Here is a 60,948-nt window from a genome sequence, read left to right as displayed (position 1 = left end):
AAGGGGGCGACGTCTGCAGAAGAGCGACTGGCCTAAGGACTCGTCCACGGTCATGTTCTTACTTCTGGGAAAAACGACAGGTTCAGCTCTACCATCCCCTTCCCGCTTGCGAGGGCAGACAGAAGTAACCATGGAACCCACCCAAGGGCACCGTAAACACCCCTGCAGGGCGTCACTATCAGGTTCGGTTCTTGGCTCAGTCCTCACGGGAAGGCGCGCCCAAGGCCGTCGCGGGCTATTTGCGAAACAGTCGCTCAGTATTGTGGGACTCCTAGTCCCGGCTGGTGCGTGAGTTCAGGCTGCCAAAGCCGTAGAACTACACTTCCCAGCAAAGACCTCAGCAGCCGCCGGCGCGGACAGTTTGCGTCAGCCACCAGACTTCCGGACAAGCCGGGGGCGGGACCGTGGCGGAGGCTGGAGCTTGGCGTCGGGATGCAGCGCCCCGGGCCCTTCAGCACCCTCTACGGGCGGGTCCTGGCCCCGCTGCCCGGGCGGGCCGGGGGCGCGGCCTCTGGCGGAGGCGGGAACAGCTGGGGAGTCCTGGGTTCCCACGTGCAGCCTCCCGGCCGCACGCAGTCCGAGACCCGCGCCGGCGTGGGCAGCACAGGTACCTACGGCGGGGAGGCCAGCAGCGCCTGCCCGGCCCCCTCCACGATGTCCAAGGCCGAGGAGGCCAAGAAACTAGCCGGCCGCGCGGCGGTGGAGAACCACGTGAGGGTGAGCAGCTCCGGGCGTGGGGCTCCGGTCGTCAGCGTGATGGGCTCCTGTTGCGTGTTCCGGGTACTGCCGGAGCCGGGGCGGGGGCTGCGTGAGCGGGAAGAGCGTGTACACCGTACCCGGGTTTAGATCCCCCCTTTCCTTGCTTCTTAAAGGTCTTTTAGATGTGGGATCGATTGGGGGCGAGTTTCCTAAAAGTTGAGCTTTCTAAACACTCCTTGTTTGGCCGGGTAACAGTAGAGTAAAAGTAGAGTGTGGTGGTGTCTGAGGTGTTTTGAGTGGCGCTGGAAGGGACTTGGCGTGCGGCTTATTAACAAGTGGAAAATGGTGAGTTCTGGGGCTGCCAAGAGATCTTCACTTCTCTTTACTATGCTGGGACGCGGGTGGAGAGCTGGTCTGAAAATCGCTTTGAAATGTCACTCCAAGGAGGGTCTCAGCTGGGCGCGCGTCTGGTCCTGAGTATACTCGCTAGTGAAAGAGAGACAGCCAGAGGGTTTTAATAACTCCTGCCTTTGACACGGCTGGGTGAATACTTGGATTCTGGAGGAAGCTCTTCTTTAAGGTTGGGGCGCAGAGATAAGGTTTAGCTGTTACGGGTGAGGTCGTGGCCCAAGTTAAGTGGCAGGTGTGTGGTGCTGGTGATTCAGTGGAATCTCTTAACCTGAGTGGATTTGATGTCGTCAGTCGAATTAATTAACATCAGTCAGGTTAATTACAGAGTTAATTACGGTACTTCCTCACTGTGAAGTGGAGTATTTCTGATCTTTGGTGGAGTTTCCTTGACTTTGTTGGCCTTTTGTCTCTCCTATTTCTTCGAAAGTGGTTTCAGATTCCCTTTTTTCTCTCATGATAGTTCTTTACATTTGTTAATGCTTGGATGTATAGAGTACTTTGCTGCCATGGTGTTTGATCCTCAAATAGCTTGACTAAGCGGGAGGGACCAGTGTAGTAACCTGTGCATCAGCATGTTCTGTAGCAGGAATGGCCGAGGATCCTCCAGAACCCAAACTGAGTGACTCCTGTTCCAGTGCCCTTTCACCAGTTCCATAGCTGCTGTGTTCCAGTGTAGTTTGGTTTCAGGTCTGGTTAGCAGTGGAGTTTTCTATGGGAATTCGCAGAGACAGTGCAGAATGTATAGTCTGATTCTACTTTTAGGATTCAGTGCCTGAGCTACAAAATTGGGACAGTAAGCTGAAATTTTAAAATGCCTGTATAAAGTGAATAATTAGTAGCTGAGTGAATAAAATCTGTACAATTAGAGAAGCCCCATATCTTAGTATTCCTATTAACCTATTAATATTTGGTGGCATAAGTCTTTCTGACCTTTGTCTTAAGTATTTGCTTACCTAAGTCTTCAAGCCTGGGGCGCCTGGGTGGCTCAGTCAGTTAAGCATCTGCCTTAGGCTCAGGTCACATGGGATGGAGCCCTGCATCAGGCTCCCTGTCTCCTTCTCCCTCTGCCTGCCACTCCCCTTGCTTTTGCTCCCTCTCTGTCAAATTAAAAAAAAAAAAAAAATTCTTCAAGCCCCCCACCTCAGGCTAGAGTTACAAAACACTGGATTCCAGCTATATCATTCTATGAAATTACCAGGCAGTCATGGGGAGATCTTCATCGGCCTTTTGGGGGCACCTCACCCCACTCGCAGTTGCACTTGCTTTCCCTACCAGACTTCTTCCTAAGATGCTAACATTACCTGAATTTTGTGTTTGCTACGCTTAAACATTGGTTTATTCATTTCATTCATTTACCAGATATTTGAGGGCCTAATATGTGATAGGGAGTTAGTGTGGTGGTGAGAAATGTGGCCGCAGGGAGAGGGAAAAATCAGGTCCTGGATAACTCTGCAAATGGGATAATTATTTCAAATCTATACATTTATTGAACAAAGTCGTGTACCTAATTGTTAAGGCTTTGCTAGCTAGCTTCCCTCTCCAGAGCGGTATCCTTTGCCCCATCTAAGCCATTTTTTCATCTAGCACTTTGTGTCTTGAAATTGTTTACTCACTTGTGTAAGTTTATTGAGATGGTCATGAGCAAGGTTTTCTTGGTTCCAGCTTTGGAATGTTGTTAGACCTGACCCTTCCTTTTGACCTGTCACCTTTCCTAGTTGAGGCTCTCTGTGTGGGCAGAGGGCTACAGTTGCCCTTATCCTGTCCCTTCTGCCAAGTGATGCATTTTCATCTTTTGAAACTCTCATCTGTTCTTTCCACAGTGGCCCTCAGGTGCCCTCATGCTAATGTCCACATGGAATATCTGAAGTATCTGTTGAAAGCCAGGTACTGGGCCAGATGGAGAGGATACATAGATGAGAGGCTGTGGTTCTCCTCCTTAGGCCCACATTATTCTGTCCTTCATGTACCAGAACATTGGAAGATATATACTGACATATAGTTTGCATTTTAAGATCACTATACTCTACTTTAAGTGTTCTTTCTTGTCCTCTGACCCTGCCGGTTAAAATCATATGTTTCTTTTAGGGTTTGGTTCAAAGACTCTTTTCTCCTTTCAGTTTTTCCTTAGCCTCCTAAGTTGGGGGAGATCTCTTTGATTTTGTAGCACTTCATACCTCTTAGGTGCTTTATGGTGTCTTTTGTTCTCCTCATGTATATGTTTATCTCTCCTATCCCCCTAAAGAGTAAAGTCCTAGTGGATAGTTAACCTTATCTTCACTCAGTCTTGGTCACAGTGGGGCTTGCCTGGTAAATGTTTGAGCTGTGTTTTGTGTGGACACAAATATGGAGGTTGTAAAGTTATTGGTAGCCCTTTGCTTAGGTTCCCTGTACTGTAGGGTTTCCAGTTGTTTAGCCTGTTAGTGTCCCATTGTAATGATCACTTCCACATCTGGATGGATGGAAAACTTCGTGAGTTTGCAGCGGAGTCCCTTGGGGAGCCACTCTGAACTCAGATCTGTTTCTGGGAGTAGAGCCACCCAGGATGGGTTACCATGCAGGGCTGTGTTCTCCTGAAGGTCTGTAGCTCCCTTTGTTCTCTTTGGAGCCTACTTTTGTTTTTTGGCTGGTTTAGCTTGAAGAAGTTGGTACGTAGTGACTCCAGTTGGTCAGCAAAAGCATTTCCAAGTTAACCTACTCAACAGAGTGAGTGAAGTTCTGACGTTCCATGTGTGACATGTGATTTAGTGTTGCCGACCAGAAGGGGCCTGCTTCCCCAGCAGAGCTTGCTTGGCAGGGTCTGCTTACTGGGGCACCTCACAGGCAGCCTTTGGCTAGCTCTGATTTGCTTTGGCTAGGACACCTGATTCCTGAGCCAGTCATTTGATCCCAAGGTAGGAGGACTATGTGGTTGAAGAGCTGTGGGCCTGGCAGGTCCCTGCAATTTCCTGGCCTCCTCCAGAAGTCAAGGGAAGAGCCTTGCATAGAGCTTGTCTGACTCACCAAAGTTCATCTGTGTGCCTCTTGCCTGCTGGAAGCATGAGAGTGACATGGGTGTGTGGTAATGAGGATTCTGGCAGTTAGCTTATCATATAGCTAGAGCTGTGGGCTTCAGGTCAGGTGTGAGAGTCAGATTGAGCCTACCTAGCCATTAGTAAATGAAGTACTTTTCTCATTACATGAAGATTTTTACATATTCAGATATTCAGCTATTTTGAACGTTTTGACATACCATTCACTTGTCTGGAAGACCTTGCTGTTAAGGTTTGCCTACGTAGCTAAATGACTGTTGGATGCATTGGCTGCTTGAGGGCATCGATTGACTGCAAGGTGGTATTCTGACCTAGAACACAGGCTGCTCTAGGGCCCCTGGACTGTTTGTTGACTTGGGAACTATGAGCTAGTCAAAGTGATTTCCAGAGCTTTCACACACAGGCTGATGGGTGAAAGCTCTCTGGAGGTGGGGGAGGCCCAGCTAGAAGTGTGTTAGTTGCTGGAGTATTAGCATTTGATTTCTTTTTTGTAGCTCCCTCTGCTTGTTAGTCATTCTTTATAGTTTGAGTAAGATATCTTCTTACTTGGAGAAGGATGATACCAGATAGGGGCCTAGGGGGTGGTATTAGGTATTCTTGTGCCTCTGTCCTATGTGTAGTGAGGTGTGTTGGCTATAGCTCTCAGTTTGTCCTGAGTTGCCCCCAGGATTTTTCTTCCTCCCAGAAAACATTAAAAAACAAAATTCAACTGAGTAAATTTTAAAGATCTGTTGGCAATGATACATGAATCAGGCAGCATCCAGCCTAGCACACAGAAAGGAGCTTCAAAGAGCCATATAAAATGAAAGACTTTTATAGCCAGAGGGGACAGGAACTAAGAAGTTGTACTAGGCATAAGAGCAGGTTGGCTATTATAAGGTCACTTCCCTTATGGGGATGACAGGGGTCTCTCAGGCACTTCACCTGGCTAGTATTGATCAGACAGTTCCTGATTGACTGGCTTAAGATTCCATTTTTGGGGGGAGCCAAAACTGTAATTAAGTCAAGTCTTGGTTTGGTGACCTAAGACTGGACATAAGTAACTCCATCTGGGGCTTTTTGTTTTGTTTTTTTTTAAACACTTCCTGCTTCATATCAGGCAAAAGATTAGGCTTACCTACAATGTGTAGTTTAAGTTGGCTTTACAAAAATGATGTGTAGGGGAGTACTAAAAGATTCCTCGCCAACCCCAGGGACAGTCAGAAAGGAAAAACCCCACGAAAAACACAGAACCTGGGTACAGCCTAAGAGTGAAAGCAGAGTTTTCTAGCTTCAGTGACTTTTTACCTAAGCTTAATATCTAGAATGCAGGGGACTGGCCACAGGCACCTTCAGGCTCGTGGCATCACAGGGAAACCTCTGGGGAGACATCAAGCCCACCATCTACAGCCTCCCTGAAGTCAGCAGAAGGGGGAGAGCCTGAAGTAGCCTTGAAAGTTACCTTTTCTTTAGGGTGATGTAGGCCGGCCAGGTCCAAGGAACCAGAGGGGGTCCCACAGGACCAGGCATGAGGGCCGTTGGCTTTACACAGGATCGAAATCAAACTTGAGCTGGTAGGAAGTGAGAGCAGAGTTTTTTGAATAGCGTGAGGGATAGAGTATAGCAGATGAAATGTCTGGAGACTCAGGAAGGAAAGGAGAGTCTTGTCTTTGCTTGTGGGCTAGGGTTTTAAATTGAGGACAGTGGCCTGGTGTATGTGCCAGAAACTGGTCAAAACGAGGTCGAATGCTCAGGGGTCGTGGGTAAGTCACTTAGGCCCTAGAGCCAGGGGCATTGGCATCAAGGAGTCTGGAGTTAGTGGTCTTGGAAAACAGTTTGGGAATGACCCCACCTAGTCACTCCTTAGATGTTATCTGTTGTGCTGCAAAAGATTGTAAAGATATTCATTAACTCCTTAACCTTTACAAGAAGGTCATACTTAATGTTTGTAGAGTGTGTTTAGGGTGGGGGTGCAGGTCCTAGTAAGAATAGATGCAGGAAAAGGGGCAAAAAAAGCAATTTTCTTTTCATGGGGTCTCTTCAGTTTCCCTGTCTCAAGGGCGTTGGCAGAGGTTTTGAAATAGCAAACCACATCAACAACTGACCATTTGATGACAGGAGGTCCCTGTTTTGCACAAGCCTGCCTCACAATATGGGAAGAGGGTGAGGCTTAGAATTCTGAGAGAGAGTCTTTATCTGCAGTAGGGACAAGGTGTAAGATAGAGTGAGTGTGAGTATAAATGTGAGTATAAAAGACAGGAACCAGGCCTCACACTACTGAGCCTGCCATTTTAAGAAAGGGGGAAAAGTCCCTAAGGGCCCACTAAGGACCCAGCCAAGGTCAGTTAGACCACAAACAGCAGAACAGGGTGAGGGTGCTGCATTAGGAACTAATGTGGAGCTCACTCAGTTCCTAAGCAACTTCCTGCCAGTCTAAGGCAAAAGAGCTAGAAACCAAAGCAGCAGCTACCATTTATTCAGCACCTACCGAGAAGATTTATAAATGATAATTTCAGTCAGATCTCACGACAGCCCCTTGTGACCTCAAGACCAATTATCCCCACTTTAAAGATTTTATTTATTAGAGAGAGAGAGAGAGAGAGAGAGAGAGTGCTCACGTGTCTGTGCCCAAGCTGGGGGTAAGAGAGTGGGGAGGGGAGGGAAGGGAAAGGGGAAGAAGGAGAAGGAGAAGTGGACTCCCTGCTGAGCAGGACCCTGAGATCCTGACCTGAGGTGAAGGCAGCCTTAACGACTGAGCCACCCAGGCACCCCTTGTAGAACACTCTTAGCAATGCAAATAACGTCTGTCCATAGAAATGCACATTGTTTTATGAGATTTAACTGATTATTGCCCTTAAGATCTGAACATTTCTTGACTGCATATGAATTTATGGTTCTTGGGTTTTTCCTGCGGACAGGTTGTAACAGTATTGTGATTCTACTTTTTTTTTTTTTAAACTCCTCATTTAACAGTATCATTTGCCCCCCTACAGAACCTCACTTTGAATAAGCAACATTAGGAAGTTCAGATGCTGAAATAGTTCATGTGGAATTTCTTAGAGTTCCAGCAACTGGTTAACGACTCATTTGGCAAGGGAAAGCCCATAATGAGATTTTCTTTTGTTATAAACAAGACAACAGGCCTCAAATTGAGTAACTTGCATTAAGCTCATGTCACCAAAAAAGAGACTTAATTACTGTTTCAACTCTCCCAGAAATGGAATGTTAAATTAGTCAGTCAGGAATGGTTTGATCGGCAGTATTTAGGTAATCTGCCTCAGCGACTCCTGCCATCCCCTAAAGAAAAGGAACCTGACAATAACCAGTCTGCCTTTTTGCCTGCTAGGACTTCCTTGTTCACACTTCCTCTGGCTCTAAAAGTCTTTCCTTTCATATAGCTCTTTAGAGCTCCTTTCTGTCTGCAAGATTAGCTGCTGCCTGACTTGCTCAAATAAACTCTTAAAATTATTAATGTGCCTCAGTTTATCTTTGTAACAGGAGGAAGCGGTGATGTTAGGGTCAGACATGAAGGGAGGAGGGTGCTGCTGATAAATGGCTATGGGCACTAGGATAATGTACAGCTCTGACGGAGTTCTGTTCAGGGCTGACGTGTCTATGAAATGGGCACAGTACCTGCCTTGCACTCATGTTGGTGAATTGATCTAGAGAACGGGCTGAGGGAGTAGAATAAGATATTAATGAGTTTTGTCCCCCACTTTTCATTTTTTTTTTTTTTTCCCAGAATAACCAAGTGCTAGGAATTGGAAGTGGCTCTACGATTGTTCATGCTGTGCAGCGAATAGGTATGTATGTTCTTGGGCTGGCTCCTGGATGCTCTGTGTGGGGTGGTGGTTGGGGGCGATGGAGAGGAAGGGGAGGGGGTGGGGCACAGGTTTGTTACCTGCCCAACTCTGCTCTTCTTTGAGAGGTATTTTTGGGCCTCTTCAAACAACTCTGGGGGATGCCTGGCTTTGTTTACTCTGCTTTTCTTGAGGGTAGGAGCTGATTGAAGATGAGGTCTCAGCAGAATTTAGTTCTCATCAGTGGTCCTGTGTGTGGCTCCAGGGGCCCTGGGTTCCTCAGGCAATCTCAGACAGATATGCTGAGCTCAGAGCAGGCTTGCCCTGTCCATGACCCTGGATTGGATTTGAGGCCCCTGAAGTTGGTGGCTGGTTCCTGCAGGTGTGGACTTTGTTCTGATTAGGGTGTCTTAGGAAAGGCATAGGAATTATCAGCCCCTGTGGCTGTTCAACAGGTTTTACTGCCCTACTTTTGTTTGTTAAAACAAAGCTCAGAGGAGAGGCTGGCCTGACTACTTATTGCTTCTAGGTGCCAAGGGGCAGTGCTCAGGAGACAAAGTCCAGGAACACTGTATCTTTAAAAGAGTGGTTGTGGTGCTGGCCTAAGGGTTTCTGGAATCCTTCTCATTGGCTTAACCCAGGCTTTAGTATTATATACTTTCTCCCTTAGCATTGAGTGTGTGGAGGATTTTAGGGTATAGGGATTACTGTGGGGTTCAGAATAGTGCCTTTTAAACCTCCCATGTGCAGACCCAATGATTATAAAATGACTTGAAATTTTAATAAGATAGTTGTTTCCTTAAGACTTTTTTTCCCTCCAGAAAGGTACAAATCCAAAATGAGTAAGTAAACCTTCTTTAACTACCCTCTGGGGCCTACAAATGATATTTTTTTTACTAAATGCAAAAGTAAAGTTCTATTTTTTTCTGTGAAAGGCAGTATAAGGAAGTATTTTTTTTTTTTTTTTAAGATTTTATTTATTTGTTTGACAGAGATTACAAGTAGGCAGAGAGGCAGGCAGAGAGAGAGAGAGGAGGAGGAAGCAGGCTCCTCGCTGAGCAGGGAGCCAGATGCGGGGCTCGATCCCAGGACCCTGGGACCAAGACCCTAGCCGAAGGCAGAGGCTTTAACCCACTGAGCCACCCAGGTCTCCCATAAGGAAGTAGTTTTAAGACTGGAGCTAGACAGGGTGGGATCATAGCTCACTCTGCCCCCTGTTAGAGATACAACTACATGGTGATTTTAACCTGCCTGTGCCTCAGTTTCCTCATCTGTAAAATGGGAATAATAATTGCAACTCACCTTTTAATTCTAATTGTTACAATTAAAACAGTCGGCATGTACAGAGGTCTTTGAACACTGCCAGGCACGTAATAGTAGCAAACACATGACATTGCTCTTTTTGTAGTTAGTGTTTACTCCTTGAGCTTTCTAGTATCCCTGTCTGCGATGTATGTTCATGAGCTTTTTTTTTTTTTTTTTTAAGATTTTATTTATTTATTTGACAGAGATCACAAGCAGGCAGAGAGGCAGGCAGAGAGAGAGGAAGGGAAGCAGGCTCCCCGCTGAGCAGAGAGCCCGATGAGGGACTTGATCCCAGGACCCTGAGATCATGACCTGAGCCGAAGGCAGAGGCTTAACCCACTGAGCCACCCATGTGCCCCCGTTCATAAGTGTTTTCACAGAGATTGGGGACACAGAATGGAAGGCAGCTGTCAGCGGGGGATAGCCTTTCCTTTCCTGTTGGATTTGAGCAAATGTGCATGCGGACAAGAAATAAAGTGAGGAGAGTGGAAAAACCACCAACACGGCTTTTGTCTCCACAGCTGAAAGAGTGAAACAAGAGAATCTGAACCTTGTCTGCATCCCCACGTCCTTCCAGGTATGTCCTGCTTTCCATTCTGCATCTTTGCACTTGCTGCGGAATCTCCTGGGTCCCTGAGGACGAGGCGTGGCTTTGGGTTGTGCACCAGCGTTGTTCTAGGTGAGAGAGCCAGGAGCAGCAGAGCAGTTTATTTACGGAGGATTGCCCCTCAGAAGTGTGGCTTTAGATGCATTCATTTATTCCCTCAGTGACTATTCAGTGTGTTCTGTGTCAGGCACAGTGTAGTGTATGGGGAATTTTAACTCTGAGCTGGTTAGACATTGCTCTAGTATCTGGAGTACATCCTTTTCTTGCTGCTTAAATATTCTTTTCAAATTGGTATATATAATTCTCCACTGACTGGTTGAATGGAAGATGGGTGTTTGCTTAGTTTTTACCTCCTTACTCTCCCAGTTCACACACAGCCTTCTCTCCCCACGTTCCATACAGTTAAATTTTGCGGGGGCGTCACTCAGTGCCTACTGAATTGCGATCAGCCAAACTCTGGCCCAGCTATATAGTGTGCTGTGATTACGCTTCCTTACCCGCCTGTTACTTCTGTTTCCTGAAAGTTCAGTAAATGTTGCCTTTGTTGTTTTTCATTTGCTTGGTTGTCTGTGTACTCCTTACTAACCCAACCCCAGACTCTACCCAGATGGGAAATCTCACTTCTTTTGACGCTTCTTTCTGGCTATTCCGCACCACCTTTTTCATCTTGGCCAAGTCTGTCTGGGTTGTTGGGGTTTAGAATGCTGTGGCAGGTGCACTTGGCTGTTGTCTTGGGGTCTCCTTTTGCAGTCAAGAACCTTCCTTCTCTTCTCTTTTGGATCGTCCTGTTTCTTGGTCCTGTTTTTCCTCACCCCCAACCCCTTTTGTTTTGTGTCCTTCAGTTTTGGAGAAACACATCCCTTAGGTAGCTATCCAAGTGCCTGGGATACAAATTTGTGGACACTTTGGATGTCTGAAAATGTCTTTATTCTAGCCTTTCTTTACGTTGGCTCTTTGACTTAGAAAATTATATGTAAAATCATTTCTGTGGAATTCTGAAGGCATTTCTCTATTGTCTCTGTTGTCTTCTAATTTTCACTTGGCTGTTGAGGAGCTTGATGCCATTCTGATTCTTGATCTTTTGTATGAAACCTATTTTTAAAATTTTATTTATTTGTTTTTAAAGCCCTAATATGGGGCTTCAACTCAGCAACCCTGAGGTCAAGACTTGAGCTGAGATTGAGTGGGAGGGACACTTAACTGACTGAGCCATCCAGGCGCCCCTAAAACCTGTTTTTTTCCCTCTCTGAACCTTTATACGTTTATGTTATCTTTTCTTCATATCCAGTGTTCTGAAATTTCATCATGCTGTGTCTAACGTGCATTTGTTTTCGTCCATTCTTCTGGGTACTTTCTGGGACATTTCATCCCGGAAACTCACACTCTGATTTGGGGAATTTTTTCCATTATTCCTTTAATTTTCTTGCCCTTGTTTTCTCTGGCCTTTCTTTTTAGGATGCTTGTTGCATACTTGGTGCTTGTGGCCTGTTTTGTCCTATTATCTTCTTAGCTTTGTCTTTCCTAACCCTTCTATTGAGCTTATTTTACTCTCATGTTTAATTTCAAATAAGGTCTTTTTGTTTTCTGAGACTTCTTTTGTTTAATGGGTTCAACTTTTTGATTTCTTCCCTTGTCTCCGGGAAGTTGTTAATGATAAACTTGTTTTTGTTTTAAGATTTTTTTCTCCTTAAATATGTTTCCTCAAAGTTTTTCTTCTTTACAGTTTGTTGGAATTATAATTTACGTACAGTAAATTTTGCTCTTTTTTGCATATAATTCATAGTTTTGATAAACCAACCAACACAGTCAAGTATTGTTAGATTGCTTCAGTCATCTCTTATTCTGGCCTTCCTTTGCTCTCTGCTCATTTTGAAAACTGGTAGGCTGAGAAGCTGATTGGAGACTAGCTCATAGGATGAAGATGGTCTTTGCTCCAGGCTTGTCTTCCAAGCCCTCTTGTTGGGGAACTTCTGATGTCAGATTATTTGTCTGTCTTCTGGCTGCTCGGATTTCTTAGAGAAGTCTGGCAGTGTCCCTTTGAGAGGGGTATATATGACTGCCTGTGTCCTAGGATCCAAGTAGGCAAAAAAGGGCTAGAAGGTATCTGTCATTATGCTGGATCTGAGTTTTCAGTGAAATACTTGTGAGTGTTGGGACAGAAGTGTCTATGACATTTTGTAGTATCTCTTTGGCTCTGGGCTTGATTTTGACTTGTTTTACCAATGGGATGTAACCAGATGGAATGCCAGCAGAGAATTGAAAAGTGCTTTTGTGGTGGGGTTGGCCCATCTTGCTGCTGAAACCATTACTCCACCATGTGAACACGCCCAGGCTGCTGTCCTGGAGGATGAGAGGTCAAGCAGCTCCAGGCATGTGAGGCAAGTCAACCTCCACCTGCCAGCCCACTCCAGAGATTTCCCAGTCAGTCTGTAAAATCATGACAATTAATACATAGTTGCTCTCTCTCTTTTTTTTTAAATAATTAAAAATTATTTTTTAAAAATTTAATTCCATTTAGTTAACATAACAGTTTTATATTACTTTCAGGTGTACATGATAGTGATTGATCAATTCTATGTATTATTCATTGCTCATAACTATAAGTGCATGTTAATCCCCTACCTATTTTACCCATCCCTGCCTCCCATCTCTCCTCTGTTAAGTGCCAGGTTCTCTATAGTTAAGAATCTGTTTTTTTGGTTTGTCTCTTTTTTTTCTTTGTTTGTTTTGTTTCCTAAATTCCACGGATGAGTGAAATCATATGGTATTTGTCTTTCTCTGACTGACTTGTTTTTCTTAGCATCATACCCTCTAGATCCATCCATGTTGCTGCAAATGGGAAGCTTTCATTCTTTTTTATGGCTGAATAATATTCGTGTGTGTGTGTGTGTGTGTGTGCGTGCGCACGCGCGCGCACACACATCTTCTTTATCTTTTTTGTCATCTGTTGATGACACCTGGGCTGCTTTTGTAAGTTGGCTATTGTAAATAATGCTGCACTAAGTGTATGGGCGCATATATCTTTTCAAATTAATGTTTTCATATTCTTTTTTTTTTTTTAAAGATTTTATTTAGTTTTTTGACAGAGATTACAAGTAGGCAGAGAGGCAGGCAGAGAGAGAGGCGGAAGCAGGCTCCCTGCTGAGCAGAGAGCCCAATGTGGGGCTCGATCCCAGGACCCTGAGACCATGACCCGAGTCGAAGGCAGAGGCTTTAACCCACTGAGCCACCCAGGCGCCCCAATGTTTTCATATTCTTTGGGTAAATATCCATTAGTGGAATTACTGGATCATATGGTAGTTCTATTTTTAATTTTTTGAGGAACCTCTGTACAGTTTTCCACAGTGGCTGTACCAGTTTGCATTCCCACCGACAGTGCATGAGGTTCCTTTTCCTCCACATCCTCAGCAGTACTTCGTGTTTCTTGTGTTTTTGATTTTAGCCATTCTGACAGGTGTAGGGTGATATCTCATTGTAGTTTTGATTTGCATTTGGCTGATGATGAGTGATGGTGGGCCTCTTTTCTTGTGTCTGCTGGCTGTCCGAATGCCTGTTCCATACGTGCTCTTGGAAGCCTCCGAGTTTTGGAGCGGCTGCTGTGCGGCGAGAGCTCGCTGCTGGGATACTGGTCTTCAGCTGTGTCTGTAGCCAGTCCTGAGCCCTGCTGTTGGACCTTCTCCAGGAATCAGCGTGCTGCTTTAGGAGTAGTGGAGAAAGATGGAGAGCAGGTTCCTCAGTACCCTTTCAACCAGTGTGCCCTCCTTTACTTGTACTGTCACGTCTGCTTCCTGAAGTTCCCAGCGCCACATGGCCCTGAATCTTTTGGGAGCTTCTTTCTGTGTTTCTTTTTTTGGTGTCTTCTTAGCTTCCTGCGGTACTGCCTTTGGATTTGTCTCTCTCATTTTGCCAGTTACCATTGTTCATCAGGTCTGCTTTTAAAAGTTTGCTATAATTTTCTCCTCTTTTTGTTTATGTGTTTTGGAAAATTTCCTTTAGTACGGTTTTAGGTTTTGGGAAAGAGCTGAGCCAAAGACAGGTATTCACATTGCTATTTTTAGTTCTGTGTTTTTAAAATAACATCCTCCTAGCCCACCTGCACTTTATGGTGGTAAGTGAAAGCAATGTACCCAGACTAGAAAGTGCTGGCCAGTTCAGTAGATTGAGTGGAGAAGTCATTCACAGTTCAAAGGGCTTTTAAAAATTCACTTGTTCAGAGTTACTGTTTTGTTGTGTGTGTTTTCCCCACATACCCAAACTTATTTTGTGTTAAATTTAGCCAGATGCAAGCTCCTGAAATGATTGGAGAAGTCAAAATATTTGAGGCTCTACCTTTTAGACAAGTAAACCTTATAGGGATTTAAAGGATTTTTTTGGTAGATTTTCCTTTAAAGTTGAAAGTTTTTGAAAAAGGACAGTAAAAAAAAACATATTTAAAAGCCAGATCTGGTCTGGTCTGAAAGCCAAAAACAGTGTTTGTTTTTCATGGTCAGCCTGTAGAGTGCACCTCAGTTAGGCGGTAGAAGGGAAAAGACAGGCTTTTGGGTTTTATTGTGAATTGTATGAATAACAGGACTGCTAGTCTGTCACATGCCGCTGTCCTTAGTCACCAGAGGCTTCTGGGGGTCCAACTGTGGGATTGCAATGACAAGGCACTGGTTCCTGTCTTTTCTAAGAGCACAAGCTAGTCATTAGCTTTACTGCTCCCTGCGCTTTCAAGAGCTGGGAGAGGCAGACAGGGGTGTTTGCTGTGCACCCTCAGGACACCTCTAACCTTGTAAGCTCAAGAGTGTCTGGTATCCAGCAGATGGTAATCTTCGTTAAGCACGTGTATCTGCATTTGTGCTCACTGAGCCAGTTTTGGCTTGATACCCCCACAATTGGACTGTTGTGTTGAAGTTAGCATATTGGTTTCCTAGCACTGCCATAACAAGCACTGCCATAACAGACTGAATGTGGCTTAAAAACCAGAAATTTACTGTCTCTCAGTTCTGGAGGCCAGCAGTCCGAGATCAAGGAGTCTGAGCTCAAGTGCAAGATGAAGGGGACTCTGTGGTGTGCCTTTCTCTTGGCTTCTGGTGGTTTCCTGGCTGTCTTTGGCATTGCTTGACTTGTAGGTGCCTTTTCCTTATCCTTCCCTTCATGTCCATACGGCCTTCCTGTGTTGTCTGTCTGGTCCAGATTGCTCCTTCTCCAGACACGGGTCATAGTGGATTAGGGCTCAGCCCAATTACTTTGTTTTAACTTGATTACATCTGTGAAGACCCTGTCTCCAAAAAAGGTCATATTCTGAAGTACTGGGAGTTAGGACTCCAACCTGTTTTGTTTTGTTTTTTGAACACAGTTCAACCCATAACAGGAAAAATGAAGCTTGTGCCGTTTGTGACTCTGGCTTCTCTGTGTGTGCGGGGCCACTCACAGGGGTCCTGTGGGGAGCTGGTTAAAGGTCAACGTCAGGGTTCTTCACATTGTGGATGAGAATGCAGACTGTTTAAGGCAAGGGCAGATGCTGCCCTTGTGGTTTTTTTTTTTGTTTTTTTTTTTTAAGATTTATTCATTTGAGACTGAGAGCAAGCATGAGTGGGGGGAGGGGCAGGGGGAGAAGCAGACCCCATTCGTCCTGTGCACGCATTGCCCCCCACGCCCCCACCCCGTTAGCTGAGCTGGGAGTCTGACATGGGACTCAATCCCAGGACTTGGAGATTATGACCTGAGCTGAAGGTAGACGCTCCACCATCTGAGCCACCCAGGCACCCCATGTCCTTGTGGTATTGCTTATTGTCTGGGAAGATGAGAGCCCCAGGGCTCGCAGAAGTTGGGGCAGGGCCTCCCAGCTATACAACATATAGACAGCGCTTACCTACTGGGCTCTTTGCATGTGCTAGGCTTTGGATGGGAAATGGGATGGGTTGGCTCCTGGTGCTGGTGAGGAGGCAGAATTCAGTTGGACATAGTGATCGTTGAGGGTATACTGACTATTAATTACGGGGATATGAGGGTCCGTCCTGTGCATGGCAGGTGTTATTCATCATCTCCAGTGTCCAGTGTGGTATCTGGCTCTTAGGCACTCTGTGTGTGTTTGTGGGATGAATTAATGCTTTATGAATTATACATAATACATAATGAATTATGAATTAATGTAAATAATTAATTAATGTAAATAAGACATACGCTTATATGTGTCTATTTACAAATATATGGTAGAAAAGTAAGAGATAATATTCCTTCTTAAAATTTTTTTATTTTTAAAGATTTTATTTATTTGACAGATCATAAGTAGGCGGAAAGGCAGGCAGAGAGAGAGAGGAGGAAGCAGGCTCCCCGCCAAGCAGAGAGCCCGATGCGGGGCTCCATCCCAGGACCCTGAGATCATTACCTGAGCTGAAGGCAGAGGCTTTAACCCACTGAGCCACCCAGGCGCCCCTAGATAATATGCCTTTTTGAGGAAGGAAAGCCTACCTCCCTGCCCAGGGAATTGGGGAGGGCTTCCTGGAAAGGATGACGTTTGAGTTGGACATGTGGGGCAGGGGTTTGGGAGAAGGCACACTATTTCAGGTAGAGGAGGAATGCCAAGACCTCAAAGAACTCCTTTTAAAATTGTTGCTGTTAATAATGTGTTATTATATAAGATGACTTTAGTTCCATTATTAATGGGCCTGTCTTCTCTGCTTCTTGTCCTTTGACCAGTCCCTCTGTTTTCCTTTTCTTCTAATTCCCTTCTTAGCCCCTAGACAGGACAGGAAGGCAGGAGACTATATTTCTGGTCTTCACTCTGTGGCTAACTTAACTGCTGTGACCTCTCTGAGTGTCCATTTGTTCTTTAAACAGTGGTTTGCACTAGGTGACTCTTTCTAGAATTAATTCATAACGATAGGTTATTTACCCAACTATTTCCTCAAATGATGTTGACTGTTGTAAGGTAACAAGAGTTTATAAAGTGTGCTCTCTCCTACCCTGATTACCGTCTAGATGGACAAATGAGACATCCTCATGAAACAGTTACACTGTCCAGTGGTGCAGGCAGTCTTTGACCTTAGGAGGTGTTAAATTAAAATGGTCAGTTTACACAGGATATTTTCCTTAGGAATGCTGATACCCAGTTTTTATGTAATATATCTGAATGCGGTTTAGTGTTGTTTTTAAAGTACATTAAATTAATTGGAAATTGTGGTACATCACACAGTTTTATTTGTGTGGTAGACTTGCTCATTGAACTGTGTGCAGTTAGTATCATTTTTCTGACACCATCTGTATTCAATATGTGTTGCTATGGAACACATTACCCCCAAATTTAGCAGCTTAAAACAAGCAATGTTTATTATCTCATAGTTTCCAAGGGTCAGGAATCTGGAGTGGATTTAGCTGGGTGGGTCTCTGCGGAGGTCACAGTTAAGCTGTTGGCCAGGGCTGTGGTCATCTCAAGATCCACCTGTGGTTCAAGGAATTACTTCCAAGCTCAGTCACGTGGGTCTTGCAGGCCTTCATTTTTCACAGGCTGTTTGGTAGGGAGCTCTGTGGGTGTCTCTGGGACATGGCCGCTAGTTTCCCCTGGCATGTGATAAGAAAAGAGGCAGAGGGAAGAGGGAGGGTAGGAGTGAAGGATCTTGTTAGAACATGCCACCCTTACCTATCCCATGGCCTTCTTTATAAAGTAATCTCAGAAGTATCTTGCATCACCTCTGCTGTGTGCCATTGGTTACACACAGCAATCCTGGGGCTCTGTGGACAGGGATTATCCAAAGGCATGAATACCAAGAGGTGGGGAAGGTCATGTTAGAGGCTGCCTTCCAGATATTCCCATTGTTTGGTATGGAATTAGGATGGTTTCTCCAGTACTACTTTTGAGGAAATCTAGGAACTGAGACGTAATTCTGCAATGCCATTTTTTTTTTAAAGGATTTATTTGCTTGAAAGAGAGGGAGAGTGAGCACACGCAGGTGCATGCATGAATGGGGGGGCGGGGCAGAGGGGGAGGGAGAAGTAGACTCCCTGGTGAGCAGGGAGCCTGATGATGATGGTGATGCCATGAGGGGCTCCATCCCAGGATCCCGGGATCATGACCTGAGCTTAGGGTAGACGCTTAACCAGCTGAGCCATCCAGGCACCCCATAATACCATTTTTACTGTTTTTCCCCTTCGTTGTATATTTCTCTTTAGTAAGGATAAAATCACATTTTCAAAAAAAATTTCTATTTTTAGTCAACATTTTAACTTTTTATATGGAAATTTTCACAGTTCAGAAAGGATGAAGAATAACATAATGAATTTTCATGTACCCATCACCCAGTTTTAGTAACCAGCAGTTCATGGCCTATTTTGTTTCCATCTGTACCCCATTGTCCTCTATCTCGGTTATTTTGAAACAAATCCCAGTTATAATTTGATTATACGTATTTCATTATATCTCTTTGAAAAATAGGAAGGTTTTTAAATATCTCAATAATACCAAAAAATTTAATAATCTTTGGTAACATAAAAACAAATGAAACCATGGTTCAGATTTCCCCTGTTGTCTTATCCTTTAAAAGTATTTTTTATAGTTTGAATCTGGATCACAACAACACCCATATATTGCAAATTCCAGGATATTTGTGTTTTTTTCCTTAGAATCTTAGGATTTGGGATTTGAAGATCAACATTGGTCATCTTCATTGACCTTTCATTCATCTGCATTTTTTATAGATGACAGAAAATATTTTAAGACACACCTTTGGGTGACACTTAAATGGCTCAGTCCATTAAGCATCTGCCTTCAGCCCAGGTCATGATCCTGGGGTCCTGCTGCATGGGGCTCCTTGCTCAGCGGGGATACTCCTTCTCCCTCCACCTGCTGCTCTCCCTACTTGTGCCCGCTTGCTCTCCTTCTCTCTCTCTGACAAATAAAAATCTTGAAAAAAAAAAAAAAAGACATTCCTTTGAAAGAAAGTTTTCCATCCTTTGAGTCCTCTGTGTTTTGTAGGCAGTGACATGAATCTAGGTCCTTATCAACTTGGATTTGGTTGGTCCAAGGTATATTTATTTATTCCAGCTGTCAGTCCTCTCAGGGCCACGTGGTGTTGGTAACCACACCACTTCTCCCATTTTGTCAGCTCCTTTGAAAGGTTAATATTACGAGGCATGGCTCTAAAGTAAATCCTAAGTCTTTCCGAGTGTGGTGTTCGCAATTTGCTGTTCCTTCCTTAGCTGTTCTGGACATCCTGCCTTTGATATCCTCTGCTCTGTATAGATTCTTTTGCTTATTTTTCTTCATGATAGCCTGGAAATCACTCTGTATCAATTCAGTTTTTATTTTAGGAATGTTTTGCTTTTGATTTTTTTTTTTTTAATACTCTATTACCATTAGCTTTAGGAGTCCATGGCATTGTCTTAAATAACAGGTCACGGAGAAGGAATTCTTAGCCTGGCACTGGAAGTCTCACTCTGTGCTCTTTGCCTCCTTCTGGTTCCCAGGATGAATTAACTTAGTTTGCCATTCACGGAGCTATAGCTCCTACCTCTTAGTGATTCTAGTTGGATTTGGGAGGGAGCCTTGGTCAGGACTCTGGGTCAAACACTTAGATCCAAAAGAATGCTGAGAATCTTTGCCACGTGCTCAGAGTAAATGATTATGGGCGTTTTTTTTTCTTGTTCTCCACAGGCCCGTCAGCTCATTTTGCAGTATGGCTTAACTCTCAGTGACCTGGACCGACACCCAGAGGTAAGCGAGAGAGGGGCTGCTGTGTCTTATGTCTCCTTTTTCATGGCTGTCACTTGTGTGTGGGCTCTGGGATATCTTGTTGAATCTAGGAGAAAGGTCAGTGAGTCATACATCCCATTTCTCCTGGGATTTTGAATATTAAATTTGGCTAAGGTCACGAGAGGAGAGGTTGTTAGTTTCCAGTACATTCTCTGTGGTTTAACCCTGAGGGCTCAGTATGAGCACCGTGAAGGGGGATTGGACAAACCTAGGGGTGGATTTAGAACTTCCTGTGGTCCTTGTATAGAAGTAGAAGAGTGAGCCAGCCCACGGAGCTTACCAACTAAGTGGAGATGAGAAGTAATCGTGTGAGGCAGCCATGGACATTTGAAAACAGATTACAGTGACGTGTTACTGCAAAGACGGCTGAACACATGGGTAATTGGGAGGAGACTGGAGGGGATGAGGGTGAGCAGTGTACTCCTAGCTGGTATCTACGGAGCCCTTCCTGTATGCCACGTGTTATGCTGGGTGTTCGGTCTGTAGTCAGCCACTTAATCTCCAGTAGTCTTGAGGATGTATACCATCATCATCCCATTTTACAGATGTGAAACAGACAGAGAGGGCAAGCCATTTGCCAAAGCCACGCTCCCTGTAACTGGTAGAGCCTGAATATGAATTCAGATGCCTCTGGCGCTGGAGTAGTGCTGCTTAGGAGGGTTTTGTGGGGAGAGGTAAAGTTGGAGCAGAGCTGTGAAGGCAGGCTGGCCAGGCCAGGAGAGAGCATTCCAGAGACGGTACTAACCTGGTCCACTCACCTGTGTCGTCCTGGAACATGCGGGCCTCCGGGGGTGAGTAAGAACCATGGGAGGGGCTTGTTGGGGGATTTCTTTGGGCAGAGCCAGAGCAGAGTGAGGTAGTGCTGAGCACTGGAAGGAGCATGGTTTGGGCCGAAGGTGGGCCTGGAGCTCACACAAAGAAGGTTGCAGCCTTCCAGGCCCCAGAGAGTTGCCATGGCATCCGTAGCCTGGCCTCGGGGTTAGTGCAGGGTAGGGGGAAGCAGTGCAGGCTTTCTCTTCAGACAAACGGCAGGATCCGTCAAAGGATGGAAGCACAGAGAAGCTGAAGCTTGGTACACTTTATTTACACCTGTGCCATGTCAAACAACTTGAACTGATTTGTGCCCTGAGGTTTTTTCATACTGCTGTTTTCAATAACCATACTTAAGGCTCCCACATTGTCCATGCAGAGTTTGGGCTTCCTTGATTTTTGGATCTTGAAAGATGCATGAACCCAGTTGCTCCTGACTGCTCTTGGGGTTGGTGGTAGAATTTTCTAACAGTGGGAGTGGGCGAGCCCAGACAGATGTTTTGGGGAGGGTCATAGTGAGGGTGCCTCAGATACTTTCCAATTGCAGATCACATCAAATGTGTGTCAGCTTTATAACTCTTCATTGGGTTTTCTCTGTCTGCTCAGAACTCCTTTCTGGGGCTCCTTGGTGGCTCAGTCATTAAGTGTCTGCCTTTGGCTCAGGTCGTGATCCCAGGGTCCTAGGATTGAGCCCCGCATTGGGCTCCCTGCTCGGCGGGAGGCCTGCTTCTCCCTCTCCTCCTGCTTGTGTTTTCTCTCTCTCTCTCGCTGTCTCTCTGTCAAATAAATAAAATCTTTAAAAAAACAAACAAAAACTGCCTTTCTTTTTGCCATATCAGTACGGAGACTTCTGAATCAGTTTTTCTTAGCCTTTTTTCTGTTGCCCTCCCCTCAGTGAAATTTTAATACCATAGATGTACTGTGTATCTTTTCTGTACTTGGGGGTGGTGTCACGCGCATTGGGATTGTGTACTTAATAATTCTAGCTCCTCCACAGAGAAGACCATCAGTGAGAAAAGGGAGTGTAATGTTATGGGTAAGAGTTGGACCCAGGTGTGGTTTCCAGACCCCATATTTCTTTCCCGGTGACCTTAGTGGAATAGCTTAACCTCTCAGAGCCCGTTTTTTTTTTTGTTTTTTTTTTTTTCTGCTTAAATGGGAATAACTATACCTAGCTAATAGGGCTGCTAAGCATCTGATGAGTCATTACATGTTCAAGCTTTACACAGAGGCCTTAATAGTTTCTGTACCTTTCCTCCCCTTCCCCCAACTCCAACACAGATTGACCTCGCAATCGATGGTGCTGATGAAGTAGATGCCGATCTCAATCTCATCAAGGGCGGTGGGTGAGTGTCATGGGGACTTTCTTGGTAAAGACTAACTGCTGGTTAATCCTCAGCAAAGCAAAGTGGAAGGCAGAATAAACAAATGGCCACTGTGCCCTATGTGAGCTACTAGGAAGTAGATAGCCGATGGCTGTAGAGCCAGCTTGGTGTTTCTAGTCGTGAGTAGCAGTCTGCTGACGGGGAACCTGGGCCTCTTTGGTGAGATTACTCATCTTAATGGGTTCTCTGTATCTGCATTCCTCTGCTGATTCAAATTTTAAAAACTGTGTGACTCAGACCAAATACATTGTTGGGGCGAGTGTATTAGGTCTGTGGGCATTCGTGTGTGATCTTTGCCTTAAAGCAGCTCTTACCCTCTGTGAACAGTTAGTTATATATTCATTCATTCATTTGGAGAACATTGGGTATTTCTTAAATGTTGATTGGTAGATAGGGAATGGTGAGTTGAAGAGAGTAAAGTCCTGCTCTACTGGTTCTCATAATCCAGCAGACTGTAACGACACAATATATGTTTGAATGTCATCGTGTGTTCCATCTGTCAAATAGTGGACAGAACAGGTTGTTCAAGGCTTGTCCTCCTCCTGTTAAAGACCCTTCCATTCATGCCATGCTCAGTTGACCGTCCCTGAACATAGATGCATCTTCGATAGGAATGTACCTGGCCTGACTGGGAACCATTTTTCCCAGACTCAGGCTCATGTTTTCATAGTCCATTGACTAGAAGCAAAGCGTCTTAGCTCAGGCTACCTTAACAAAATGCTGTAGACTGGGTGGCTTCAGCAGCAGTTTCTCAGTGGTTCTGGCGACTCCTGGCTCCAGTTGGCTGCCTTGTCACTGTGCCCTCAGGGTGGAGAGAGAGCAAGTGAGCTCTCTGGTGTCTTTTTTCTTCTAAGGACACTGATCCTGTCAGACCAGGGACCCCCTTACAACTGCATTTAACCATAATTACTTCCTCAGAGGCCTCATTTTCCAAGAGCACATTGGGAGTTAGGGCTTTGATAAAAAGTTTGGGAGGGACGCAGTTCAGTCCATTGCACAGCATGGTGGAACTGGGGATCTCCTTTAAAAAGTACAGATTAAATTTCTCATTAAGTGGATTTGGGTTTACTGTCTCTGACCTTAGTTTTCAAATTGAGTTTGTGTCCTGCCTATGTTGATTTGCCTCTTCCTATCCCCAGAGGCTGCCTGACCCAGGAGAAAATTGTGGCTGGCTATGCCAGCCGCTTCATCGTGATCGCCGACTTCAGGTACAGTGTTGAGTGTCCTGAGCTGTCCATTGGGGAGGTAGATCAGACCCCAGCCTCATCCCTGTTTTATAGAGGAGGAAATAGAGAAAGGGAGGGGCTGAGTCCTCACTGTGGTAAATGCTTACCCATACGGTTTATATGCAAGCTGCCTTTCAAGTATGAATCCTTACCCCTTCGTGGAGTTGAGGAATCTGAGGCTCACAGGGGTTAAGACTCAGTTCATTCTGACTCTCTGAGACTGCTGGCTAGGACAGAGAGCAGTGTCTGGAGGATTTTGTTCTGTTCTCCTGCGCAGGTACAAACTGCTGTTATGTGTCCATTGGCAGGAGGAGGAGACAGCTTTTCAGTCTGGTGACAAGAGCATGTCCTCATATATCCCTCATTTGACCCTTGGAGGGAGCTGGAGAGGAAGGACAGGCCCTGCCCACAGGCAGTGACTCAGCGTGCCCTGCTTCCTCTGGGCTCACACATGACCTGTGTTGTGCGTGGTCTTTGACCAGGCTCTCAGATCCTCCTTCAAGGAGTCTGGTAGAAGGCGCTTGTGCTGAGCCTGTGAATTAAAAAAAAAAAAAAAAAAAAAAAAAAAATTGTATTTACTTATGAGATATTACAGTTGTAGAAAGAACATAAATAATAAACACCTGTATACCCACAAGCCAGTCATACCCAGTTTTAACATTCTTGTCGTATTTGCTTCAAATACCTTTTTTCTTAAATAGTAAAACATAGCGAAAATGTTTGAAGCCCTGTGTGTTTGTCCCTGTTCTCTGCCCTTGCCCGCTTGTGATGTCTGAGTTTGGTGTTTAATTATCTTATTGAGCTTATTTATTTTATTTTTTTGACTTTCTTCCCAGGAAAGATTCAAAGAACCTTGGGGATCAGTGGCACAAGGGAATCCCCATTGAGGTCATCCCAATGGCCTATGTCCCAGTGAGCCGAGCTGTGACCCAGAAGTTTGGGGGCGTGATTGAACTTCGAATGGCCGTCAACAAGGCAGTAAGTGGCCAGGGAGGTTTCTCAAGGGCGGTCCAGGTTCTCGGTGTAGTGTCCTCCTCTTTGCCTCAGTAGGGTCCTCTCTTATGTAGCCTGGGTAGTCAGCTTTTATTTATTTATTTTTAATCAGGTTATTGGTTCATTTTTAGAGTACTAGCTTTATTAGTTTCTTTTTTTTTTCCCCCTAAAGATTTTATTTTTTATTTATTTGACAGTTAGAGATCACAAGTAGGCAGAGAGGCAGGCAGAGAGAGAGGAAGGGAAGCAGGCTCCCTGCCGAGCAGAGAGCCTGACGAGGGGCTTGATCCCAGGACCCTGGGATCACAGCCTGAGCTGAAGGCAGAGGCTTTAACAACTGAGCCACCCAGGTGCCCCAGCTTTATTAGTTTCTATATTCAAACTCATGCAGCTATTACTACACTTAATGCAATGCATGTTCTCTGTAGACGTGGTGGGGATTGATTCTTTCTCTGGGTCCCTGGACTGGCAGGCTTCACAGCAGCTAAAAATGGGCTTTGGGAAGTGTCCTGGGGCAGGAAGTTTTCCAAGTTCCATGGTATAATTTCCCATTTCTCCTCTTACTTCGTTCTTTTATTGAATGGGACAAGAAATAGAATTTCCTGGGGGATGTGAGCCCCTCCTTAGGAATACACTCCAGAGACTTAGTGGAAATGTTTTCTTCAGCTTTTTTTCCCCTCCTACACTTAAATAAACAAACTAGCAAAAGTAATAACCTAAAAACTAAGTGTAATTTTAGATAAAACTGTATAACAAGTTTGGAAGATACAGAAGACAAAACAAATGATCTGTAACTCTACCCTGATGCATTTTTATATTGATGTGTTTTTTTTTTTTTCCCCCCCTGGTGTTTCTCTGATGTTTGAAAAATCAGTTCTAATCCTTGTGGTTGTACAGACCTCTGAGTCTGGTCCCCTCTGTAGCTGAAAAGCCTTGAGACTGTTGGAGGGGGAGGTTCCCTCTTGAGACCGGGGTGACTCCACATGAGAGCTCCAGCATCCTGCCTTCCTGGGGCCCTTCACTGAACTCCCACCATGTTGCCTCCAGCCTGTGGAAGTGGCCTAGTTTCCTTGCCTGGGACTATAGTGTTCTATTAACATTTGTGGTCCCAAATGCCTTCTCCTGCTCTAGGAATTTTGGATTAATTATCTAAAACTACCCCCTGCCTTTTTTTCTTTTTGGACCCCAGAACACATCTCTGCTTCCTCTTTTGGTGGGAGTGTCTGCTCAGTGATGGGTACAGTAGCACTGCCTTATTTTGCATTATTGGGCACCCAGTGAGAGGTGGTGAGACTGTTGCAGACAGTGGATAGTTGGCTTCTGTTGCTGTCATTTTTCATTCTAACAGCAGCTAAGAACTGTTGAACCCTTCCTGTGAGTCCTCACTGTGGTAAATGCTTACCCATACGGTTTATATGCAAGATGCCTTTCAAGTATGAATCCTTACTCCTTCGTGGAGTTGAGGAATCTGAGGCTCACAGGGGTTAATGGCTTCTCTGAGCCTCCTCTGTACGCATGTGGCTTCAAGACTCAAATTCTGACGCCAAAGCTCCTGCTCATTACTTCTTCATGGCACTGCCTTCTAGAAAGCATGAGGCAGGGGTACTGGCTAGAGCGGGTCAATTAAGATACTTGTCTTTGGGTGTCCCCTTGACTTTCCTGCCTTCCTGTATCTACATCCTCTGTAAATGTGGAAATTTTTACCTTCTAGGGTCCTGTGGTGACGGACAATGGGAATTTTATCCTGGACTGGAAGTTTGATCGGGTGCACAAATGGAGTGAAGTGAACACAGCTATCAAAATGATCCCAGGTGATGTGAGTGGGGTTCGTTGAGTGTAGACACCCAAGCACCTTGTAACTGTCCCCTGCCTCTGACCATAGGAGGCATGATGGATGTGGGTTTTATAAAACTTGGTTGGAAAGAAAAATTTCCTTTGTACCATGCTTGGAGTTTCTGACATTGTGCCTTTGCTTCCCGCATCGTTTCCCTCCCACCCCCATAGTTACTGCTTACCTAGCGGGCTCGTTGGTTATGCATTTCACAAGTCACTTCATTTCGGATAGGCCTGGAGCTGATGGAGTGTCAGAGGGGTTTGCCTTGAAAAAGCTCACCCTCTCTGCATAGAGCCTTCCCTTCCAGAAACTTGACTTAGCTCTTTCATTTTTGTGGGCTCTCTTCTTGAGTAGTGGGGAAAAATGACTCCATTCGCCCATACTCATCAGGTATGTACCACAGGTGCTGCCCTACAGGTACTGCCCCACATGTTAACGGGGAAAGCTCCCACCCTAGAGCATGGAAGCAGCCTCAGGGAGAGTTCACTTGTACCTGGGGAAGCTGTGCGTAGAGCTATGCCTACAGAGAAGATGGAGTGTGTTGAATTTGCTAGAGAAGTACCAAGAGTCTACAGTGCACTTAGGTTGCTTTCTTTGGGGAATGTGGGAAAGTTCATGGATGAGAGGTGGCTTTTGACCTGTGCCTTAGCACAGTGTAATCTAGACGCTGACTAAATGTTTAAAGATGTCTCATTTGATTCTCCAGTTGGATGAGATAGTTATAGAGCAATGACTTGCCCAAGGGCTACGTTGCCAAGAGGGGAGCCCTGAGTTGTCTGCCTCTAGACCTTGAACCTTCAGCCCTTCTTTGGGTGTCAGGTTGAGAAGGGGTGGTGGTATGGCATGAACAACTGGAGTGGGAGAGCCTCTAATGCATGTAGCAGGGATCTGGGGCCATGGGTAAGGCTTGGTGGGCAGTGTGGAGGTGAGTTACGCGTCCAGACCAGAGGAGGTACTGAAAGCCCATACCAGAGGGTCAGATGGAGGAAGCAGTTGTGAGAGACATCAGTCTTATGGTATTGAGAGACCAAGATTCTGACTGGGAAGATTCCATGGCATAGAATATTGGGCACAGAACTGACTGACTGGCTAATGGGGCAGGTAAGGTCAGTTGAGCAGATTGTAGTGGCTGAGAGTAGGTTCAGGAGCAGACTGCCTGGGTGAGGTTCCTGACCCAGCCTCAGTCTGTCAGTGTGAACTTGGTGCAGTTAGTTAACGTCTCCGTGACTCACTTTCTTCCTCTGTAAAAGAAGCTAATACTAGTGCCTACTTCATAGGATCATTGGATTAAATGAGTTAACATGATGCTTAGCACATAAAGGAGTGTTTGTTGAATGAATAAATCCCTAGGAAGAAAGGATAGTATTGTTTGTTGAATGAATAAATCCCTGGGAAGAAAGGATAGTATTGTTTGTTGAATGAATAAATCCCTGGGAAGAAAGGATAGTATTGTCACCATTAATTAAACGTGCTAGATTGTAAGTTATCTGTGCTATTTGGGAATGAAAAAGGTGTGACTATATGCCCTGTAATAAGGAGCTAATTCTTCTAGCCTTCCTTTAGTCTCCTGTTTTAGTCTTCCACTGACAGTCTCATAGCAGAAGCTTTAAGCAAAAAAGAGGAGTTGAATTACGCGTTTTCTCTCATTTAGTGTTCTCACTTAATGGAAGAAGTAATCAACCAAGAGGGCAAGAAGAAGAGAAGATGTAGAGGTCACTCTTAGCAAAATGGGAGCATTTGCCCCTGATGATAATGCAGATAAACCCAGGGGATTGTATAGGAAGCAGCCCAGTTAAGTTGACATGTAAAATTAACCATAATAGTTGTTAAATATTATAATTTTAGACAATGCTGAATTTGATCATAAAAATTTTATTACAGACAGTACGTGCATCTGTATTTCATGAGAAATATGTGTCTCTCATTTCCTTTCCTGAAATATCTATTTTTTGATTTAGGGTAATAGTGACCTCCTTCAATTTCCTGGAAGCATTTGTGTAAAAATAGGCATCATTTCTTCTTTAGGACTGTACTAAAATTCACCAGTGAAACCTTAAAAAAAAAAAAAAAGGAAGCAGCTCATCAGTGTGGGCACCGTTCCTCTGTAGGTGGATTTCTTGCAGTGTCCACTAGGTAGCTCTGTTGCTCCTGCTTAGACCTTCTTGGCTTTTCGAGACCTTCTTGGCTTTTCGAGACATTGAGCGGTCCCTTATGAGGAAGTTTCACCTATATTTGCCCTCAGCCTCAGTTAAGTGGAAGCTACAGCCTAGAGAAGTTCAGAATCTCAGGAATTTAAACCAAAGAAAATGAAAAAAGAAAGGCTAAATGTTAAATCATGCTAACCAGAAAGAAGCATTCATTGCCTCTCCTGTTTTCTCTCTTCTTTCCCTGATTTGGTCTGTTATGGTACTGCTGGGCCAAAATCCAGGGAAGGGAAGAATAATCTGTCTGTCCCTGTCACCCTGTCCTTGCCCCACATACATTTATGTATGTGAGGACACTTAGAGGACAGCTGGATTGGTGCCTGGCTGGTCACTCCTTCCCTTAGATGTTCCATTGGGTTCCACCCAGAGCACAGGGGGTCTGTAGGAGGGCCAAAGCTCATGGATTCTGGGCCCCATGCTCACAGTGAGCCACCTCTGCCCTTTCCACTACTGGTGGTGGTGATCAGTAACCTAAAGAGGGGGTGCTCTAAGATAAGACCTTCGGCTCTTGCCTTTCATCTTTGCTCTTTTTCTGAAGCCTTTTCTGAACCTGATTTGACTTCCATTGGATCAGGGGGAGCTGTCATCTCGTATTACAGAACTGTTGGAAAGGATGGGTCTTTCGTGGCCTCTGTGCTTCCTTTGGGAAGCTACAGTGACGTGCCGGGGACTTACGTTTCAGCAGCTCCTTTCTCTGCTTCATGGCTTTCCCTCAGTGATAGATGATTGTCTTTCTTTATATATTGGGAGCCATCTTTGAAGTTTCAATTAAAAAAAAATTTTTTTAAAGATTTTATTTATTTGAGAGTGAGTGAGCATGAGAGAGATCACGAGCAGAAGGGAGGGGTAGGAGGAGAAGAAAACAAGACTCCAGCTGAGCAGGGATCCTGATGCGGACTCGATCCCAGGGCCCTGGGATCATGACGTGAACAGATGCTCAGCCGACTGAGCCACCCAGGCATCCCTTAAAATTCTTTTTAATTGACAGTGTTCAGTATTACAAGAGTAAAGGGCAAAAAGTCTCTTCTTTCCCCCCACCTTTCCCCCTGTCAGATGGTGCTAAGTTGTCCTGCGTTGATTGCACCAGTTTACCCCTCTACTAAAAATTTTCACTATACACTTAACCATCAGACTTGCTTTCCTGATAGTTGAACAGTATTATATCATTGTGGTATTGTGTATATATAAATATTTTCAGTAAATGTTGCTTACAGTTGTGGTTAATTCGCATCACTGGATAGTATTCCATCATATTTATGTGTCTGAAGAAAGATGTTCGTATAGCGGTTTACTCTTGATGGGCATTGGGGTGTTGCCAGTTTTTAGCTGTTAGGAAAAGTGCTGCTATGAACATTCTTGTATATGTGTCTTTTGATGACCATATGTGTGCCTGCCTTTTGCATATATACCTAGGAGTAGAATTGCTGGATTGTTCAGTATGAATTTGTTCAGCTTTAGAAGATGTACTAACAGATGGTTTTGCCAAAGTGGTTTTGCTAGTGTGTACTACTATCTGAGTGGGAGTGTCTTTGTACTCCAGTCAGATTTCATTATGTGTTCATTCTGGTGAGTATATAGTGGTATCTTGTCATTTTCATTTGCATTCTCTTTTCACTAATTAGTCTGAGCACCAGTTCTAATGTTTATTGGCCATTTTACATGGCCTCTTTTGTAAAGTACCTTCTTAAGTTTTTGGTCCATTTTTCTGCTAGGTTGTCTATCTTACTAATTTGGAGAATTTTTTACATATTTTGATGCAAGTCTTCTGTTGGATTTATGCATTGCAAATATCTTATTACACTCTGTGGGAAAAAGTTCTAAGGCCAGTCGTATGATTGAGGATAACTAAGTGTGCAAATTGCCAAAGCAGTCTTGAGAAAGAAGAACAAGGCTGACGGTAGCACGATCCCAGATTTCAAGGTATGCAACAAAGTTGTAATAATCAAACCAGGATGGTACTGTCACAGAAGTGGGCACATTAATCAGTGGAAGAGAAAAGAAAGTTTAGAAATAAACTCATGCATCTATGGTCAGTTAACCTATGACTAAGAAGGCAAGAATATACAATGGGGAAAAGATAGTCCTTTCAAAAATGGTGTTGGAATGACTAGACAGCTACATGCAAAAGAATGAAACTGGACCACTTTTTTTTTTAAATTAAATTTTTTAATTTTTTTATAAACACATAATGTATTTTTATCCCTAGGGGTACAGGTCTGTGAATCACCAGGTTTACACACTTCCCAGCACTCACCATAGCACATACCCTCCCCAATGTCCATAATCCCACCCCCCCTCTCCTGGCCCCCCACCCCCCAGCAACCCTCAGTTTGTTTTGTGAGATTAAGAGTCACCTATGGTTTGTCTCCCTCCCAATCCCATCTTGTTTCATTTATTCGTTTCCTACCCCCCAAGTCCCCCACGTTGCATTTCCACTTCCTCGTATCAGGGAGATCATATGATAGTTGTCCTTCTCCGATTGACTTATTTTGCTAAGCATAATACCCTCTAGTTCCATCCACATCGTCACAAATGGCAAGATTTCATTTCTTTTGATGGCTGCATAGTATTCCATTGTGTATATATACCACCTCTTCTTTATCCATTCATCTGTTGATGGACATCTAGGTTCTTTCCATAGTTTGGCTATTGTGGACATTGCTGCTATAAACATTTGGGTGCACATGCCCCTTCGTATCACTACGTTTGTATCTTCAGGGTAAATACCCAGTAGTGCAATTGCTGGGTCATAGGGTAGCTCTATTTTCAACATTTTGAGGAACCTCCATGCTGTTTTCCAGAGTGGTTGCACCAGCTTGCATTCCCACCAACTGTGTAGGAGGGTTCCCTTTTCTCCACATCCTCGCCAGCATCTGTCATTTCCTGACTTGTTAGCCATTCTGACTGGTGTGCGGTGGTATCTAATTGTGGTTTTGATTTGTATTTCCCTGATGCCTAGTGATGTGGAGCACTTTTTCATGTGTCTGTTGGCCATTTGGATGTCTTCTTTGCAGAAATGTCTGTTCATGTCCTCTGCCTATTTCTTGATTGGATTATTTGTTCTTTGGGTGTTGAGTTTGCTAATAAGCTCTTTATAGATTTTGGATACTAGCTCTTTATCTGATATGTCGTTTGCAAATATCTTCTCCCATTCTGTCAGTTGTCTTTTGGTTTTGTTAACTGTTTCCTTTGCTGTGCAAAAGATTTTGATCTTGATGAAATCCCAATAGTTCATTTTTGCCCTTGCTTCCCTTGCCTTTGGCAATGTTCCCAGGAAGAAGTTGCTGCAGCTGAGGTCAGAGAGGTTGCTGCTGGTGTTCTCAAGGATTTTGATGGATTCCTTTCTCACATTGAGGTCCTTCATCCATTTTGAGTCTGTTTTCGTGTGTGGTGTAAGGAAATGGTCCAATTTCATTTTTCTGCATGTGGCTATCCAATTTTCCCAGCACCATTTGTTGAAGAGGCTGTCTTTTTTCCATTGGACATTCTTTCCTGCTTTGTCGAAGATTAGTTGACCATAGAGTTGAGGGTCTATTTCTGGGCTCTCTATTCTGTTCCATTGATCTATGTGTCTGTTTTTGTGCCAGTACCATACTGTCTTGATGACAGCTTTGTAATAGAGCTTGAAGTCCGGAATTGTGATGCCACCAACTTTGGCTTTCTTTTTCAATATTCCTTTGGCTATTAGAGGTCTTTTCTGGTTCCATATAAATTTTAGGATTATTTGTTCCATTTCTTTGAAAAAAAACTGGATGGGATTTTGATAGGGATTGCATTAAATGTGTAGATTGCTTTAGGTAACATAGACATTTTCACAATATTTATTCTTCCAATCCAGGAGCATGGAAGATTTTTCCATTTCTTTGTGTCTTCCTCAATTTCTTTCATGAGTACTTAATAGTTTTCTGAGTATAGATTCTTTGCCTCTTTGGTTAGGTTTATTCCTAGGTATCTTATGGTTTTGGGTGCAACTGTAAATGGGATCGACTCCTTAATTTCTCTTTCTTCTGTCTTGTTGTTGGTATAGAGAAATGCAACTGATTTCTGTGCATTGATTTTATATCCTGAAACTTTACTGAATTCGTGTACAAGTTCTAGCAGTTTTGGAGTGGAGCCTTTTGGGTTTTCCACATAGAGTATCATATCATCTGCAAAAAGTGATAGTTTGACGACTTCTTTGCCGATTTGGATGCCTTTAATTTCTTTTTGTTGTCTGATTGCTGAAGCTAGGACTTCTAGTACTATGTTGAATAGCAGTAGTGATAATCGACATCCCTGCCGTGTTCCTGACCTTAGCAGAAAAGCTTTCAGTTTTTCTTCATTGAGAATGATATTTGCGGTGGGTTTTTCATAGATGACTTTGATGATATTGAGGTATGTGCCCTCTGTCCCTACAGTTTGCAGAGTTTTGTTCAGGAAGGGATGCTCCAATTTGTCAAATGCTTTTTCAGCATCTATTGAGAGTATCATATGGTTCTTGTTTTTTCTTTTATTAATGTGTTGTATCACATTGATTGATTTGTGGATGTTGAACCAACCTTGCAGTCCTGGAATAAATCCCACTTGGTCATGGTTAATAAACTTTTTAATGTACTGTTGGATCCTATTGGCTAGTATTTTGGTGAGAATTTTTGCATCTGTGTTCATCAAGGATATTAGTCTGTAATTCTCTTTTTTGATGCGATCTTTGTCTGGTTTTGGGATCAAGGTAATGCTGGCCTCATAAAATGAGTTTGGAAGTTTTCCTTCCATTTCTATTTTTTGGAACAGTTTCAGGAGAATAGGTATTAATTCTTCTTTAAATGTTTGGTAGAATTCCCCTGGGAAGCCGTCTGGCCCTGGGCTTTTGTTTTTTTGGAGATTTTTGATAACTGTTTCAATCTCCTTACTGGTAATGGGTCTGTTCAGGTTTTCTATTTCTTCCTGGTTCAGTTGTGGTAGTTTATATGTCTCCAGGAATGCATCAATTTCTTCCAGATTGTCAAATTTGTTGCCATAGAGTTGTTCATAATATGTTTTTATAATTGTTTGTATTTCTTTGGTGTTGGTTGTGATCTTTCCTCTTTCATTCATGATTTTATTTATTTGGGTCCTTGCTCTTTTCTTTTTGATAAGTCTGGCCAGGGGTTTATCAATCTTATTAATTCTTTCCAAGAACCAGCTCCTAGTTTTGTTGATTTGTTCTATTGCTTTTTGGTTTCTATTTCATTGATTTCTGCTCTGATCTTTATGATTTCTCTTCCCCTGCTGGGTTTAGGCTTTCTTTGTTGTTCTTTCTCTAGCTCCTTTAGGTGTAGGGTTAGTTGTGTATTTGAGACCTTTCTTGTTTCTTGAGAAAGGCTTGTACCGCTATATATTTTCCTCTCAGGATTGCCTTTGCTGTGTCCTAAAGATTTTGAGCAGTTGTGTTTTCATTATCATTTGTTTCCATGGATTTTTTCAGTTCTTCCTTAATTTCTTGGTTGACCCATTCATTCTTTGGAAGGATGCTGTTTAGTCTCCATGTATTTGGGTTCTTTCCCAATTTCCTCTTGTGATTGAGTTCTAGTTTCAGAGCATTGTGGTCTGAAAATATGCAGGGAATGATCCCAATCTTTTGATACCAGTTGAGACCTGTTTTGTGACCCAGGATGTGATCTATTCTGGAGAATGTTCTATGTGCACTAGAGAAGAATGTGTATTCTGTTGCTTTGGGATGAAATGTTCTGAATATATCTGTGATCTCCATCTGGTCCAGTGTGTCATTTAAGGCCTTTCTTTCCTTGTTGATCTTTTGCTTGGATGATCTGTCCATTTCAGTGAGGGAAGTGTTAAAGTCCCCTACTATTATTGTATTATTGTCGACTTGTTTCTTTGATTTTGTTATTAATTGGTTTATATAGTTGGCTGCTCCCACGTTAGGGGCATAGATATTTAAAATTGTTAGATCTTCTTGTTGGACAGACTCTTTGAGTATGATATAGCGCCCTTCCTCATCTCTTATTATAGTCTTTGGCTTAAAGTCTAATTGATCTGATATAAGGATTGCCACCCCAGCCTTCTTCTGATGTCCATTAGCATGGTAAATTGTTTTCCACCCTCTCACTTTAAATCTGGAGGTGTCTTCGGTTCTAAAATTAGTTTCTTGTGGGCAGCATATTGATGGGTTTTGTTTTTTTATCCATTCTGATACCCTGTGTCTTTTGATTGGGGCATTTAGCCCATTAATATTCAGGGTAACTATTGAGAGATACGAGTTTCGTGCCATTGTATTGCCTGTAAGGTGACTGTTTCTGTATATTGTCTGTTCCTTTCTGATCTATCACTTTTAGGGTCTCTCTTTGCTTAGAGGACCCCTTTCAATATTTCCTGTAGAGCTGGTTTGGTGTTTGCAAATTCTTTCAGTTTTTGTTTGTCCTGGAAGCTTTTTATCTCTCCTTCTATTTTCAATGATAGCCTAGTTGTATAGAGCATTCTTGGCTGCATGTTTTTCTCGTTTACTTCTCTGAATATATCATGCCAGTTCTTTCTGGCCTGTCATGTCTCTGTGGATAAGTCTGCCAATCTAATATTTTTACCATTGTATGTTACAGACTTCTTTTCCCGGGCTGCTTTCAGGATGTTCTCTTTGTCGCTAAGACGTGTAAATTTTAGTATTAGGTGTCGCGGTGTGGACCTATTCTTATTGATTTTGAGGGAGGTACTCTGCACCTCCTCGATTTTGATGCTTGTTCCCTTTGCCATATTAGGGAAATTCTCTACAATAATTCTCTCCAGTATACCTTCTGCGCCCCTCTCTCTTTCTTCTTCTTCTGGAATCCCAATTATTCTAATGTTGTTTCATCTTATGGTGTCACTTATCTCTCGAATTCTCCCCTCGTGGTCCAGTATTTGTCTCTCTTTTGCTCAGCTTCTTTATTCTCTGTCATTTGGTCTTCTATTATCACTAATTCTTTCTTCTGCCTCATTTATCTTAGCAGTAAGAGCCTCCATTTTTGATTGCACCTCATTAATAGTTTTTTTTTAAATTTCAACTTGTTTAGATTTTAGTTCTTTTATTTCTCTAGAAAGGGTTTTTATCTCTCCAGAGAGGGCTTTTATCTCTCCAGAGAGGGTTTCTCTAATACTCCATGCCTTTTTTGAGCCTGGCTAGAACCTTGAGAATCATCATTCTGAACTTTAGATATGACATATTACCAATGTCCATATTGACTAGGTCCCTAGCCATTGGTATTGCCTCTTGTTCTTTTTTTTTTTTTTTTTTTTTTGTGGTGAGTTTTTCCGCCTTGTCATTTTGTCCAGATAAGAATATATGAAGGAGCAAATAAAATACTAAAAGGGTGGCAAAGACCCCAGGAAAATGCGCTTTAGCCAAATCAGAAGAGAACCTAAATTATGGGGGGGGGGAGGAGAGAAAGGGGATAAAAAAAAGTTCAGAAAAAAATAAAAAATACAAATTTAAAAAAATATAAAAAAGAAAAAAATATATATTAGACTGGTGACTAGAACAGGGTCACACACTTAATTTTGGGAGTATTTTGGTCTCTTAGAAGAAACTACCTCCCAAAGTTTTAAAGAATGAAAAACATATATGATGGTAAACACAATGAAGGGATGGAATATGCCTATAAAGATGAAAAAAAAATTTTTTTTTTTTTTTAAATTACTAAAAAAGGAGTTGATAAAGTAAGTTGGTTGGGAGAATAAAGAAAAAGAAAGTGGAGAGATTTTGCTCGGGCTGGAGGCTAGAACAAGCCCGGAGCTAGATTTAGGGCATATTTTGATCTATTAGAAGAAGTTGTACCCCAAATTTTTTAGAAGAAAAAACCCTATGTGTATACAAAAAATAAAGTTAGATACAATGAAGGATAAAATATGACTATAATAATGAAGGTTCAAAAAAGATTATTATTATTTTTTTTATGAAAGGTATTGTTAAGATAAACTGTTAAAAAACGTTTAAAGAGGAAAGGGTAAAAGTTAAAAAAAATTTAGAAGAAGAAAAAAAATAAAATTAAAAAAAATTAAATTAACTGCAAGATTAAGTAATCATGGAAAGAAAGCCATGAGTTCCGTGCTTTGCTTTCTCCTCCTCTGGGATTCTGCTGTTCTCCTCAGTATGTGAACTTGGTCTTGGCTGGATTTCTTGTTGATCTTCTGGGGGAGGGGCCTGTTGTCGTGATTCTCAAGTGTCTTTGCCCCAGGTGGAATTGCACTGCCCTTACCCTGGGCAGTGCTAAGTAATCCGATCGGGTTAGCTTTTGGGAGCTTTTGTTCCCTGAACGCTTTCTGTAGAGTTCCGGAGGACGGGAATGAAGATGGAGGCCTCCCAGTCTCCGGCCTGGAGGAGCCGAGAGCTCGGGGCCCCACTCTGCAGTGTGCCCTAAGAGAAAAGCGCTCAATTACTCCCGTATCCCTGGCCTCTGGCTGCGCTCTGAGCTCCCCCAGCCTGCGATCCGTTCAAGGTAACCCTGAGCTGAGAGGTCATGCCTCGGCTCTGTCTCTGTATCTGGCTTCCCAGCTCTAATACGTGCGAGCTCTGCAACACTCAGACACCCCCCATCCTTCTGTGACCCCGTGGGACCTGGGGCCACGCTTACCCCGTGTGGACTTCACCCCATTTTAGCCTCTGGAGTGATGTCCCTCAATGGAGCAGACTTTTAAAAGTCCTGATTTTGGGCTCCGTTGCTCCGCCACTTGCCGGGAGCCGGCCCCTCCCCACTGTGGTCTATCTTCCTGTCGCTTTGGATTCACTTCTCCACCGGTCTGCTTCTCCGCCATCTTCTAATTCTTTACCAAAACTGGACCACTTTTCTTACACCACACAAAAGTAAACTCAAAATGGGTTAAGTGTGAGACCTGAAGCCATGAAACTCCTGAAAGAAAATAGGCAGTAAGGACATTGGCTTTAGCAACATTTTTTTCTGGATCTTTCTCCCCAGGCAAGGGAAAGAAAAGCAAAAATAAACTACTGGGACTGTATCAAACTGAAAAGCTTTTGTACAGTGAAGGAAATCATCAACAAAATGAAAAAGCAGCCTCCTGAATGGGAGAGCATATCTGCAAATGCTATATCCAATAAGGACTTAAAATGTAAAATATATAAAGAACTCTTACAACTCAACACAAAAAACCAATAACATAATTAAAAACTGGGTAGAGGACCTCCATAGACATTTTTTCCAGAGAAGACATAATGATGGCTAATAATCACAAGCTGGTCAGCATCACTAATCATCAGGGAAAAGCAATTTTAAAACCACAAAGAGATACCACCTTATACCTGTCAAAATGACTAGAATCAAAAAGATAAGAAATAACAATTGTTAAAAAAAAAAAAATCCAAAAAGAAATGTTGGTGAGAATGTGGGGAAAAGAGAACCCTTATTTTCTGTTGGTGGGAAGAGAAATTGGTGTAACTACTGTGGAAAACCATATGGAGGTTCCTCAAAAGATTAAAAAGTATTGTATGATCCAGTAATTCCACTGCTGGGTATTTTACCCAAAGAAAATGAAAACAGTAATTTGAAAAGATGTATGCACCTGTGTTTATTGGAGCATTATTTGCAATAACCAAGATGGGGAGCAGCATAAGTGTCCGTTGACAGATGAATGGATAAAGATTTGGTACATACGTGCAATGGGATTTTACTCAGACATAAAAAAGAATGAAGTCAAGCCATTTTCAATAATGTGGATGGACCTAGAGGGTATTATGCTAAGTGAAGTAAGTCATGGAAAGACAGATACCATATAATTTCGCTTACATGTGGAATCTATAAAATAAGACAAATGAACAAACAAAACAACCAGAAACAGACTGTTGGTTGCCTGAGGGAAGGGGTTGGGGATAGGCAAAATAGGTGAAAGGGTTTTAGAAGTCTAAAGTTACAGTTAAAAAATAAGTACATCATGGAGATGAAAAGTATGGAATAGGAAATATAGTCAGTTATATTATAACAACTTTATATGGTGACAGATGGAAACTGCATTTACCACGGTGTGGTACTGTACCTCAATTTAAAGAAAAAAGGAAAATAACTGGGAGAGGGGGTTACTTAGAATAGTTCTGGAGTCTCTGAAGAGATGACTTGTCATCTGATACCTGAAGGACAGAGAAGAACCATCTCCTTGGATGTGCTCTAAGATGTAGACCAGCAAGCAGAAGAGCATGAGCAAAGGCCCTGAGGCAGGAAAAAAGTTGGCATATTTGGGTATAGTAGAAAGCAAAGATGGCAGGGGAGAAAGGGATTGTAGGAAGAAATAAAAATAATCTGAATCTCTCTTCATTGCTCTGAGAGACCAGAGAGTTCAGACCTGTCATTTGTCCAGTACTGCTCATAGTAGTTGCATATGATCCTTGACTCTCTGGAGTTGGGAAGCTGAAACTTAATGCTTTTATCCATCCTTCATCCTGCAGGTGTGGTGGACACAGGCCTTTTCATTAATATGGCTGAGAGAGTCTACTTCGGGATGCAGGACGGCTCTGTGAACATGAGGGAGAAGCCTTTCTGTTGACCTGCAGGAGCAGAGTGTGTTCACCTTGGTGGACATGCCTATCCAGGATCCTTTGCCTTAATGTATCTGTGCCAGAGGGAGAGCTGGTGGGGGGGGGGGTTGGGGGGTTAACTCCAGTCTTCTGAAGTATTGTTATTTAATGTCTTTTTAAAAAGAGAGTTATAAACATATATATTTTTACTATTAAAAATACTCAGTTTTTTTTATTAAAGTAGAACTTGATTTCATGTTTTATATGAAATATTTACCAAAAAAAAAAAAAAAAAGGAAAGGGACTATCTTTTAAACTTTTAACTTGAGTCTGCTGGTTAAGCTTCTGAATATTGGGTTTGCTGAGAAATGTAAATCAAAACTTTTCTTTAAACTGGTAAAATGAAGGGCCCAGCCAGCAGTGATTCCCTGATGCCTTACTGGAAATGTTAGAGTTTACTTTTCTACCACACTGTTTTGTCATTAGTTTTTGTTGTGATAACGCACAATCCTCAGATACATATTTTAAGATGAGGTTTACAAAAGTCTGGCGAGTGGAGCAGTGTGGTGTATAGTGACTCAGAGTGTAAACTGTCAGGGAGAAGATGGGGTTCTTCCAGACCCCTGTCGTGGGAAGCAGTTGGCCAGAAACACTTGCCAGTACTGCCAAAGCACTGCTGTGAAATGTGAAATACTTTTAAATAATTGTTTTTGTTGTTAATATTTTTCCTGTTCCTTTGTTATTACTTGCATGGTTCATCGTCAGAAGTCGTCATTTCCTTACATTGTTTGAGAGTTGAAATAAAACAGTATGGTGCCGTTTTGACTCCGAGTCTTTACTGTTTGCAGTAGTTTTGCAGTAAAATAGGGATCAGTTTTGCACACCAGTTTACACTGGATCATTGACAAGGAGTGGAACTTACTCGAGAAATCTTGAGCCAAAGACTACATAAATATTTCCTTTATAATAGAGCTGGCTTAATGTCGGTTTTATTCCAGAGACTTTTGTCAAACAAAATGTATTTTCTTTGTTAACGGAAAATAACTCAGCTGAACAAGTCACCAGTTATCCCCAAGAGGTGTATTAGTCTGACCCTTAGTCCCTGAAGCTAGTGAGCATTAAGCAGGTTCCTTGTTATTCCCTCTTTATTCTCACTAATCTCCAGGTTGTGTGCCCAGTGGGCATTGTGCTGTCCAGAAGCCTCAGAGATGGGGAGAGGGAAGGCTGTCATCAGCCTGGTGGTCATTCTGGATGGGACTGGAGTTCATGCTGAGAGCCTTCATATCGCCTGTTCCGGCCTGCACGAGACTCCGGGCAGTGCTTGAGGTCAGCGCGCCCTGGGGCGCAGCCTTGGATTGTAGCCTCGGTCCCTGCTAATCCAGGGGGCCGAATGAAAGGTAACAGCACTGGCTTTAAGGAGGCGCTCTGTTCCTTGCCAAGTTCCTTTTCTTTTTCTTCGCTTTCAAGTACTCTTTAAAAATGTTGCCTCACACTGTGTTAGGAAAACTGTTGTTAGGAACACTTTGTTTTCAAGCCTCTTCTGGTCTAGATGATAAGCTCTGCACGAAACGGGTGCTAGATCCTAGCCAAGAGAGCTTGATAGAACTAATATTTGAAATCCTCTCAAGCTCTTGTGCCGTGGGTTTAAGTTCAGGGATAAAGATAAACAACCAAGCTAAACTGGGTTTCTGAAAAACACCTGCACACTCCACATCATGTGGACATTCTCTGGCTTTCAGGGGCGTTCACACCTGTGGCAAGAATGCAGCCCCTGTGAGTGCTGATGTGAGGTTTTCCTTCTCGCGAAAAAACCCCTGCTATGCTTGAGACACACATACAGACGTTTATTCTAGAGGTAAATTCTGATTGAAGGTTCTTCAGTGAAATTGTTACCAAATGTGATCTTGCAGGTGATAGATGGAAAAAATTTGCAGGCACATAGTGGATTGGGCACAGGGCAGGCTGCTGCCCATCTGGCGTTTGTGAAAGGTTATGGCTGAGTTAAACAGTCATGCTTCTGGGAGGCATCAAAGGGGGAAAATCACTTGCATTTAAATAAGATCGACTCAATTTTGGTTTCTGCTAGAGCTAAAAGTTTTGATTCATTTATCAGCCTTTCTCTGAGTTCCCATCACATGTCAATCCATCACATGGGCGCTAGTGGGAGGGAGGGGACAGGTGCTTAACATCCCTCTTCGTGCTCTAGATGCTTCCACTGTGGTGGATGAGACAGGTTGACAGGAATGGTGGCGTGGAGCAGTGATGTGAAGTAATTGTCAGCATAGTGGGGAAGAGGTGGGCCAGCAGGTGGGAAAAGTGGTTAGGTAACCGGCAACAGCCTCCTGCCTGTTATAGCACTTGCACCCGTGTTATTCTGGGCCTTTGCCTTCATATCTTACAGCCACTTAACGGTGTTTGTTCTCTTAATCTGCAGAGTGAGAAACAAGTTCAATTTAAGTAACTTGTTCAGGTCAGACACTGGGAAGGAGGCCAGGCTTAACTGGCTCTGGGCCTTCCTCCTTACTATCAGGATTTTAGATAGTTCGCATTCCTTAATTCTTATGTCCATCCTTTGCAACTTGTTAAATTACTGAAGATAATGAAATTGTGTGTGTGTGCATGCGTGTGTGTGTGTGTGTGTGTCTTTCTGTCTGTGTAGGCTTATAGGTAATCCTATAATACTAATTTCTGGTTTTGGATGAACTAGCTTTAATGGCAGCAACAAAATGCACCAACCTAGGGTGACCCATGGGAAAGGGCACTTTGGAGATGTCATCCTCTTCTGCCATGACTGACCTCTTCCCTGGTACTTGTTTCCTTTTCTCCTTCCCAGGCCTGGGGACGTAGGTAGGCACAGTGGCAACCTGAGGCATGGCTCACTTGGGAATGGGTGCTGCTCATGGGTAAGAACTGTGAGTTCCCTTCAGCCAGAAAGACTCTTCAGGAATGCATAATTGAACAGAGTTGGTTTTATTGACCCATTGCATAAGGGAAGTCACATGCTGTGTGTGGCTGTGGGGTGTCTCAGTCAGAGGGTGTTAAGGCTTAGGGGATTTGGGCTTGTGTCTGGTGCTTTGGAGGAAGGGCCAGGGAAGCAGGGCTCTGCTCTGGATTGGACTGAATTGGAAGCAGGAGAATTCTGTGATTGGGTATTTTTACCAAGAAGGTAAGAAGAATGGAGTGAGGCTAAATCGGCTTTGTAAAGAAGCCACAATCACTCAGCCAGAATATGGGGATGTCAGGTCCTTTTTGTGATTTGGATGCTGCTCACGTTTTGTCTGTGTTGGGATGTAATCATGGAATCATCTGGTTTTTTGTCTTCATCCGCTACGGTCCCAGAGTGTCCATGTCCAATGGAGTTGCGTGAAATTGTTGATGTCCCATGGGAGAACACCCCAGTCATGGGGTGGGTGCCAGGCCAGCTCATAGCTACACTGAGGCCTGACTATAGCTAGTACAGGGCTACACTTCTCTTTCTTAGGATACGCTCACTCCAGGACCAGGAGGCCTGTGCATTCTATAACCAACTGTTTTCTCTTTGATCAAAAAGTATTAAGCACTTGCTGTGTGTATTGGACACTGGGACCAAGGAGTCAGGCCTCAGATACCCATGATGTAGCTCCAGCCTTCAAAGACCTCACTGGTGCCATGACAACCACTTAGAACTCTTCTCAGATGCCCGAGTTTACTCACTTCCTTTCACACCTAGCAGCTGAGGCGGACCTATTTCGGGTTGCGTCAGCCTTCACTCTCCACTAACCCGCTAATCAGATGATGTTTTTGACATAGGTTCAGTGCCTTTGCTTTTTTAGTAACCACTTTGTATCACAAGACAGCAAAACACTCCAATATAGCCTAGCATTCAAATGTGCCTAGGTTGACTCTGCAGGTAAACATCTGTGATGGTACTTTGAGAAGGGGGAAGTGTGTGTGAATGTGGGCAGTCGGGGGGAGGGGGGTGGATCCAGAGCGGGACAGAGAGTTCTTCCCTGGAAAGGCAATTCCCGTGTTCTGTGGACAGCACGGTATGCACACTGATGAACGGAATAAATTTAGCACTGAAGTCCATTCCCTAAGTCGGGTCGCTGAGAAGCATCTCTCGCAGCAGGAGGAGAGGATACAGCTCCATCTCTGGGAAGTGGAGCCCTGGCGGCATCTCTGTCAGCTTTGGCCCAGTGGCAGTAAGACCACTTAAGTGTCTCCCTGGTGACAGAACTACATTTGAGGGAGATCCCAGGTTCCGGTGTATCCCAGTTCAGAGTTGCGTTCATCCTTGTTTTATTTCGGAAGCTGTTGTGGTGGGTTGGGCCAGGCTGCAGTCACTGATGAGTTCTGAAGGTTCTAGAGCTCTGATCTGATTTTCGCTGCACTTGGCCCATGTTCTTCTGTGCCAGTGGTGCTGCCCCCAATTTCTTGGTGAATCTGCATCAGGTGTTCACAAGGTCAGGGCCCACAGGGAACCGGCATCTGGGGCAGCATAGATGTTACGGTCAGGAACACCACTGCCCAATGGAAACGTGAGCCACATATGGAATTTTAAACGTTCTAGTAGCGACACTAAAGAGATACAAAGAGATGAGATTAATTTCAGTAAGATCCTTTATTTGACCCAGCGTATCTAAAATATTACTGTTTCAACATGTAATCAATATTTGACATTTTGTTCCAAGTCTTCAAAATACAGTATGCATTTTACTTCACATCTCATTTTGGACTAGTCACTTTTCAAGTGATCCATGGCCGCACTGGTAAATGACTTAACTGTTGGTGAGCACGGTCCTAGAACTCCAGACAACTCTGGTGTTGTCCTTGTTCTGGCTTTCTGAAGCCTCCTTTGATTTCTTGGAACAAGCTGAGAACCTCCTGTGGCCTTGGAGATTTCTTAGAGCCCACAGAGTTGAGTCACATGGAGGTCTCCCCGGGGAGGGAGCCCCAGTTTGAACTGAGACCATCTGTACTTCGTCTATGCTTCTTGACCTTGTCAGCGGCCTTAACTCCAGGAAAGAGAATACCATTCTTTCAGCTTCTAAGTTAAATGATTATTTTAGTTGTGTTGTACTACTTTTTCTGAGATACTCACCAACCTCGGTTTAGAATTTCAGTCTGCCACTTACTAGCTTTTGGAGAAGTTATTTTACCTCTCAGCCTTGATTTCCTCAGAGTAAAATGGGCATAATAATGTTATCTCTTAGGATTGTTTTGAGGATTAATAGAGCGAATTCATGCCAAGTGCTTAGAACAGTTATAGGCCCATAACACACTTAATAAATGTCAAATTGCTGTTAGACTACTGTGGATTTAATATTTCTCGGTTCCTTGCCAAAAATAATGTGGTGGGGGCACAGTGGTTGGGAAAACCATGAGCTAGATCACAGGTACATGGAGGTTCACTACTTTCTACTTTTATATGTATGCTATTTTCCATAACATTTTTTCTTTTCTTTTTTTTTTTTTTTTGTTTTTAAAAGATTTATTTATTTATTTATTTGACAGACAAAGATCACAAATAGGCAGAGAGGCAGGCAGAGAGAGGAGGAAGGAGGCTCCCTGCTGAGCAGAGAGCCTAATTCGGGCCTCCATCCCAGGACCCTGGGATCATGACCCAAGCCGAAGGCAGAGGCTTTAACCCACCGAGCCACCCAGGCACCCCACATTTTTTCTTAAAATGGCTTGCCAACTCTTGTCCTAGAGTTTGCTGGAAAAAAAAAAATTGTTGCAAAAATTTTATATGCCCCAATAAAATGCCATATATGTTCACTTGAGATAAGTGTATATGTGTGTGTTCTGTTTGGAAAGTCAGGGAAACACTGGTACGGTAGGTGGTCATTTAGCTGAATCTTTAAAAAAATATTTTAAGTTAAAAAATTTTTTCAGCCTTAGTGAGATAGAAGTTCCATTTATAAATATCCATTTAAAGTGTACAAGTCAGTGGTTTTTAGTATATTCACAGTTGTGCAGCCATCACAACCAATTCTACAACATTTTTATCACCAAAGAGAAATCCTGTGTCCGTTAGCAGGTACTCCCAATTTTCCCTCCCGTACCTCCCCACTCCCACTCCCAACCCTAGGCAAGCATGAATTCACTTCTGTCTCTATCGATTCCCACTCTTCTGGATATTTCATGTAAATGGAATCTTACATGATCTTGTATCTTGCTGCTTTTATTTAGCATAATGTTTTCAAGGTTCACCCATATTGTAGCATGGATCACTACTTCATTCTTTTATTGCTGAATGATGCTCCACTGTATGACTAGACCACATTTTATTTATCCATTCACCAAATGCTACTGTGAAGAATCATTCAGGTTTCTGTATGGACATTTTCATTGTCTTCTGTCTTTTTATTGTTTTGGTCCTCCTTTACTATCTTCTTTTGATTTAAATAGATAATTTTAACATAATTTTAAAAATTCCTCTGGTCTTCTTTTGTTTGTTTCTTTTACTGTATAGAGTTTACTGATTTTCTCAGTGGTTGTTCTAGTTGCAGAATCTTGAAGGAAGAGCCAGAAGCCCAGCAGGCTACAAGTGGTGGCCAGGGGAAGAGTGAGATGGAAGGAGGCATCCTATGAAGTGGGAACAGAATGTGGGAAGACAAGGGTTATCAAGGACCTGGTGGGTACAGATAACTTCCAGGAGCTGTGTGTGGCTCACCAGGAATGCTGCCTCCAGGGAAGTGTTGAGAGAAGAATGGGAGGCAGGGGACACATACTGATGGGCCATGTTCACCACAGCTAAGGACTTGGGCCTTAATCCTACAGTGGGGGTTTTTAGGTAGTGGAGATCAGAGTCCTTGTTGGCTTCAGAGAGGAAGGTGGGATGGACGAGGAAGAGTCCCGGCCAGGGATATCAGTTATGAGTCTATAAGAAGTTGTTCTGGGGAGTTTCCCAGTTTACTGGAAGATTTTCTTTAAGGCTGATGAAATGTTTTCTTGCCAGTGTCAGGGCACAGCAAGTCTGGGTTTGGAGAGATACTTCCACTGCCAGGAAGCATTCTCTCCTGTGGGCATTTTGTCCCAGGCATTAGGCAGTGTCCGTAGTTACCCGAGGGCAGGAACTTTGAAACTTCCTAAATCCAGTTAACCTGAAAGTGTTTCTATTAAAGTGATCCATTGTTTAAGAATCCTACAAATACCATAAGATATAAAATGGAAGTAAGGAATATAAATTCTTTGGAAGGAGATACAATTATCAATATCTGTAGAGAAAAATCAGTATTTAAAAGCAAATAAAAAAGGCAGATACAGAGTTTAACAGATTTTTTTGGAATTTCCTATCATCTGAACCCCCTGTTTCTATTTGGGGAATTCCTCACCGTTGAAACTTGCTGTGGACATATCTCTACCCCACACCCACACTGAAGTGGAAATGTCCATTCTTCCCGCTCCCTGGCAGCCAGGGCATGGACCTAGATCTTGCTAATGGGCTGTGCCTGCCCAGGGTTTGCGTGTAAAGACAGGGTCTCAGTTATCTATCACTGCATAACAAACTACCACAAAACTCAGCTACTTAAAAAACCACCACCATTCATTTGCACACAATCCTTTAAGTTGATTACAGGTTGGTGGAGATGACCCACCTCTGCTGCACGCGGCTTTAGCTGGGGCAGTTTGACTGAAGCTGAACTGTCTGGGGAATGCCCGGGCCTCTCACTTTCCATGGGCCGTCTTGGGCTTCCTTACAACATGGTGGCTGGATTCTTGGAAGGGGCATTCTTGTGGAAGCTGCAAGCCTTCTTCAGAAATTGTAATGTCCGTCTCACTTTTATTGCCTAGAGCGAGTCTAAATGCCAGCCCAGATTCAAAGAGGTGGAGAAATAGATTCCACTTCTTGAAGAGGGAAGGAATTGATGCAGAGTTTGCAAGTTGTCACAGGGAATGACAAAGATACAAGAACAGTTAAATGTTCATTCTGCTGGTAGCACCTGGAATTCAGTGGTGGGTGGCAGCAGTGCCAAGAACAACACTCAGGATAGCAGCATCAACACTGGCATTTATTCAGACTATTTTAGGATAGGTTCTTGGTTGCATTTCCAGCTTACGAAGTTCCCTTGCTTCTATTTTTTTAACCTAATTTTCCAGCCTTCCCATCCATTTTGTAGCCACATGATATACTTTCAATAAACCCAATTTCTGCTTACTTTAGTCAGAGCCAACTCCTGTTGTTAGCATCTAAGAACACTGACTGACGCCCTAGTCGATAAGAGAATCACTAAGAACTATGTAGTAAAAGATATTTACAGAAGAGGAAATACACACAATTAATAAACACCTGAAAAATGCTTTGTCTCATTAACAATAAAAACAAAACACATCTAAAGTAAAACAATAACAAGATGACTTTTATTTTTAATCTAGGAAATTATCAAATAAACTTAATGTGATCAGATGTGTCTGGGTGGCTCAGTCATTAAGCACCTGCCTTCGGCTCAGGTCATGATCCCAGTTTCCTGGGATTGAGCCTCACATCAGGCTCCCTGCTCAGCGGGAAGCCTGTTTCTCCCTTTCTCACTCCCCCTGCTTGTGTTCCCTCTCTCACTATGTCTCTCTCTGTCAAATAAAATCTTTAAAATAAAATAAACGTGATCAGATTTGCCAAGGGCATAGTGAGATTAACTCTTTTAGACCTCTAGCTTTTCCCTCTTTTAGACCTGTAACTTTTCTTCCTGGGGATTTTTTGGGCAATATTTATCAAGAATCTTTAAATGAATCATTCCTTTTAAATCCTCCAAGAATCTAGTCAAAGCAAACACTTAGAAATGTAGATATAAATGTTGCATAAGGATTTCCATACAATGTTACATTTTAGCAGACAGTGAAAACTCAAATGATGCAAGTCCACTCTGGTGTGATGTAATATATTATGCAGCCATTAAGAAAGGTTCGTAAAGAACAAAAGATACAGTAGAACTTCTTTAGAATAATACTGGGTGATAAACTAACCCCAAATTATTATTTTTTAGAGATTTTATTTGTTTATTTGACAGAGAGAGAGAGAGACCACAAGTAGGCAGAGAGGCAGGCAGAGAGAGAGAGGGAAGCAGGCTCCCCGCTGAGCAGAAAGCCTGATGCAGCGCTCGATCCCAGGACCCTGAGATCATGATCTGAGCTGAAGGCAGAGGCTTTAACACACTGAGCCACCCAAGTGCTCCTTAGCCCAAAATTATTGATGTGATATATAACAGTCAGGATCTAACTGAGAAAGTAAACCAGTCAGCATTTCAAACAAAAAGAATTTGTTAGAGGAAATGCTTCACAGGTGATGGAAAGGCAGAGAAACCAGTCATTATGTAGAAGCAACCAGAACGAGCAACAGCAGGTCACTTCATCCCCAGGGCTGGAGAAGGTGGTGTTGCCAGAAGTTGGGCAGTTGGTGGAACCATAGAGGAGATGCAGCACCTAGTGGAAAGTTCCTCCTCAAACCAGAGGGAGGGACAGATATCTTGGCTTATGCCTTCTTCTCATTTTCCAGTCTTTTACCAGTGCCTCCTATTAGCCAAGTCTAGCCAGAAGGCGGTGGGCAATGGAGCCAAGGACAGGGAATGGATCAGAGGGTGATGGGCAATGACTCTGCCACACAGCATGATCTCGACCAGATACAAATTGTGTGCATTAGATGTTGTTAAAAGTAGTTATTTTTGCTGATGGGATTACATAGGATTTATTTTCATTTGTTCTTCTGTATATTCTAAAGAACCCAAGCAATATTAATAAAATAAAAAATGGCAAGTGTGTGTGGGGGGAGATGCCAAATAACATTTTTTTTAAAGATTTTATTTTATTTATTTGACAGAGGTCACAGATAGGCAGAGAGGCAAGCAGGGGGTTGGCGAGGGCAGGGGGCCGGGGAGCAGGCTCCCCGCTGAGCAGAGAGCCCTACATGGGGCTTGATCCCAGGACCCTGAGATCATGACCTGAGCCGAAGGCAGAGGCTTAACCCTGAGCTAACCCAGGCGCTCCGCCAAATAGCATTTTTATGAAAATAAAAAGTATGTAAGTATGGGTCTGATAAAAACAACAGAATTGTAGACATTGGGTCTCTTTCATTAAGCTCCAGACTTTTGTCGGGTCCTTCCAAGGGTTGGGTGGTCTCCCTCGGCGAGGGCCAGCAGGGGGCGCTCCACCCCAGCACAACAATGCCTCCCTGGCTGAGACTGGCAAACTGGGATTTCCACATTGCTAAGGGGACCATCCCCCTGTTGGCTGGCCAGGGCCCCTGGAGGTTTGCCTCTGCCAGTCTGTTTCAGAGCTGCCTCTTCTTCCCATTAAAGGCTACTGGGAGGACTTGTGAGAAAGCCAGCCACAACCAGAACTCGTGAATCCTTCCTGTCCCTTTGGAGTGTTCCATGTGTGTCCATTGAACTTTGAGCCTTACTGTACTGGTTATGCTTACACGGAGGAACCCAGGGTCACTGGGTAGAGCTCTCAGCCCTAAGTGTCATATATAAATAAATGCACTATGAAACCATGTTGGCTTTTTCCTGAGTGCCTCAAATTCATGAGTGCAAGACTCCACATTTCACAGTTTCTGCTGTTTCTGCAAGCCGTCTTGCCTAATGTGATCCACTCTCAGAGATCAGTCTGGGCCACTTAACCAGCAAAATGCCAGGAGTCGTGAAAGCTGCATTTTTCAGGACATTTCTTTGCAGTTAGGTTGTGTGTCCCCACTGTTGGGTACTTCTGCTCTCTCTTCTTTGTCTGCTGTCCTGGGTACACTTAGGTTTCCCAGCACTGAAGGTGCAGGCTGAGCGGGGCTGGAATTCCTGCCTCCCTGAGCTTCCTCCAGGATTTTTTTAGGCCCATAGTTTTTGCCGGACATCTATGCACAGCCTTCAACAGTCATAGGAGATAATTTGAGGGAATGGGGAAGCTTTCACAGGGAAAAATGGGTCTGACTTTGAGTCGTGGACATTGCAAAAATGTCATGGGGCTCTGATAAGGTGCCTAGAGCCCCGTGAGCAGCTGTCCTGGTCCCTTGACACTAGGGCCCCCACAGTGAATGCTTTCAACATGCTGCTTGTGCAGAAACTGTGGGGTAAGAGCTGGGTCCTGGAGTGCCCCCAGGACTGCGATGGGTTCTGGGTTGTGTACCCATCACAGTTTGCTGTGTGTGTGTGTGTGTGTGTGTGTGTGTGTGTGTGTGTGGTGTATTGTTGGAAAATCCAAGAGAGGTCTGGTGAAGTGGAAGAATAATTCCATGTAATTCTGGATAGTGTGTCCTTTCCTTCCCTCCTTCTCTAACTGAGAGCATATGCTTTTATTTATTTAACCTCCCTCCCATAACTACAGAACGCTTTATAACTTTATGCTTTTCTGTTTTGGGAAATGAGATAAAACCTCTTAAAGGAAAAGATTGCTTTGGTGAAATGTAAATAAAGAGAGTATGTAAGAAAAACACAGATACGAGGGGTAAGAGAGGGTAATGGATGTGATTTCAGTTGTGAAAATGAGCATATTTTCATCAATGTAAATTGTTTCAGGCATGAAAAATTGAGTCTCTGATTAAGTATCACCGTAGGCTGATAATGTTTGCAAGTGTTGATCTTGGAAATTCTTAAGGTACTTTGCAGAGCCGAGAGTTGTGCTCTCTGGGTTGATGGCTCAGATCAGCAACTTTCTACTAAGTACAGTTTTCTTGGGTTTTATTTAATGCCTTCTTATTTTTTATTGAGCTACAATTCACATACAGTAAAAGTCACCACAGTGCATTCTTGTTTCTAAAATAGATCACTATTTTATAAGATGTGAGTGTAGTGAGTTTTATATTTCTGTTTAAACATTTTGGGGAGAGAAGAGGAATCCTTTTTCTAAGTAACCTTATAGATTTTGTGTTTAATTGTACCCATGTGGCAAGTACTCAGTATTTATAAATTCATTTCATGAGGCAAAATATATTTTTTGTGTTTTCCTTTCTGTAGGAACCCCACTGGATCATGTCTAATTCTCAGTGTATATCAGAGTGTAAAGTAATGGCAGAGAGTAAATGATCCAAAATATTTATCCTAATAAGAGACTGGATTCTAGAGCTTATTTTTCTGTATAATTTTCTATAATTAAAATAACCTATGCTTTTATAATATGAATTTTATAGTAAGGACAATATTTATTTATTTATTTATTTACTTAATAGTAAGGATAATTTCAAATGAATCCTCAGATTTTTTGTTTTAGAAGTAATTCAAGGGACGCCTGGGTGGCTCAATGGGTTAAAGCCTCTGCCTTCAGCTCAGGTCCTGATCCCAGAGTCCTGGGATTGAGCCCCGCATCAGGCTCTCTGCTTAGCGGGGAGCCTGCTTCCTTCTCTCTCTCTGCCTGCCTCTCTGCCTACTTGTGATCTCTCTCTCTCTGTGTCAAATAAATAAATAAAATCTTTTAAAAAAAGTAATTCAAGAATTATTTTTCTCTACAAGGAGAGTTTGTACCATGTCCAGCTTGTTACATCTTTTCTAACATACCGGCTTTTGGTTTCAGTCCATTTTTATTAAAAAACCTACATTAGAGCTAAAATACTTAAGAATTTCTTAATCTAGGGGATATGGAGTGGTAAAGAGAGAATTACTTCCTATGATTATTTCTCATATTATTTGAAGGTTTTACCAAGTACACCTATTACTGTTCCAAAAATAAAATGGAAAAGCTTTCAGCAATCAAGGCAGTAAAATATTTTGATCCACTCTAGTGTTTTCATTACTGTAACTCTTCCCCTTTTAAATACTTTCAAGAATGGAACTGGACAAATGGATGTGAGCAATTGGAGAAAAGTACCTTGATTAGCTAAAGCACGGATCTGTCCCCAAATATGCCCCTGTGAATTTATTTAAGACAGTTGGTCCTCAGTCCAGAACAGCGAAACAAATGTATTTCAATGGTTCACATGTCAGTTGGCAATAAAAGATAATTTAAGATTCTGAGAAGTATTTGCTATAAGTGGTAAAATTTTACCTTTGCGATCTGTTCACACTGTTGGGAAGTGGTTAGTTTTTAATATTCGTCTGACTAAGCAACAGAACCTTACTTTGGGTGTTGGGGAGGGTCTCCATGGCTGCGGAATGATCTGACCAGGGTCTGGCGCACAGCCGGCACTTGGGAGGGGTTGGTTGAATCTGAATCTGAAAATAAGACAATGGTTTAATTCTGACTTCATCCACACAGCAAGTTGTTAGCAAGTTGTTCCCTGCCTTTTTTTGTTCCTGAATATTACTTATGGGAAAAAAGTGATATTCTAAAAAAATTTCCAAGGAAGAGAATTTGAGTCTTGCACTTTAATACAGTAGCCTTAGCATTTTTGTTGTCCCCCCCCATCTTTGTTCATAAGCACGTAGTTTTTTACATAAAGCTAATTGTAGGGTGTGTGGAATCGCTTGACAAATGCCTTATTGAGTTTTCCATGTTGCCACACAGACCTGAGAAGCCTCCTCTCAAATGAGTATAATTTAGTTCATTGGGTTGGCTTTCCATTATTTCCTTGGCCATTTCTCCTATTGTTGAGCATGTGGGATTTTTCCAATGTTTGGTTTTTAGACTTACAATTATTGAGTTAAAGGGAGTGGAATTTCTGTGGCTTTTGCTATGTGTTACTAAATTCCTCTTCAAAAGTTTATACCAATTTACAGTGCTAATCGAGGGGTTTCACAAGTGTTATTTTTCAACCATGGGAGGGTTGTTTTACAGTTTATTTCCACACCTCTGTATCCCTCCCCTACCCAGCCAGCCAAAAAGAGAGTATCAAGGTGAGGGAGGAAATACATACATATATGCATACGTGTATGTTTACTGTGAATGACTAAGCTTCACATACTAAATTCTATAGTATTATCTCATTGAGAAATACAGAAACAACCCGCTTAGCTCCAGGCCTCAAGTCTGGCATTAGTTCCTCTTTGGTAGCCTGATTGTGTTAAGTTTTTGTCACAAACCCTGCATAGTAAAATGGAAACTTTGACTTTCTGTTTTTTGACTGTGATTGCAGGTGTCTGTCTAGAATGAGGGAGTTGAGGGAAATTGCTCGCACTAGTCTACTTACCCAACATGGAGTCAGTAAGGAGAGCAGCCCTGTGAACCCATCGCATGCAGACAAAACAGTTTCATTTCACATCGTTGATGAGGGCAAAAAGGTGTCCCATGTTGCTTTTCATGAAATGAAATTCTGCTTGTAGCCCTGGAAGTTGTTCAGAAGGTTGCATACAGTAAGTTTCCCAAGAGTTTCCTTGAATGTTGTGTGACCACTGCTCAACATGGTGTAGAGCATAAGCAGGTGTTTTTAATCCTCCATTTGATTTTAGACGGGAGAGACTCATTTTAGATGGGAGAAATGACTCAGCATCACATAGGAGCAGAGCCAGAGCCAAGTGTAAGTCTGCTTTCAAATCCAATGTCATTTTACTAGGTTTTATTTCCATTTTAGACCACTTGAGTCTTTTGTTTTATTTTATTTATTTTAATTAATTAGAGAAAGAGGGTGAGCAAGCACGAGCAGGGAGAGGGGCAGAGGCAGAGGGAGAGAGACAAGCAGACTCCAGCTGAGTGGGGAGCCTGATGCAGGGCTTGATCCTAGGACCTGAGATCATGACCTAAGCTGAAGTCAGACATCCAACCAACTGAACCACCCAGGCACCCCAAGTCACTTGACTATTTTAAAACATGCCATTTGTGGTTAGACGTCTGTCTCCCAATTAGAATCCGCAGCACAGATGAAGGATAGACTAGATCAGTTTCCTTGGTGATTTTGTCCAGTGTTGACACTCAAACTAGAATACTTAGGTATTTCTAGATTTAATTTGTGCTTTCTTCGGACTGTATTGTTTGTATAATCTGGATAATCTTCTAATCTTGCTCTTGGATTCTGCTGGTGTATTCTTAACATCTGTGTGGGTGAGCACATGTTTTAGCGGTAAGCTCCTAAAGGTCTGTGGAGGCCTGGCACAAGGTGCACACATCTGGGGAGTCATAGGTTAATCTACACGGTGGGCCCAGTCTCTGGCAGAGTATGATCTTTTTTTTTTTTTTAAGATTTTATTTATTTATTTGACAGAGAGAGATCACAAGCAGACAGAGAGGCAGGCAGAGAGAGAGAGGGAAGCAGGCTCCCCGCTGAGCAGAAAGCCCGATGCGGGACTCGATCCCAGGACCCGGAGATCATGACCTGAGCCGAAGGCAGCGGCTTAACCCACTGAGCCACCCAGGCGCCCCTGGCAGAGTATGATCTTAATTTCTCTTTGGCCAGTCATCTTCTTTAGGGCAGTATCTCTTTATATGCCTTTTCATTTGGTGAAACTTTAACAGTGTTCTCAAATGAATTTTGCCGGCCTCTTTTCATATTAAAGTGGCTATTTCCACATTGTGGATAGCAAGTAAGATTCAAAGAAAGGATCTTAAAAATTCTTTGTATTGCCATGTAGAAATCATAGCATTTTAGATCTGGAAGGGACCTTCTCAGTCACTCAGTGCAACCCCTCATCTTACAGACTGGGAGACTGAGGCCTGGTGACATGCTCAAGATTGTTAGCAAGGTGATGGCCTAAGAGGGACTCCAGTCTACTGCTTTCAAAGACTGCACAGCAAGCATCAGATGTTTGCTGTTCTACAAAAGGGGAGCAGACAAAAGAAAATTGCTCTAGGTCAGAAATCAGAGGCAAATAATAACTACAGAGCCCCCTATAATTGTAAAGTCCTTTGTAGTTTATAAAGCTCTTATAGATGCAGAAGTATGAAAACATAAAATGAAATTTAGTTGACATTTTATGAAATATATTCTTAATTTGCCAACAGTTTGCCCCCTTTTCATACTTTAGTAACTTGCCACGAGGTTCTGAAGTAACTTCTGAATCATTAAAGAAAATTGCTAAGGAAAGGAAACCAGATCTACTGGTTTTATTCTACTCGAGCCATAATCTTTTAAAATCTATTCCATTTATTTTAATTAGAATAACCCATTCCATAAGTGGGGCAGTTAACAGGGAGTTTTCTGAGGTCACAACAAATTTTGGCAATTTCCCTAACTGTTGGTATTTTTATTTTATCTTTTGCTAAAGAAATGTGTTTTGTGGATTTTTAAAAAAGATTGTATTTATTTATTTGACAGAGCAAGCGAGCACAAGCAGGGGTAATGGCAGAGGGAGAGGGAGAAGCAGGCTCCCCAATAAGCAGAGAGCCCGATGTGGGACTGGATCCCATGACCCTGAGCCAAAGGCAGATGCTCAACCAACTGAACCACCCAGGCATCCCGTTTTGTGGATTTTGATAACTGCACACAACAGATTTTAAATCATCAAGTAGTGATAGAGCAAGGTGGTCTGATGACATGGTTTAAACTAAAACTCACAGCATCCTTTGCACTTGAATGGCAGGTTCTTGGTGAGAGGAGGGTACTAGAGAGTGGCCTCTGTATCCTCACTGGGGCTCCAAGGACAGGAATGATTGCTCATGTTCCAGAATGAAGAACTGGCAGTGGAGGGTTTTGAAAAATTAGTTAAAGCAATGCTTGCATATAGTTGGATAAAAATAACAAGAGTAGTTACCTTTACTTAGGCCCTTACTGGTGCTTTCACATCGTCATGGTCCTTACAATAACCTCCAAAGAGGTGCTATGTTATCTGAAAATTTCAGATGAAGAGATTGAGGTTTTGATAGTGTTAGTCTCAAGGCCAATCAACTAAGTGGCAGAGGTGGATTCAAAGTCATGTCTACTTAGCTCTAAAGTCCATAATCTTTCCTTTGTACTTTTATTATACTCAAGAAACTATGACTAATTTTTTTTTTTTTTTGCTTTTCTTGTCAATTGATTCCAAATCAAATGATTTTCTTTTTTTGGACATGCTGAGTAGGGAGTGTGGGCTTTTAACTCTTCTGCCTCTAACCTATGGCTGGACTGGACCTTTTCTTCCTTTCTATTCCTCTTGCTTAATTAGCACACAGGTGGCAGTGGAGGAATTCAGTGAGTCAGAGTATTAAACATTCCCTGTCACCAACTTTGCCTTATTTTTCCACTTGGTGTTATGAGGACAACTCTGTAGTAATTGAACTGGGAATCTTAGGAGGAGAGGCCCCCCACCTCTACGGGGTACGCATCAACAACATTTGGTTCCTCCACTGTGGCTGAAGCAACCTGTGACGTGGACCCTCCTGCCAGCCCAGTAGTGAGTAAACCGTGTTTTCATTTCTTCTTTTGCCAAGCCCATCTGGATAGAGCAGGTGCAGGGGTGGGTTCTTAAAATAGAAGCCTGTGTTCCATGTGACGTGGCACTATGGAAGCCCCCTTGCTTCTTCACCTGTTGTTCAGATTGATGACATGATGAAGATCTGTCCCCTCATCATGGCATCTGCCAGACTTCTGTGGGACCTTTGATTTGTCAGTTGACCTCTCTAGTTTCTTTACTTGGAAAATACAGGACTTTTTCTTGGTCACCTCAACTAGTGCCCTTCCGAAGCTTTGATATTCTGTATCCATGTTTCTGATTAGGGCTCAGGTCTTTGAATTCACCATTTCTGTCTTATTTTGTTCTCCCAACAATATTATTCTAGCAGGAGTAGCTGGGCCTAAAAATGATTCTTGATGGTTAAAATACATCATCTCACCATCTTGACAATCCATTTACTTTCTATCAATAACCCTCTCTAAAGAGGTGTCACATACCACTTAAGAGCTTGAATAGGTTTCCATGTATGTATCTGGGATCACAGGAAATAGTGGGTGATTTGATTTAACATCAGGGAAGTTTATTTTCATGGTAGCTGTTCTTCCTTTTTGGGTTAAGAATTAAAGATTCCTCTCAACGTTCTAAATCTTAAGAGACTAAATTTTAAGAAATTGGTATTTATAAAACTCCTCTGGTTTTTTTCTGAAAGTAAAACCAATCCTTGAGTCTCAGTTTTTTTTTTTTTTTTGTAAAGTAGGAATAATATCTCCTTCATGGATTTGTGAGAATTAGCTGACTAAAGGATGGGACACTGCTTGGCAAGCGTCTCACACATACTAGGCACTCAGAAAATGTTTGTTCACCCAGGATCATGAGTTCATTTTTTTTTCTGTTCATGAGTGCTAGCTACTGATTAGCCTTGAGGCTGAAAAATCGGCCCTCTGATCTCAAGGAGCTAGCCGTGTTTTAATGAGACAAAACAAATACGTATAACACAATTAGAGAACATTTCGAGTCAAGACATGACCAATTGCTGCCCAGGGACAGGGTACCTAGGGACAAGGTGTCCCTAGCAGGTTAGGCACATTCTCTCAGTGATGGTCTGTGAGTCCAATTTTCAAGGAAAGTGGTGTACCAGTACAGCTGGCCATCCTAAGGAAGAGTCAAGACCAAAGGTTATGGGGTCCAACAATGGGGAAAAGGCTAAGAAAATTATGTATTGTCAATAAGAGAGAATGATGCATATCATTCAACGTGATCACTGTGACCAATATTGCACTGTGTGTTAAAACTAACTAAAATTTGTATTAGAAACCAAGAAAGTCATAAGGAAGAGAACATACATTTATAGTACCGTACTATATTTATATAAAAAAATTCACATATATGTGGATCTGCATATTTCAAACCTGTGTTGTTCAAGGGTCAACTGTACTTCTGGTGAGAATGTAAATCAGAACAGCCACGTTAGAGGATGATTTGGCAATATTTGGTGAGTAATACACATTCTTTATGACTTAGCAATCCTACTCGATCATATTCCATAAGGAAGTCATAAGATTGTTCACTGCCGAAATTATGGAACAATAGAAATATGGAGGGGTGCCTGGGTGGTTCAGTTGGTAGAGCATGTGACTCTTGATCTCAGAGTTGTTGAGTTCAAGCCCCACACTGGTCATAGAGTCTACTTTTAAAAATTGTGGAAATAGCCCAAAAGTCTGTTGAGAGGAGAATGGTGTGGCACAGATTGCAAGTTGCCCTCCATTCCTGGGATCCATTTCCCATCCTTTTAAGACCTCTGATTTTTAATTAGATGCATAGCCACTCTGCATAAAATCTTTTTCTCAGTCTCTTTTTCAGCTAGATGTGGCCATCTGACTAAATTTTGTCCAGTTAGTTATAAGCAGAAGCCATGGGTTTAATTTCTCCTTTCCCCTTGTTTCTTCTCTGTGGCTGGAAAATGTGGCTGATGGCTGGGGCTGGAGCAGCCATCTTGGCCTGTGAGGTGACTTGAGGAAAGGAAATCACTCACAGCAGAACAATGAGAAAAAGCCTGGATTCCTGTCACTATGGAGTGCCATCCCAGTTCTGGGCCACTCATCTCTGGGCTTTTACATGACAGGGAAATAAATGATCATATTAAAAAAAAACCAAAGTGATCAATATGACATATAAGTAGAAAAGAGAAGTGCTGTGAAATAGCGAGCAAGAGAAGTTAGACACAAAATTGTTGTGACGGTGTGGATTACTCCATAGCTTTGTATGAAGATACATAAATATTAGACAAGAATATAATGTGAGGAATCAAAATAATAGATGTGTTAGGATTATGGATTTATGGATGAATTTCAAAAACATTCCTTTTAGTAAGGCTTTCACTTTTAAGAGTTGACACAGACCAACTATTTTGAATAATTTCCTTCTGAATAATGTTTTGGACTGAATATCATACCAGTCCCTGGGTGAAGTTTCCATCCTTCTCTGGAGCAGGACTTCCTCTGTGATATTCATTGTGATCTCTGTCTTGAGTAGTTTGATTTTTTTTAAAGAGAAAAAAGTACAACAAATCCAGTAGATCATGGAGTCCTCTTCCATTTACATTTCTGTAGATCTTCCTTCTCGAATTCCCTGAAACTTGATATTGAACCCAAAGGAAGGGAAAGGACTTGGGATCTCTGATTTTGAGCTTCAGCCATTTGGCCTGCTATTTCTCTACAAAATACCTGGTTTTCCCAAGCATCAGCCAGCCTTATTAGAGGCACATGTCCCTTCAAGAAAAACCAGTATACCAACAGTCAACTTGGCAAATGGATAATTCAGGTAGGGATTTACATTTTATTTTGGCAGATGGACCCTTCATTTTCAAAAGAATTCTACATGAATGCCCCTCAAAAATGTATTGACTTTTCAGGAACACATTGATTTTATGCAGTGACTTACCCTGTAGATAGTGTGTATACTTAGGCTGGCTCTTCCATAGAATGAGTGAGTGGGTTCTTCTTGTGAAGGGGAAGAATCTGAGGAGATACAACACAGCTCTGACCTTCAGTGGTCTTCCAGCTTTCAATTCGATTTAGGTCACATCATTTCAACCCTGTGCAAACCAACCCAGGGTGAGCTAGTCCAATCTAACCAGTCCAGAAAGCATGTTGGTGTTTGTGTCAGTGAATCTAAGGATCATCATCTACCTCCCCGCCAACCCTGCCCCAAATTAGAAGTTAATAAAGTGGCATGACTTAGATTGTCCTTCTAGTCTTTCTTGTCACCACAGTGAAGCCTGGGGCCCTTTCCCACTCACTTCGTGTGCCAACTTCTCAAGTTCCCCTTGCCTACGTTTGGTTGAGAATGTAGGCTGGAGGAAGGGAGCTGGACAGTGAGCCTCAACACCTGGCTTCTAGTCTTGTCTCAACTTCAACTACTAACAACATTGAGTATGTCAGTCAACCTCTCAAAGACTTAATCTCCTAACTTATTAAAATAAAGAGGGTAGTCTGACTTTTCTGGTACTTTTTCTAGTTCTTGTATTCCATGAATTCACCTTCAGTTCTTTTACCCAAGCTTCTTGGTTAATTCAAACCAAATTCCATCCACTCTGATACTTTTAGTTGGCACTTCTCAGAGCATCAGTGTCCAATTTGGTGCTATTCTAATTTTTCTTTATTTGGACCCATTTTTGGGGCACAAGGATTATGTTTTTTTCTATAGAGTTCTTGATGACAGGGCTTATGATATTCATATCCTTGTATCTCCTCATGGCGACTCGAACTCTTGGAACCATTGTTGAAACAGTATCTTCTTGGTGATTCTCTCATTTCTTTTAGGGTCTTTCTCACGTCTGTAACACATTCCTAACTCAAAAGTAAGAAGTTACCAAAATTTAAAATACATTCTAGAAGTTTTATGGATTTCTTTTTAGAGTTAATGTTGGAAATAATTTCACATACACACATTTCTTTAAAAGATGTATTCTTGGGTACCTGGGTGGCTCAGTGGGTTGGGCCTCTGCCTTTGGCTTGGGTCATGATTTCGGGGTCGTGGGATCGAGCCCTGCTTCAGGCTCTCTGCTCAGTGGGGAGCCTGCCCCCCCCCCTCTCCCTGCCTGCCTCTCTGTCTGCTTGTGTTCTCGGTCTATCAAATAAATAAGTAAAATCTTAAAAAAATGTATTCTTTTAACTAAATGAGGTTGTTTGATAAATGTGTCTGGACAGAAACACAGAATAATCCTTTACTGTTATGAAAGAGCAATCATTCTAAGTCATTCAGTCCAAATAAGCAGTTCTTTTCTTCAGCTCAGTGACTTCTTGCCTCTGGTCAGAGCACTGTACCCAAAAGTGGACTTATCCTTTCCACTCTAAGTGGAAGCTCCCATTGTGAGCAGCCATCACAGAAGTGAGAATGGCCGTGGTGCTGGGTAGGGAATGGTGTTGGTGCAATTGGATTAGATTATCTGGCATCATAAGAAATGAAACTTCATTTGTAGCTGGCTGGCCTCAGAAGGTGCAGTCTCCTATACTTACATGCAACATTTTTGGGACTGAAGGCAACGTAGAGCAGGCATGCTGTACAAGGACACCAAAAGAATAAGAGGACCATCCTTGAAAATCATGGTTGGAAAGTGGATCACAAGCACCGTAGGACCTTTCAGGAAGACCTGGGTCATCAGTGTCCAGTGTGGTTCCAGGCAGATGGTTATGTAGAGGAAAAAGAGCAGTGCGCTTGAAATCAGAGGGCTGATAAGGAAGAGTTGGCTTTTCCACTTGGGCAAGTTTCTCATTCTTTCTGGTCCTGTTTCTTCATCTGTAAATTGGGGTAGTAATGTCACACTCTGTGAGTTGGCGTACCCAAATAAACAAAAACAACCAGATACACAGGAAAACAACCCCTAAAATAGTTCTATAGATGTATATCAATCATCAACAATTCACTATTCATTCGCTCACTTCCTTTCGCAACAAATGCTTGAATAACCACAGCACGGTTCTTTGTGCTAAACACTGCAACAAATAAGCAATTGTATAAAGACCATGGTGTAAAAATTCTAGTTCACGTCCTCAGTAAATAGCATATGAATCATAAACTGAAGCATGGAAATAAAGAGTGATTTTGTACATGTCTTCCAGCTGCTATTATGATTCTCAAATGTTGTTTGGTGCACAGTTTCCAAGTAAAACATTGTTAGTTTCTTTATAATGCACAAAAGGCCCTTCCTTTTAGGAGCTTAACTTTTGATGGGAAATAAAGACAGAAATACTTGGGAGTTTACACAAATCAAACACATAAATGATAGGTGGTACATACTCTGGGTGAAATCATCAGATTACCTCATTATT

The 60,948-nt window shown here is 42.8% G+C and overlaps 1 protein-coding gene across 1 annotated transcript; it reads left to right on the top strand.

Moving 5' to 3' along the window:
* The first annotated feature begins 386 nt into the window (after positions 1 to 386).
* RPIA (ribose 5-phosphate isomerase A) lies at positions 387 to 39,308 on the top strand. The gene is made up of 9 exons (XM_032880602.1): positions 387 to 717; positions 7,861 to 7,921; positions 9,745 to 9,800; positions 19,465 to 19,524; positions 21,655 to 21,719; positions 22,898 to 22,966; positions 23,821 to 23,962; positions 25,689 to 25,788; positions 38,415 to 39,308. The coding sequence occupies exons 1-9, from the start codon at positions 433 to 435 to the stop codon at positions 38,510 to 38,512; spliced, it is 936 nt and encodes a 311-aa protein (XP_032736493.1). The 5' UTR covers positions 387 to 432; the 3' UTR covers positions 38,513 to 39,308.
* Positions 39,309 to 60,948: the final 21,640 nt, after the last annotated feature.

Source organism: Lontra canadensis, unplaced genomic scaffold (genome assembly GCF_010015895.1).
Source record: "Lontra canadensis isolate GAN:19392208 unplaced genomic scaffold, GSC_riverotter_1.0 scaffold71, whole genome shotgun sequence".
NCBI classification, from domain to species: domain Eukaryota; kingdom Metazoa; phylum Chordata; class Mammalia; order Carnivora; family Mustelidae; genus Lontra; species Lontra canadensis.
This window is presented reverse-complemented; position numbering and strand designations above follow the sequence as displayed.

What these genes read in the sequence shown, in the direction of transcription:
- RPIA (XM_032880602.1), top strand. Translation starts at nt 433, where the DNA reads ATGCAGCGCCCCGGGCCCTTCAGCACCCTCTACGGGCGGGTCCTGGCC. An exon ending in AATCTCATCAAGGGCGGTGG is followed by an intron (nt 21,720 to 22,897) that starts GTGAGTGTCATG and finishes TCCTATCCCCAG; the next exon opens with AGGCTGCCTGACCCAGGAGA. An exon ending in ATCGTGATCGCCGACTTCAG is followed by an intron (nt 22,967 to 23,820) that starts GTACAGTGTTGA and finishes CTTTCTTCCCAG; the next exon opens with GAAAGATTCAAAGAACCTTG.